Source organism: Maylandia zebra, linkage group LG22 (genome assembly GCF_041146795.1).
Source record: "Maylandia zebra isolate NMK-2024a linkage group LG22, Mzebra_GT3a, whole genome shotgun sequence".
NCBI classification, from domain to species: Eukaryota; Metazoa; Chordata; class Actinopteri; order Cichliformes; family Cichlidae; genus Maylandia; species Maylandia zebra.
Window position 1 is genome coordinate 5,607,604 of NC_135187.1, and position 72,089 is coordinate 5,679,692.

Sequence of the window (72,089 nt, forward strand, 5' to 3'; positions counted from 1 at the left end):
AGACCTGACATGGGCTGCCCACATTCAGGTCCAGACCAAAAAGGCTAGGCAGCGCCTGTATCACCTACGACAACTGAGGAAGTTCAGGGTCTCTCCAAAGATCCTCAGGATTTTCTATACAGGCGCTGTGGAGAGCATCCTCACACAGAACATGACATCGTGGTTTGGGAACAGCTGTGTGAAGGACCAAAAAGCTGCTCAGGAGTTGCAGTGCTTCCACCTGCAGCACCTAAGGCTTTGTCGCTTCAAAAAGAAATAGTCTGCTTTTTCACACACTCTCCAGCCTCAGTGCCACCTGCTCGCTGCAGGTTCAGCTGTCCAGCCCAATGGCTCTACCCTCTTGGAGAAACCAGTGCTCCGGCCGCTGTCACTCTATGGTTGCTGAGCAACTCTTGGTGGTGAGTCCAAGTGACTATTTTTCTCACACTTCTCCCGAGCCAGTTAAAATGTGAACCAGTTCACTCCTGCAGCCATACCAAATGCCCGGGTAGGGGTGACTGGTGTCCAGTGAGCCAGTCCAGCCGTCTGTTTCTGCAGGAGACTCTGGAGAGTTGGTCCAGCAGTCTGCCTTTGCTGGGGACTCTGGAGAGTCCATCCAACAGTCCCGCGGCTTCTGGGCTGCTGCCTGTTCTTGCTGGGGGGCTAAGGAGAGCCACTCTATCCGCCGTTTCCACGCTGCCATGTGTGTTGGGTGGAGGCTCTGATGAGTCTGTGCAGTTGTCATCTGCCACCACTGGTGGCTCAGGAGAGTTTACCCGACCGGCCACTGCCTGTTCTCCCTGGTGGCTCAGGAGAGCCTATGAAGCCACCTGTTCCTGCCGGAGGCTCGGGATAGTCCCTCTAGCTGCCAGTGCAACCTTTAGCGCAACCATTCGCAGCTGTCACACCGTCACCTGCAGCTCCGCCATCCGTGGCACACATGCCACCGTCAGCTAAACCGTTCACAGCTGCCATACCAACACCAGCTAAACAACCTGCAACTGCCACACTGCCGTTTGGTCCAACTGCATGTCTTCCAGCTGCGTCTCTGCCAGAGGTCAACGTGCCGTCTGCTCAAGCTGTGTGTCTGCCAGCTCCATCTCCGCCAGAGGTCAGTGTGCCTGTTTGGTCTAGTTTTGGTCTCGACGGACTTTGGTCTTGGTCTCGTCTTGGTCTCGCTGTCTTGGTCTTGTGCTCTCAGATCGACATAGTGGTCGGGAGATTTGCAGTCAACAGTATCCATGACACACAACGTAACGTTCAATAATGTGTCGTGCACAAAAGCATCAGCTCTAAGAGCCGTGCTTAGAGAGTGCTTTGTAGTGAATCAGAAGAGTCGACTCCCATTGAGCGAGAGCCGGCTCCTCACTTAATTTCCTTTCACTGCTCAGCTCTCACACAGTGGCTCAGCTATACTCCAATCCCTCCATATTGTGGCCAATCACATGCGAGTATATTGGATAATATCATTATGTGAAAAACAGAGAGGGTGAGAGACGCGACAGTCAAGTGGAGCGTGCGTCTGTCCTCTCAGTAAGTCAGTGAGACAGTAGACAGCGGTGAGGAGGGCTGTGCGAGTGCATTGCAAAAACACATAAATATGCCTGACACCTGTAAACGAAGCAGCATCTGGCTGCAGTTTAAAGACTTTTTTGTCTTGGTCTTGAGTCGGTCTGTCTTGTCTTGGTCTCGATACCCTCTTGTCTTGGTATTGTCTTGGTCTTGGTTTAGGTGGTCTTGACTACAAGTCTACTTGAACTGTGTCTGCGTTCCCACCGTCCATGTGGTTGACCCCTAAACTGAGTCTGCACTGCCAATCTCCTTGCGGTTGGCCTCCAAAACTGCAGTTTTGGACCTCTTCTTTTTGGACTTGTGTTCCAGTTTTGTTTTCTTTGTCCCTAGCCTTATAAATTCACATATCCTTGGACTATCAAGATCACTGAATTTAACCCAATTATCAAATGGGGAGATTGCTAATAAAAGGTCTCTGTACATTGTCTAACCTTTACTAGAGCATGTTTCTATGTGTTTGTTCCATGTGACTGAAATGGCTGAAGAAACGCTAAAGCAACCACATTTCCAATCGACAGAGATGAATAAAGACATAGACACAAAGAGCTCTAGTAGAGGTTATGCAATGGAGAGAGAGCTAAGCCTTCAACGCCTGCAGACACACCCAAGTACCTGATTAGAGGTCATTTTTAGAGTAAATGTTTAATGCTACAGTCCGTGTAGGACATTTTTTATTTTTTTTTATTTTTTTATAAATTTTGGAGAAACCAGTGCTCCGGCAGCTGTCACTCTATGGTTGCTGAGCAACTCTTGGTGGTGAGTCCAAGTGACTATTTTTCTCACACTTCTCCCGAGCCAGTTAAAATGAAAGACAACAACCCCACCTCAAAGACTGTTAAGACTGATATCCCAGAGACTTTTTTTTTTCTTCAAAGACTGCTTGTCATTGTGGAACAAAGAGCTGTAGTAGAGGTTATGTAATGGAGAGAGAGCTAAGCCTTCAATGCCTGCAGACACACCCAAGTACCTGATTAGTGGTCATTTTTAGAGTAAATGTTTAATGCTACAGTCCGTATAGGACATTTTTTATTTTTTTTATAAATCTTGGAGAAACCAGTGCTCCAGCCGCTGTCACTCTATGGTTGCTGAGCAACTCTTGGTAGTGAGTCCAAGTGACTATTTTCTCCCATTAAGCGGAAAAAGAAAGTTTACCACAATTTTACATTTCTGCTTGGCCTAGGAAGCATTTTTGCTATGGAATAGCAAACATAAAAGGTAAGAAGGCACTGTTTTCCCACAGAAACTGATTAGTATTTAGTACCTGATTAATATCTGAATTTCTTTCTCCCACTGAAAACTTTTGACTTAGGAACTCAAAGTTTCAAGTTGCAGGTGCAATAGAATTTAGCAATTAAGACAATACCTTAACATTTGGAATTTTTAGATTCAAATGTTTAAAAATAACCTGAAATTTCGACTTATGGATGGCAGAAAAAGGTGCAAGAAAAATATACTAATATGTAAAAATAGGAATTTAAAAGTCCTAATTTAAAAAAACAAATCCTACATGACTGCAGGCAACAAACGTGTAATTGAAAGCAGTGTTTCTGTAAAGCCTTACCTGGTAATGAGATACTTTATTCATTCATTGATTCATTGTTACACATAACATTTTTTTTAATTCAGTTTAGTTACATTTTACTATTGTATTCTTAGCTTATTTGTTGCTTTTTTTGTCTAGAGGTCGGCCCAAGTAGATTTTGTACACATAGTTTTATAACTTAGGGTGTAGCTACTATAAAATGGAGTTATAAAACAATGTATAAAGTCCACAAGTGCCTAAATGTGTGTCAAAGAGTCAGGGGGAGAAAAGGAAAAGGAATAGAGAAGTATGATAACTCAGGGTTCGGCTCTTATTAAACTCCACGATAGGGATGGCCACAAGCTAATGTACTGCTGGTCCCAAACACAGATGTATGGGGGGGACCATGGTGTCACTGTTACACACCTAGCAGGCATCTGTGTTTTGTGGGTGGATTTCTTTTTCCTGGACTCAGCTGCAGCTCATTTCCTCTGAGGGGCCAGTACAAAACTGGCTGCATTCAACAATTAGCCACTAAGTCTGGGGATGAAATTAGAAAGGCACAGATTAATAAAGAAGTGGTAGTGGCTGTGTTCTTTGACGTAGAAAAGGCATATGATATGCTCTGGAAAGAGGGTTTAATGATTAAATTGTATGGTGTAGGAATAAGAGGAAGGATGTTTAATTGGATATGGTATTTCTTATGTGGCAGAACCATTCAAGTTAAGATATGGACACGTGTCGGAGCCATGCAAAACAGAAAATGGAACCCCGCATGCAAGTGTAATAAGTCCAACATTGTTTTCCGTTATGATTAATGATATTTTTAAAGAGATATCTGATAGTTATGGTAAATCACTTTTCACTGATGACGGAGTAGTATGAGTAAGGGGGAGGAATGTTGACCATCTCGTTAGAAAACTAACCTCAATAAGGTGGAAAACTGGGGAAATGGAGTGGGGTTTTAAATTTTCGATTAAAAAACTGAAGTCATGTTTTTCACAAATAGGGGAAGATAAACAGTTGTTCTTGTATGGTGAAGTGTTAGGAAGGGTGGAGAGCTTTTGTTTTTTGGGAGTAGTTTTTGATAGGAAGTTAACTTGGAAAACTCACAGAGCACATTGTGGAGAAAAGTAAAAAGGTTCTTAATATCATGAGATATTTAGTAGGGCTGTCACGGGGTGCGAATTTTGATGCTCTCAAAAGTACAGTGGGGCAAAAAAGTATTTAGTCAGCCACCGATTGTGCAAGTTCCCCCACTTAAAATGATGACAGAGGTCAGTAATTTGCACCAGAGGTGCACTTCAACTGTGAGAGACAGAATGTGAAAAAAAAATCCATGAATTCACATGGTAGGATTTGTAAAGAATTTATTCTAAATCAGGGTGGAAAATAAGTATTTGGTCACCTCAAACATGGAAAATCTCTGGCTCTCACAGACCTGTAACGTCTTCTGTAAGAAGCTTTTCTGTCCCCCACTCGTTACCTGTATGAATGGCACCTGTTTGAACTCATCATCTGTATAAAAGACACCTGTCCACAGCCTCAAACAGTCAGACTCCAAACTCCGCCATGGCCAAGACCAAAGAGCTTTCGAAGGACACCAGGAAAAGTATTGTAGACCTGCACCAGACTGGGAAGAGTGAATCTACAATAGGCAAGCAGCTTGGTGTGAAAAAATCAACTGTGGGAGCAATCATCAGAAAATGGAAGACATACAAGACCACTGATAATCTCCCACGATCTGGGGCTCCACGCAAGATCTCATCCCGTGGGGTCAAGATGATCATGAGAACGGTGAGCAAAGATCCCAGAACCACACGGGGGGACCTGGTGAATGACCTGCAGAGAGCTGGGACCAAAGTAACAAAGGTCACCATCAGTAACACTACAACGGCAGGGAATCAAATCCCACAGTGCCAGACGTGTTCCGCTGCTGAAGCCAGTGCATGTCCAGGCCCGTCTGAAGTTTGCCAGAGAGCACATGGATGATACAGCAGAGGATTGGGAGAATGTCATGTGGTCAGATGAAACCAAAGTAGAACTTTTTGGTATAAACTCAACTCGTCGTGTTTGGAGGAAGAAGAATACTGAGTTGCATCCCAAGAACACCATACCTACTGTGAAGCATGGGGGTGGAAACATCATGCTATGGGACTGTTTTTCTGCCAAGGGGACAGGACGACTGATCCGTGTTAAGGACAGAATGAATGGGGCCATGTATCGTGAGATTTTGAGCCAAAACCTCCTTCCATCAGTGAGAACTTTGAAGATGAAACAAGGCTGGGTCTTCCAACATGACAATGATCCAAAACACACCGCCCGGGCAACAAAGGAGTGGCTCCGTAAGAAGCATTTGAAAGTCCTGGAGTGGCCTAGCCAGTCTCCAGACCTCAACCCCATAGAAAATCTGTGGCGGGAGTTGAAAGTCCGTGTTGCTCGGCGACAGCCCCAAAACATCACTGCTCTCGAGAAGATCTGGATGGAGGAATGGGCCAAAATACCAGCTACTGTGTGTGCAAACCTGGTAAAGACCTATAGTAAACGTTTGACCTCTGTTATTGCCAATAAAGGTTATGTTACAAAGTATTGAGTTGTATTTTTGTTATTGACCAAATACTTATTTTCCACCCTGATTTACGAATAAATTCTTTACAAATCCTACCATGTGAATTCGTGGATTTTTTTTTTTCACATTCTCACAGTTGAAGTGTACCTCTGGTGCAAATTACTGACCTCTGTCATCATTTTAAGTGGGGGAACTTGCACAATTTTTTTGCCCCACTGTATCTATGTCATGTTAATTCGATCAAGGATTGATTATGGATGTGTGGTGTAAGGGGCAGTGGCTAAAACTTGGTTAAAGAAGCTGGATGTTATCCAAGCTTGTGCATTGAGGAGTTTAGGGGCGGTTAAAACATCACCCCTAAACAAATCATTATGTGCTCTTCAGGTGGAAGCCGGAGAAATGCCTCTACATATTAGAAGACAGCAGTTAATGGTTAACTACTGGGTTAATTTGAAAGGTCACAACAATAATCATCCTGTTAAGAAAGTGTTAGAGACTTGTTGGGAAAGAGGAAAGGGTTTTAAAAATAGTTTTGGGTGGGTTGGGGATGATAGCGTGAGAGCATTTAAAGTATATGACAAAGAATTCAGCCAGACAGTCTTGTGGCCTTTGTGGCCCACATGGACATGGAAACACATTAAAGTAGACAGATCATTAACAGATTCTAAGAAGAGGACCTTTACAACAGATATTTGTCAAGAATTTTATAATAGATTGGAGAGCAAGTACAGTGACTATTTACAGGTGTTTGCAGATGGGTCGAAAGATCCAAAAACGGAAGCAACTAGTGTGGCAGTGGTAATTCTGGAGTTAAGTATCAAGCAAAAAGCAAAAAGAACATCAAATCTTCTGAGTATATATGCAGTTGAGTTATATGCCATACTGTTGGCTTTAGAATGGGTGGAAGACATTGTCGAAATCTGAAGGGAAAAGGATAGTTTGGACAGAAAGTAAGAATTTCTGTAAAATGGCATGGGACTCTTTTTAGGATGGGGAAACATCCGACTGGGTTACGTAATTGGTGTAATTCTATTGAGACGGTTGAACGTGCTTATTAGTTGCAGGAAGTATGTAAGTCAAAGGAGAGTGTTGAGGGTAGAAATGGGTGGTGTAATGGAACTTACGTTTGAAAAGGTGGTTAGTCAGTTAAGTCATGGTGAAGGGAAAGGAGTGGTTTTTCGTTTTTTGAGAAATACGGTTCTCATCAAGAGGATCTAAGGATTCGGAAGTGAAGTAAGAATAAAAGCCAGGAGATGGCAGTAGTGCAACATCTTTGGATGCAAGCTGCCGTTAAACATGAAAGAAGAAGAATCAGCCACTAAACAGTACAAGGCCTGATAAAGAGTAGGGATGGGTATCATTTAGGTTTTATCCGATACCGGTGCCAAACCGGTACTTTTGAAACGGTGCCGATTCTTAAAGAATGGAGAACACAAAATTGGTCCAAAAACCTCTCATGTTCAGCTGTTTGTTTTGTAAAAAGATAACAATGTTAGCCTTTTCTGCAGCTATAGGGGATTTATGGCATCACTCTTGGCTGGAAGCAGTGCCGCTAGAGCTGCTGCTCTAGCGGGACAAGCACAAAAATGAAAATAAACTTCTGACAGGGTGAGGAAAGTGTCTTCAAGTTGTGGTGTTGTATTGGAATGCCTGCCTGGTGGCCTGTCTAACATCCCCTGTAATATGAGACTTGTCCTTTAACTTGGTGATCATACTAGAGCAGTAAACTATAAAACTCTATTTTGTTATTTTCACTGCAGGGGATGCACAAATATGGGTGCTGAGTCCATAACCGGGCTATGGCAGATGCAGCTGTGGGATTAGCAGAGAGAGGAACACAGAGACCCACCAAGATCACACAGGTAAATTCCCATAATAACAATAATAAGACCTGAGTCTAATAGCACACAGTTCAATGTCCAGGCAACAAATTCACGGTTGTTGATTGTAATGTGGCCAGGGCTACACCACTGTTTTTTAACAAGAATGGCAAGCTCAGTTTGGCTTAGTACTTGTAGTGCTGTCCCTGTGACCCAGAAAAGTGTGGAAGCCTTCCAAACATGTGTTGTCATTGGAAATATCTCTTGTGCATCTATGACTTCATGAAGCACATAAACCTACAGTCCGGATATTCCCTTGACTCTGTTGTAGCGCTGTTAATTCATCCATATTGTTTGCTAGTAATCGAATGCGCCTGCCACAAGGGCCTTGAGTCAGCACTTATGAATTAGTGCTAAAAAAACTGAAATTAATTTAACTAAAATCAGACAGTAAACCATGCATTCTTTCCTCTCTCATTTCTGTCATTCAAGGAATCCTTTATTTTCTGAGGTGGACAGGATGGATTCAAACTACAAAAAGAAATCTACACTGTCATCTTGCATGTCTCTGAAGAGTAATAGATCAAAGAGCCCACCACCAGATTTAAGTTCTGGGGAAACTATGAAGGACAGGCAAGTTTTTGTTTTGCTCTTCCATTCCGGGCATTCCAGGGTTCAGGTGTGGGGCATCAAGTCAAAGGTCTTCTTGTAATCAATACAGGAATTGCACAGGTTTATCAGTCTCGGGCAACTGCTCTGTCAGCTGGTTCATTTGTACTGCCGGATGCTCATGGTGTCACACTCTGGCTTAGAAGCAGACTGTATGAATTAAGGAGGAGGACCTAAGCACAGACAAAATGAAATGTAACTTGAGTTAACAAAAGGCAAGCCGTTTAATAAGACTGAATAAATATTACAAAATAAAGGCAAGGTGAACCAATAAGAAACTAAACACTAACCTAAACTAGAATTGAACATGAAAAAACCTGGGCATGAGTTACATGAATACGTGGGACATGAAACATGGCAGCCTGGAATCATGGCATGGAACACAACAGACAACCTGACCAGGAATGAATGGAAACACACAGACTGAAAGCACACAGGAGGTGATGAGGGGAAGTGGAGACACATGTTGATTTGAATGAACATAATGACTAAAGGGGAACAGATTTCTTTAAAAAAAAAAAAAAAAAAAAGATAAGGACAAACATAAAGCAGAGATGTGTTTCTGTTAGAGGAGTTAACTTGTGGAATAGTTATGACAGTGATTTCAAAAGGTGCAGTTCATTTTCCTTGTTTAAAAACATGTTTAAAATTTATATAAATCATGAATAAAAACAGTAAAAATAATAATACTAAAACTACTGGTTGTTTTGCTTTGATTATGTTAATGAAATTTAATTTAATGTGGTTACTTATCTAAGGTGGAAAGTTTTGTTTGTTTGTTTGTTTTGTTTTGTTTTACTCTTTGCATCGAGCCCTATGTATATGAGCTGCATGCTAAAAGATCTTTTGTTTAAAGGGTTGGCGTAATAAGCATATGCTTCAGCCAATACCTTTTGATTAGCCTTGTCTAGTGCTTTCTTGCTTTGTGGTAGATCTTTATTCTGTATTCACTAAGATATTTGAATGCTAATTAATAAATCAAAAATGTTACAGGGAAGAGTAAAATTAAACACACTGAACAAAGAAACTATTCAAAATAAAACAGGAAACCTAATGAGACACGGACATGAAAACACGAGCTTGATAACATAAGACAGGCAGACATGAAACACATGAATGTCGAGGGAGACTTAAACACAAGGGTGAAAACACAAGGGGAATCTAAGAAACAATGAACTATAACGGCAACCTAGGCATAATACACATGAACGTAGAGAACACCAGTATATATTTAAACTCAAAATGCTTGGTCAAAAGACCCAGGACCATGATACATGGAGTGCAGTCAGCTTATTCAACCAGTAAGCATGAACCATGTCGGGGCCTGCCACTGTCCAAATGTTCATGCTGGAGAAAACTCTGCTCTAGGATATCTGCCACTGTGGTGGTTACTGGACCCTGTTCAGCGAGGTTGCTGTGGTCTATGGTTAGGGTTAGGGTTGCTTAAAGGAGCTTGCTTCGACATCTTTAAGAGTTCTAAACAAATGTCTGTCCTCCTCCAGAAAAGCTTAGGTATGCAAATACGCGTTGCAACTTCTTATCTGGTGCGCGTCTTTTATTTTGACAGCGCAGGCGCACCTGCGGACCACTTATGAGCTTATATGCACTCTTGACTATTAGTATCTTTATGAATCAGATTATTTATCATTATTGTTGCTGTTGTCAAGTGGTAGTTGGTAATTTTAAAAATGTGTTTGGCATTTCTAGAATGTCTAGAAAATTTTACGTATGGAATAAAACAATGACATAAATCACTTTATAACTTTTTTATCATTGTTTTCTTTTCAAAGGAATACAGTTCCACCTGGAGCAACACTCACTCTTAGTGGGCAATGGGAAAAAACTGTATGTTAAAATTTTCTAATCCTAATTCTAGAAGTTTCTGTTTGGATAAAAATATTGATGTTCATTGATCTAACATCAATTTTGCTTTTACTTTCATTTGGTGTGCAGGCAGACTGTGACCTCAGACTACCACCACTAATTGAAGACTGGACCAGAGAACATGTGAAAGATTGGCTGGTGATTACACTTAGGGTACCAAATCATGTTGCACAGAGCCTCTATGAACAAGAATTTTCAGGGGCTTGCTTGGCCTCCTTTGAAAAACAAGACTTGTTAGACTTAGGTGTTCCACCTGCTCCAGCAATACAAATCATAAAACAAGTCAAGAAGTTAAGGAAGCATTCAGAAACATTTAATTTAAGTGCAAGATTATCAGAGAGTTATTACACTGATGAATTTGTTGAAACTAAAACAGTGTCATCAGATTCGGGAATCCAAAGCGAAAGCTCTGTATTTGTTGAAGACACATTGCAGACAGGAAGAGACAGAATAAGTTCAGTAACAGATCAGAACACAAGGGCCGATACACAGTTGCATAAGGGAAATACTGACAACACAACAGAGCTACAGAGACGAGTATGTAAAATGCGTCCCTTTGACAAAAATAATTTCTCCACATTCTACACGGAAAATTACATTTTTCCACCTGCAACCGGTCCAAGTAATCTCCTCGACCCAATCCACGAGTACCAACTTCTGCCTAATGCAACTGAAGCAGATGAAAGAGAAATCTTATGTGAATTCACAAGGGAAGTGTTTAGCTTTGCTGCAAGCTGCATGAATTCACGAACCAACGGAACTATTCATTTTGGAATCAACAACCAACAAGGACCACAACATGGTCAGGTTATTGGACACACAATCACCTCTTTCAATAAGTATATTGAGGCATTTGAATTATCAGTGAGCAAATATTTTGAAGAACAACATGTAAACACTGCTAGAATGTGCGTCAGACCTCCTAATTTTATACAAGTTTGCTATCAAGATGGAACAACTTCAGACAAATGGGTTGTTGAGGTTGATGTAGTTCCAACATATTCAGAGACTCAGCACATTCTTTTTTATACTCAACTGAGTATTACTACAGCAGAAGCAAGTCAGCAATGCAAAACTGAATGCCTGTTTGTTAGGGATGGCTCAAGGTCAATCAACATTTTAGCAGACACAAACCCTCGGGTGGTTCAAGAGGACATGAAAAGCTTGACAGAGAAAGTCAAGCACTGGGCGTCAGCACGCAAGTCAGCAGAAGAAAAGGATGAGAAACTCCAACCACAAGGCCACCAGGGTCAAAGACTAAAGCAGCTCATAACTCGTGGAAGAGATTCGTTTGATAATTCCCTGCAAGTCATTGTGGTTACTGACAAATGTCATTCAAGTCAACTGGAGCACTTGGATTTTCTAAGTGAGATGAAGTTGTTTGCTGTTCTTGAGTTTGACCCAGAATCTGATGTAAATGGAACATGTAGTTTTTACAGAAGACACCACACAGCCAATCTGCACTACCCACGAATGTATACCACTCAAGACAGTTTGACTGCAACCATTAGAAAGCTAAACTTGTTTAAACAAACAAGCTGGATTTTCTGCAATGGAAAGATAAATGAAGATAGTGCGGCAGACAAGCCTCTCGCACCCAGTGAATGGCTTAAGAGACGCTCTGGTGATATCAGCAACTTGATATCTATGCTTTGTAAGCCAGATTTGCTTTCCAAGGATAGACTCCTGGTGATATTTATTCTTCACTCTGCAGAAACAGACATCTCAAGCCCTCTTTTGGAGACATTCTGTGCCATCTATCGCACGCTAGAAGGAGCTGATAATACTGTGTGCATATGCAAAGATGCCAATATATTCACTGAGTGGAAAAGGCTGATTGAGTCTCGTTGTAAGGAAGACATCACCAGTAAATGCATTTATGAATTAAGTCTGAATGAAATTTCCAGTACCATCAAAAAACTCAAGGAACCTCAAACACAGTCCTCCCAGAGATACTTGCCATCCACAGGCTCAAGCTCAGTCCAACTGACAAGAAAAGATGAAGAGCTTTTCACTGCTTTGGACATCTTGTGTGAAAATGAATGTGAGAACACAGAAATTGAAACAATGGATTCTTTTCAAGGGTTTAAGAAGAAAACAGAGGAAGGTTTTTACAGAGGAGGACAAGTTACATGGTGGAATTTTTACCTTTCTGAGGAGACTGGGAGTCTGCCTTTCATCAAGCGAGACAAATACAATGAACTATATGACTTGATCACACCTGTCCAAAGCTACACATTTTCATGTGTAGTAATAAATCTATTCCATCACCCAGGATGTGGTGGAACAACTTTAGCAATGCATGTCCTTTGGGAGCTAAGAAGAAAATTCAGATGTGCTGTTGTTAAAAACAACATGGAAAACAATAACGAAATTGCTTCCCAAGTCATGAATCTTGTGATATATGGCAAACAGGAACAGCCAGGTTATGTCCCTGTTCTTCTCTTGGTGGACAACTGGGAAGATGTAACAGACCTAAAACAGTGCATCCTGAATGTTGCCAGTAATCGAAAACAACATAACAGTCCCATGGTAATTATACTGAACTGTGAGAGGACCCAATTTCCATATGAGAGCTCCAGAGACAGCCACTTTGAAAATGTGTTCATCACAAACAAGTTGTCAACTAAAGAGCAGAATTTGTTTTCTGGAAAACTTGAACGGCTCAAAATTGACCATGAGAAACCTGAAACTTTCTATGCCTTCATGATCATGACAAATAACTTCAGTGAGGCGTACATTACCGATCTGGTGAGCAACACTGTTAAAGATCTTGACACTACTACCCAGCAGGGTCAATTATTGTCCTTCCTAGCTTTGCTGAACACCTATGTCAATGGATCCTACTTGTCCTTGTCTCTGTGTGAAGAACTAGTGGGAATAAAGGATGCCCTGTACAAGCGAGAAACTCTTGATGACAAAATGAATCCCTATTCCACACTGCTGATAACCTTCACCATTGAAGAACATGGCACATATCAAGCAGTGCGATTCTTGCACCAGATGATTGCAAGTAAGTGTCTTAAAGTTCTTAATCAAAAACATAAACTTTCTCTGTCTGAGATAACCATCAACATTTTGCACTGTGAAAGAGTTTACAAGTCATGCATGGGAAAGGATTTTCTAGTCCAAAACATTCAGAGCATGCTCATCACACGCCACAGAAAAGAACAAGGAGATGACAAAAACACATGGTTTTCTCCTTTAATTGAAGAAATATATGTTGAGGAAGGACCTGACAAAACCAAAGAAGTCTTAGAAAGAGCCACACTGAGGTTTGACAGAAGTGCAACACTGCCGCAAGCACTGGCAAGATACTTCTACTTGAAAGAAGAAGACTTCACATCAGCCCTGCGTTGGGCTTTGGATGCACAAAGTAAAAACCAAAATTCCTACATTGCAGATACAGTTGGACAAGTTTATAAGAGCCACCTCAAAAAGAAAATAAAAAATGATCTAACTCCTGAAGAATATGATGAATGCCTAAGATTGGGTGTCAAAGCTGTAAAAGCGTTCCAGGAGTCACAGGAACTTGCTAAAACAGATGAACAAGTAGATCCTTTTGATCTGCATAGCAGAAAGAGATCAAAATCCTACAATACATCAGGCTATATTGGAGAGACAGAAGTAATGATTATCCTTCTTAACATCATTAAAGATCTTCCGCTCTCTGGTGTCAGTGGCAGATATAAAAGAGATAAAATGCTTCAGTTTCTCAAAGGGCACCTTGAAGAGAAAAATCTATATGATTACAGCAACACAACTACCAATGAATTTGTGGCTGTATTGGCAGAACACAAGAAATTTCTCATCTCCTTCAGGCCAAGGCTGAAGGAAATTTTCAATTTTTTTGAGAATTATTTTACATACCTAAAGCCTAGGTCAAAGGAAAGGGAAATGACTGATGAAAGAAGTAAACGAAAAGTATCTGAGTACTTCAGAAAGTACATACAAGTCTTCAGTAGTTCAGATGAGGAGAAAGCATCCGAAAAGGCCAGAAACCCCAATCTAAGTCTCGGGCAGGAAATACTGGACCAGAAGTTCTACCTGGAAACAAAGCGTGCAGACACATTTGCTGGAATTTTGCAGTGCTTGACTGATAAACATGGTACTGAAATGGAGCACATTCTCAGAAAATGGACTTTTATCTATGACAAGTCATCATCTGTCTCAGATAAAGTAAACTTCATTTTGGCAAACATAGTCTTGCAAAGCATCAAGCCATCTTCAAAGTTGGTAAAAAAATATGAAGAGCTGGTTGAACTTCTGAATGAGGAACTGCAAAAAGAGGGCACCCAATCAAATCTAACAGAACTGTACTACCTCTCCATGCTGCTCCTGTGGCCTACAAAAGACAAAAAGCTTGCAAGCTTTGCAGCATGCCAAAATATCAGCACATATATCACAGCAGCCAAGAAATCCTTTTATCGGCGCTTCTCTTACATGTTTCCAGCAAGGAGTACTATAGCTCATTTCTTTCTTGGAAAATCCAGTGGACTAAAGCGAATAGTTTCTAAAGCAAAACTTGATCAAATTCTGGACCGTGTTTCAAAACAAGACTCTTCCAGCAGTGAGAGTACTCATTCACGAAAGCATCATCATCTTTGGCAGAGTGGTGCAGCATGGAACCAGCCAGAGGTGCAGTGTGAGTTGTTAAGGATAAAAGGGAAATCAGAAAATGGTGAAATTTATGTTAACTATGGAGCCAACCTAAAAATATTGGTGCGCCCAGTTTATTTGGGTGACATTCGAAGTGGATACAGCCAGGAGGAAGTATCCTTTTACCTTGGATTTACTATGGAAGGCCCAGTAGCCTATAATGTAAAGTATGTAAATGACCAGTGAATGTAAAAACAAAATGTGCTATGGAATACTGTTTCCTTGTCTGGCAACAGAACAAGTGACATGGGAAGACAATCCAAGAGAAGAGGTTCAGTAGAGAGAAAAAAATGGCTACAATAATGAAATAAAGTATTTATGATACTGCAAAATTAGTCTAAGATAAAAATTATTATTTGATAGCCTAGGTAAAACCAGAAATACAATTAACAAAATATACAGTCCTTTTATTCTAAATACTACTGTCACGTTTAGACAAGGGAAGAAATGGTAAAAACAGTGCTTTTTAAGCACCCAATGAATCATGAGTGTGTCTTGTTCACAGAAATTAAAACCGCCATTTTTGAAACCCAGCATTGGGGGAAATGGCTACAAAAAAACAACACGATGTTCCCTTGAGTCTGATGAAAAGCTACAGACTGAGCAGCAGGTATATTCTTACCTCAATGTCCAACCTATTTATTATCTATCGTGTTGCATATTAATTATGGTGTGGGAAGCACAGACAGGTTGCTATGATGACAACCACACATTAGGTACTGGCTATCCGTGGCGGGTCAATCTGAGTAGGTACCAATTGGAAAGGCTGGCTCTTTAAAAAGTGATTAAACTTTTTTTGTACCTAAAATTGATAAGCTTTCTTAATATAAATTCAATAAAGTGTGATGTAGATTATCAAAAAATGTGGTCAGTTTCATCAATGTTCCATGTGTTTCTTTTATGAGCTATAACTATCGAAATTGTGTTCTAATGACATCTTGCTGGTATGAATAACAACAAAAATTGTCATATTTGGCAAATATTTAAATTTCAGCTTTAGCCTACAAAGAAAAAAAATGCAATTTATAGGATTATTTTATTGTGTCTGGTGGATGGATGATGGACATTGTTTTAAAGTTGTAAATGTTTTTCTTTTGACATATTTTTTTTGTAGAACCTTGAAGCTTGAAATGTTTTATTCTACAATGTATAACTGACTAAAGGTATGAAGCTGACAAACAAACAGGGAAGGAAACCACTCTAACCTTTCTCACTCTTTCTTGAATTACACTCCTGATTGGGAAAGTGTCTAGACAGCTGTGCTAGGAGCACTCTGTGAACATTAAAACACGCATGTCAAATTCTACAGAAAAAGAGCAAAATATACCAAATCCATCAACGTGTGATGGATGGAAATATGCACAGAAGTGTTGAGCCAAAGACACCAAGTGTGAAAAATTGAGAATAGAAAAAAACAATCTACTACTTTACAACAGCATTGTGTTTAATTTTTTTTTACATGGAGTGAATGCATTTTGGTGTACTTGGGTCATCTGTTAAATGTACGTATGTGTCGGAATAAGACTTCAAAAAGCAAAGGGGATGGGATTCTATGGCATGTGGCATATGTATAAGGTGACACATGTAATTTGCATTACTGTAATGTAAACTTGGACTAATGACATGTATTTTTTTTACTGAATGAGATGAGTTTGATGATTAAAAGCTTTAGCATTAGCAAAAGCATACTTAATTGTGGCCTTTTCTTCTTATGTCAACCCCCCCCCCCCCCCCCCCCCAAAAAACAGCAAAAAACAATAAACAAGTAAAGAAAATGCCTTCAGAGATCACTACTTTTCTTTTTAATTTCATAGGTCAATGTTTCTTGAATGGAAATATGGGAAATATGTGCATCTACGATACACTACCATAAACATAATACTACAGTGTATTTGTCATGATCTGGGTGAGTCTGAGTAATTTTCCACAGCATCGGCTCTCCTCCCCTTGGTGGAGCCCTCCTTGCTCCTCCCTGCTCCTCACCTGTTGGCAATTACTCCAGTAGTATTCATGACCAGCGCTCACAATGAACCTGTGCCAGATTGTCTGCTTACTATAGTCAGTTCTCTGCCTCACATTTGTGTCTTGTGTTCCTCAGCATGTTTTGCTTAACCCTCTTTTCCTGTCCTCTACTCGGCACCTGATACATCTTTCAGCTCTTGCCATAGTCACGCCTCAGGATTCTGGTTTGCTGCTGCTGGTAAAACTCACTCTCGCTAACTGCCATCCTCACCTGCCTGCCTCCCTGCGCACCCACATTGCATTCTGTACTCACCCGTATCTAGTTCGCCTCCTCCTCCAGCTAATCTCCACCTGCAGCCACTGTTCCTGTCCGCTATAGATTCCATCGCCCCATTCCTGGCCCTGCTATTCCTTTGAACTGACTCAGCTTGTATTCTGGCCTTTCTCATAATATGTTGTCTTACTCGCTGTTGCATTTAGTTGTAGTTCAGCTTTCTCTGTCAAAGACTTGTAAAATAAATTTCTGTTTAAGTCACTCAGCATCCGGTTTTTGGTCCCTGGCAGTATTAAACTGTTTGAAGTACTTCCACAAACAATGTCATACCCCAACCATACCCATCTTTTTCTTTTTGTGGCTTTCATCAAAAACTCTGCCCCTGGTGGACAATGTGTTGCCAAAAGTGATTTTAGGAGAAAACCAATTTTACATGCATGCATAAATGTTAAAGTAACACTTTTAACAGATTTGACTGTACATGTATCAACTCTTGTAAAATTCATGATTGCTTTGAGGTGACTAAATTGAAGTTAACTTAAATGTTGAAGTTAACTACAACAAGACAGCTCCTTGGAAAACCAGTTTCAGCCCTGATCAGATTTTCACACTGTTAGACCTCTGTCTTACCACCACATATTTTAAATACAATGAGGGTTTCTACAGAGAAAAAACATGATTGTGCCATGGGTTCCCCAGTGTCACCCATTGTAGCCAACCTTTACATGGAGGAATTGGAAAGAAAGGCTTGTGGCTGTTTTAAAGGGACAGCACTTTACTGGTCACTGGTACAGATACGTGGATGACACCTGGGTCAAAATCAAAACCCAAGAAGTAGAATCCTTCACTGGTCATATCAACTCAGTGGATAGAAACATAAACAGTTTGCCATTTCTCGACTGTGCCGTGTTCACTAAGGAGAATGGAATCCTCACCATTGAAATTTACCAGAAGGGGGCCTTCACAGAAAAGGTAAGAGAGTGATGGAAAAGGTAATTGACAGAAAATGCTTTAGGTGACATCACATGCTGGAGACTTGTCAGGGGGAAAAAAGTCAATGGTAGGTCCGAAATGAACAAATATTTTCTGAGCTTCAGGTCATACCATGTAATTGTTGAAAATCTAACCATATCTGCTTAATAATGTCCACCGCCCTGGAGGACAGTGGGGAGAATTTAGATGCTCTCCATATCCTCGAAGCACCGGTCGATGTAATCTTGAAGAAGGCCATTACTTACAATGTTAATTACAATGTTCTCTTTTTCTGTTCAAGTCTTCTCTTTCATCCCTCCCACTTGCCTTTTTTACAGGTCTCTTCCTTCTCCCTTCCTTCACTGCACGGATCACCTGTTCTTTTACGCAGCCACACACAACACCCTCAAACGTTACACATCTGTACAGTACGATCAGTGTCAGTGTACAAAAGTCAGTACCTTATCATCTTCATCATTCATAGTTCAGGAGGTCAAGTCCGTCTCTCTTAAAGTGACATCCTCCATTACAGTCAGCATATCCACTGCAGCCTCACAGAGCATGCGGACATATCGGACATATATCGATCACACTTACTCCCGTCTGAATTATTTCCTAGTCAGCAGCTCGCTGCTGAATGGCATTTCAGACACTGAGATACACCCTATAGCTGTCAGCAATCACACTGTGAGCACATAAAAAGATCACTCTGCCAAGTAAAAATTTGACATTTAATCTCTAAGCAATGATGTATTAAGATTTTTTTAAATATTTTAAAAAAGAGTTGGCTTTATATTTCAGCTTTATGACCAGATTGGAACATCAGCATCTGTTCGCTGGGAAGCAGGGAAAGCTGTGATGAGAGGTCAAATCATTTCATTCTCAACAGATAAAAAGAAAAGAGAAACCAAACGCATTCAGGTATTAGAATAAATAATCCAATCGTTAGAGGATGACTATGTGTTTACCCAGGAACAGGAAATACTGAATAAAATACTAAAAAGTAGAATATAATGAAATTATTAATTAAAAAAAACCCTCAATACTTAGTACAAAGACTTTGCTTGCAAACTTTTGAACACCATAAAAAAAATGTGGTCAATTTCTAGCTAACCAGGTAAAAATTAAGAAAGAAATGATTATAGGTGCATTTAACGAGTTATCCGGGAACACAGCGCGGTCCCTTGAAAGTGTTGGCAGCATCAAGCAAATCTAACGGTCATCTACGAATCTAATTCACGGGTCATATCAGCGTTCTTCCACAGAAAATGATCTTTATTACTGTCAACTATTCCAGAGACGTCAAAATCTATAATATAGAGCACAGGTATAAAAATATAGCAGTCAAACAAACACTATTATAAAAAGGATGAAAGCTGAATGCTTCAGTTTGTTGCAAAGTGGAATCAAAGTGATTGGTTGATCAGGTGTTCATGATGCGTGTTCTGTGTTATCTGCAGCGTAAAAGACTCAGCAGCATATTAGAATCAAATAGCTATAATAACATTAATAAATCATGAAAATAATACACGCGTGTTTTTGTAACAATGCGACAAACTGTCTTCATTCAGTCAAGTGAGTGTCACGCTGCTCATATAAAACATACTCTAATGTAAAACTAATCACACAGCTCATGAGGCTTTTTTTTAGTTTCAGAGACTTGAGGGATATTTCCCAAAGTCTGGCCTGCATTGGCCCGTCCACTCATTGTCTGTGGTTACCATGGTTACTGCAGAAGCTGCTATGGATTAAACATTTGTCCCTTAGATAACTCACCAGTGACATGAAAGTTTGTTTTTCCATTTCAAAAGAAATAACTGGATAACTTATATCCAAGTATAAGTATCAGACTTCACGGGCTATGTCCTCGGAAATCTAGACTCGTGTGGATTTTCCAAGGACAAACTGGTAAGAAGTGCACACCACTATACTGAAATAAAAAAGTTATTACTAAAGTACACATGCTATATTATAAACTATGATATTAAAGTGGAGGTTTAGTTATAAAGGACACCTTCCTGCTTTTAGTCTTATTCATGAGCAGTATTTGGAATTCAAAAATGATTTTACAAATGCAGATTTTTTCTACACTTCATTATTTAAGCACAGAATTCTTTATTTCGATGCGCGTGGCTCTTGTGGTCCTCCATATCTAACAACCAGGGGTCTGCACTAGTGATGTGCGATATCACTGATTTTCTTTACGATCCGATACCAAGTAATATTCAGGGTGGTATCGACGATACTGATCCGATACCGATACTTTGTACAAAAACATATTTTATTTATTGTATCTCAAATTATAGCATCATAATGATTACAGGACATCAGATTACTTGTTCTTATCACTTAATAATGTAAGGTTCATCATATAGAAAAAAAAAAGCTGAAGTTGTGCCTATTTGAACACCTTGCCTGCCTGCAGCACTAAAGGACTCCGTTAGAGACGTCTGTCTCGCCCTAGCAGCACCTGTCCTTCTCTTCAGTTCGTCTCAACATAAGCTCGTCATATTCTGTGATATGATTTACTCTGACGTGTTTGACAAGGTTAGTGATGTTGCCACAACCATACATGCCAACCCTCCCGATTTTTCCGGGAGAATACCGAATTTCAGTGCCCTCCCGAAAATCTCCCGGACCACCATTCTCCCGAATTTCTCCCGATTTTCCAGGACAACAAAATTGAAAAACCATATTGCAGAATTCATACCGCGGCCCAGCCAATTCCAGTTTCCAACAATGGCGGCAGCTACTTAGTTTTAATATTACTCTTATTTCTCTTTCTGGGTCGCAAAAAACCTTTTAACATATTTTCAGGTAGGAATGTAGCTGTGTAAACTTCAAATATCTGAGCCGACCGACACATCGTCTTCAAACCCCCGCGGTCTATATAATATAATATATATAATATATAATAATATATAAATATAATGCTGTCCTTTGAGATTTTAACATAAGACTGTGAGTGTAATGGGTCTAAAACTGTTTAAATCTTCACAGCCCTCTACAGCCTGCTACCACGGAAACTTTAAATACATCAGCAGAACGTTTCAGTAGTGTAGTCTAATTTGTTCTTTTCATTTAATAATAGAGTCCATATTATATCAACAGCTACATTCACCCTGGAAAGAAACTAGTGAGGGAGACCATCAGGACTAAGCTGGGTTTCCTGGGTCCAGAGGTTTGGAAAAACTTCTTCCCTTTCTTTCATCACAGTTGTCCTGTGCCAGAAGTTCTGTTGACCTGCTTAAAGAGGCTTCATTTAAGAAACAACAGGAAGACTGAAGCTCATGGCATTGATCAAGCAGGACTCATGATTTTCACCAGCAGCTCCCTCACAGGGAAATCTTTAGCACTCCTCTGTAGGCCCGCCCCAGGAGATGGATAAACCCAGCAGAAGTGTCAGGAAAAAAACTGAGCTCACAGACAGTTGCATGTGTGAGCTTTTAATATCATGCAGCTTCTGCTCTAAAAAATAACAATTAAATTAAAAAAAACTTGCTCATCAGCTTAGTATTGTCCACATATTTAATTCAGCTTCTCAAACCTGTAGCTTTAGCTGTTGTCTACAGGGTTTAGCTCAAAGTCTCATCTAGGATGACAGGTTTTCAATCAGGTCAAGTGCTTCTATGCACCTGATTAGTTTAGGTATTTTTCCTTATTTTCTTCATCTCATATATCATTTTACTGAGTTTGAGAAAACCTTAAGCCTGAATCAGACTACTATTAACAATTATCCGCCTCACATCATAACTGACTGAGGTGCCGCTTATTATTAATAGTTTGTCATTATTAATGTTATTGTTGTTTTGTTTTTCCTTTTTTTATAACAGCAATAGTATATTACAATATACAATAGTTGATTATTTTATATTTTATTAAGTATCCATCAGGGGCTGGGGGTGATCTGCAGTTTCACCCCTTCCCAAGCTGGAGACACACTTTCTTTTCACACACTTTCCTTGGCTGAACAATGACACAGCCTTAATGTACCTTATGCATCTCTCTATTTTATTTAATATGTCTTCGTGTGAATTATCTGCTTTCATTCATTCTGTTCATTCTGGGCATGGTCGTCATCCAAACTATGTTTCATCGTTATTATCAGTTTACAGGTTGTTATCCATGTTATTATTAGTTTGAATACATCAGAGATAAGCTCTAATTTAATTTAGCCTTTTGTTTATTCAACTTTATTCCTCCTGTATTTATATGTATTCAATTGGGTCTGTATCCAGCCCTTTTTAACCTTTGATCTCTAATCTTTTACTTGATCAGGGATTCTCATGTTCTTCCTGATCTGAACCGCTTCTTTGTTTCTTACAGTCACGTACAAAATGTCCCTCTTTTCCACACCTCCAGCATCCAGTGCTAAAGCCACTTTTTGGTGTGTGTCTAGGCCTGCCTCTACCTCTTGCTGTTCCACTATGCATTCCTCTATCTTTCTTTTGGATTAGTCCTGCTCTGGTTTGTTGTTTTTCTAAACATTTCTCATCATGTGTTAATTTTTCTTGTTTATTCTCCATTCTCAAAGATTTTGCTGGGCCGTCACTGGCACGCTTGACTTCAGGGTGGTTGCTGACATGCCCTTCTACCCTGTGTTATCCACAGGGCGGTGTCAGTTTTATGAGACAAAGCTCAACCTTTTCCCTTTTGTCACCAGTACTTGGGCTTTTTACAGGAACACAAAGATGGAACTAGTTCAGCAGTCTATTTGTGCTGTAAAATCAACTTACTTCCAAAGACATACACACATATACATACACACAGATAGACATTTGCCCGCTAATTTGTCACGAAGTATTTCACGGCCACTTCTAAAACCACTCTAAACTCAACCTATATCACGTGTTCCATGAAGTAATTGCGGCTACTTCTAACCTATTTTGCGCATTTCTCTAAACCCTTCCGGCGGTTTAAGAACAAACAGTGTTTTCTCACCCTCAGCTGTCTTTTGCTGGTTGTCAGGTCATCTGGCTGCATCCCAACATCTTGGACCAGAACTATTCCACCGGCCTGGACCCGAATTCACGTCCCAGGTCTTTACCTCTACCTGGAGAGGGCTGTCGACAGACTTCGGTGCTGGCTTCCCACAATGTCAGGATGCAGCAGTCAGACCTTGGATTGGAGTCACAGAAACGTGTCTGTTGTTTCCATCGCTAAGCTCGAAGGACCAATTTAAATGACAGGGGATTTCTAAGAATCACCCCGTAGTCCTTCAGCTAAGACACCTGAGTTAGAAAACACAAACACGGCAGCCGTCTTTCACTCGCGAGGGGCAGTCATGGAACGCAAGATCTGCGCCCCACAACCGCCTGCGTCTTTATTTATACAAGACAGTTCTGTGTGTGTGTGTGTGTGTGTGTGTGTGTGTGTGTGTGTGTGTGTGTGTGTGTGTGTGTGTGTGTTTTACAAAGATAACTGAGTTATTCTAAGAACTCAGAGCTGAGGTTCGCCTTTTCTAAATCTGCATGTTCTTACAGAAAGAGGAAGCTGTAAGTTGTTTATCACAGAAGAATTCATGTAATAGGTCACATAGACATTTGCTTAGTAATAATAAAAGAATACATTTCATGATAGCTGATCATATATACATAATATTCCTTTAACAGTAACATGATGTATTGTTTGGAGTTTGGAGTAGTCTGTTACTGTTACTATTTTTACCAATTCTTCTTGGAGCAACTGTAACCCACATAATTTCCTTAGGGATTAATAAAGTATTCTGATTCTGATTGTTTCAGAATACATAACCCGCCATTATCCAATGACACATCTGCTTACCTGTATCTTTCGTTTCTCCTCCTCTTTTCTCTTTTTTCTAAACTGAGCCCCTGATGGCTTTGAACTGTTCTTGTCGATCTTGATTTTAATTTTGCACTCCAATATGAACACCCATCCCCCAACTCGTGGATAACCACAACATAACCTAACAGACCTACACCTTAGTTCACAGATTCACTTTGTGGTTTATTTCTGGGATTTCACACAACCCAGTATTCAAATCAAGAATACATAATGGGCTTGGATTTACAGCATTATGAATGAAATGTGCTCTTTTTGGTATCAGCAGGGCCCCTCACATTTCGATGTGTTGTGTGTGAGACTTTAAATCATCAAACTGTAAATTATAAATTTTAAATTGTTATTGATCCCTTTATCCCTAGTCCTAAAGTGTATATTTATTTTCTTACTCTTCTTATATATATTGTTTGTTTACTTGCGCTGTTGTAATTGGAGCCTCGTTCTCTCGTCTCTCTATATGCTGGACTGTATGTAGCGGAGATGACAATAAAGTTTACTTTGACTTAAGCAGCAAGCAGGCGCACCGAGGGCTCTCGCGCTCACTTTGGACGTATAGAATTTCGAAAAAATATCGGTGCAAATTATAAGTCTGTATCATAATGTCTGGTGTTTTCGTGTTTGTTGGTTTGTTTTTATTTTGTTTTATTTTGGGGTGGGTTATTAAACGCTGCTTCAGCCAGCCAGTGAATCCCCTGCCGCCCCACCCTCTCCTCCCTGTGCCACAAGCAGCAGGCGCACCTCACAAACGAAGGGCGCCCTTACTCCCAGCAAATGGGCGATAAAAAAAAACGATCAGTGCCTATGACATTCCCAATATGTGCTGGCATGACGTTGGGACAGCATGAGTACGAGCAATTTTTTTTTCTGCCGATGCCCGTGATGCCGCCCCCCACCACGATGCCGCCCCGGGCAACCACTCGTGTCGCCCGTATCAAAAACCGCTACTGCTTAAGAAGTTAAGTACCTTAATTTTCTTTTCTTTTTTTCTTTTTTTGCCTGTCCCGTTTGGTTCTTTTGCCATCAGAATTGTTGTCTAAAGGCAAAGAAAGATGCCCAATGGATTTACTTTACCAAATGGACCATCCCGGCCTTGCTGTATTGGTCTATTTGATTCACCTTTGCTTTTATTGTTTATTTTTACTTTCATTTGCTGAACACGGGACAAACTTGACTGGGGAAAAGAAAAGGGAGAAAGAAAGAGGGAAAGAAAAAGAGTGGGGAAGAGGGCCGGTGATAAGGGGCAAAAACCAACAAAACAAAGAGACAAAAAATACATATATCAATCACCTGGATCACCTGTTGAGAAAGAAAAAAAGAGAAAACAAGCAAAGAAAAGGAGAGCAAAGGAGAGCCCCGGATGAGGGGTTGCTCAGCAGCCGCGGAGCAGAAGACAGGGGGGGTTGCAGTGACGTGCCCGTGAGCTCCGCCTGCAGTCAGCTGTGCCAGAGTAACCAAGCCCCAGGCCGAGAGGCCGAGGGCACCCCACCCCCAAAGGAGCCCGAGCGAGCCCCAGGCTCCAGGCCCCGACAGGCAGCCAGGATTGAGCCGGTGTGTGCCTGGATGCCCACCCCCGGACACAAAGAACCACCAATACACCGATGTCTGAGTGCGTCTGCCACTGGCAGGGGGACTGGTGGGGGGAGGGCCTGAGATGTCCCCAGAGAGGTGCCGTCTGATACCCGACCTGAAACATAGACACAAACCAACAGGCACACACAGATACCGCTTGTCTACCGCTCAAGGCATGAAGCATCGCGTGGTTTGTGGGCTGACAAGACCGGACGGGCAATATTCCGTGCTACAATGCCCCACTACCGCTACGCCCAGATCAGCGCTAACATCCGCTTTGATGACAAGCTCACCCGCCCGGGGCGTTTCAGGAACGATAAGCTTGCTGCATTTCGCGTCCTGTGGGAAAAGTGGGTTGCTCGTCTCCCCCTGCTGTTCAATCCAGGAGTTGACGTCTGTGTCGATGAGCAGCTGGTTGGATTCAAAGGTCGATGTGGATTTCGGCAGTATATGCCCAAGAAGCCTGCAAAATATGGCATTAAAATCTGGGTGACCTGTGATGTGGCAACCTCCTATGCTTGGAAGATGGAAATTTACACAGGAAAATCACCTGGAATTTCCCGGGAAGTTAATCAGGGAATGAGAGTTGTGCTACAACTGACAGAGGGGCTCCAAGGACACACTGTCACTTGTGACAACTTCTTTACCTCATTCAGCTTGGCAGAGGAGCTGCTCAAAAGAAAACTAGCTCTGGTTGGCACCATCAGGAGAAACAAACCAGAGCTCCCTCCCCATCTTGTTCAGCTGAGACAGAGGAAGATTCTTTCATCTGTCTTTGCCTTCACCAAAACAGCCATGGCAGTCTCCTACATGCCCAAGCGAGGGAAGAATGTGCTTCTTTTGAGCACAAAGCATAGGGAACCTGCAGTGAGTGATGTGGAAAAGAAGAAGCCAGCAGCAATCCTTGATTACAACAAGTGTAAAGGTGGAGTGGATAACCTAGACAAGGTTGTTGGCACCTACAGTTGTCGGAGGAAAACCGCTCGCTGGCCACTGGCTCTGTTCTATAATCTTCTGGATGTCTCAGCATACAATGCCTTTGTCCTGTGGAAAGCAGTGAATCCTGAGTGGGAGTCCACCAAGCCCCACAAACGAAGGGTGTTCCTGGAGGAGCTGGGCCACATGCTGGTGACTCCAGAAATTGCAAGACGGCCTTGTGCCCCACGCTCAAAAGCAGCCGCAGCTATTGTTGCTGAGATACAGCAGTCAGAATCAGAATCAGAGTCTGACCCACAGCCCATCAACAAAATGAGGAAAAGGTGCGAACTGTGTATAACCAGAAGAAGAACGGCAACCACTTGCTCCAGCTGTGGAAAGAGTGTCTGCAAAGATCACTCTGCTGTGGTTTGCGTGTCCTGCCTTCCCTGAGTGTGCGCACACACTCACACACTCTCACACACACACACACACACACACACACACACACACACACACACACACACACACACACACACACACAAAGAAAGAGGATGTATTTTGTACAAACAAGCAATAAAAGGCCGTTTTTGGCATGACTAACAAAGTGGGAGTTTCTTTTATTGGGGTTATTACTCACAGGCATAATACAAAATATTAATATTAATAATTATTATTTTTGTTACTGGCACTGACCTGCAATGATTTAAAAAAAAAAAAAAGGTTTCGTCATTCAACTGCTGAAAAAATTTGAACTTTATTGCTATTCCCCCCCCCCCCCCCCCCCCCCCAAAAAAAAAAACATAGTAGTAACATATAATTTAACTGGTATTCAGAGGGTATAATTTCTCATTTTGAATTATATTTTGGTTTTCATGACTAGGACTGGTTTTCATTTAAAAAAATGTTTTAATATATAATAATTTTATAGTATTCTGTAAATGTAAACAAGGGGTGGCCACTTTTGGCCACGAACAGTCTGAGAGGGAGTTTTTTTGTTTTTCTGCCACTGCAGAAAAAAACAATGTTACATAAATGTCATTGATGGTGTTAATTATTGCTATGCATCTAACCTTCATCATGGTTAGCAAATAAATCAGATGGCATGTATTATTTAGAAAAAAACTGGGATTTTATGATTTTCTCTATTTATGAGTTGTTATGATTATGTGCTCTAACTGGTATTTAAAGGGTTAAATTTCAGAATTTTAATGAAATTTTGATTTTGATGAACAGCCCTGATGCTAATCTAAAAAATCATGTAAAAAAACTGGACATTTTTCTTAATATATAATAATTTTATAGCATTTTGTAAATGTAAACAAGGGGTGGCCACTTTTGGCCACGAACAGTCTGAGAGGGAGTTTTTTTGTTTTTCTGCCACTGCAGAAAAAAACAATGTTGCATAAATGTCATTGATGGTGTTAATTATTGCTATGCATCTAACCTTCATCATGGTTAGCAAATAAATCAGATGGCATGTATTATTTAGAAAAAAACTGGGATTTTATGATTTTCTCTATTTATGAGTTGTTATGATTATGTGCTCTAACTGGTATTTAAAGGGTTAAATTTCAGAATTTTAATGAAATTTTGATTTTGATGAACAGCCCTGATGCTAATCTAAAAAATCATGTAAAAAAACTGGACATTTTTCTTAATATATAATAATTTTATAGCATTTTGTAAATGTAAACAAGGGGTGGCCACTTTTGGCCACGAACAGTCTGAAAGGGTTTTTTTTATGTTTTTGCTCTCTCTGCACTAAAATAACAATGCATTATAATCAATGTTGATGTGAATCAATTACATGCCCCAGACTCTACTATTAATAATACAAGAAATTTCAGTAGCAATGCAATTATATAAAATTGCGAGATTTGAGGTTGTCGTCCAGCTGGTGCAGTGGACAAACAAACTGGTGTTTAAAGGGTAAAATATAAAAATGTAATAATTATTTTATATTTATGGAAAGAACTGAAGTTACTTAAAAGCTTTATGCTAAAAAAATGGCAAAAAACCCCAAAATAATAAAAAATTACAGACCTAATCTGTAGGTGGCCACTTGTGGCCACGAACAAGCTGAAAGGGTGGTGATTTTGAACAGATTCAGAGAATATTATTTATAAATATGCCCGTCTAGCACTTGCACAAGTGCATGGAGGCAGGACCTCACAGCAGAAGCATACTCCATAACGTGTTGTACATTATTATATGTATATTATATGTAATGTTGTATTTTTCAAGTATTGTATTTGCCAACATCAAGAAGTCACAAGCAAAGAAAGACCACACCATGGTGCATGTTCGAACAAGGAGAGTTTACCGGTCAAGATTATTTATTAAACAAATAAACCAAATTTTTTAAACCCCCCCCCCCCCCCCCCCCCAAAAAAAAAAAAAAAAAACACGTTCAAAGCAACACAACGGCAGCCCAATATCAGACAGAATTACACTCTGTAGAGTGAGCAGTCATAATGAAGCGGTTGGTTTTATTTTGTGGATTCAAGCTGCTCTTCATAATTTTGGCCACCAGATGTCACCAGAGAGGACTGTGTTAAAAAGCTTCAGTGCTTCAGAAAGCTTCATTTGGCCATCACTACTGAAAACAGAGGACTTAAATACACAGGAAGTGATTAGAGGACGTGGGAACACATGGGGGAACAGCTGACTGACATGAGGGTAATACGGAAGAGGATTAGGGCCACAGGAAAAAAAAAAAAAGAATTCTGACCTTAATCTCAGAATTCTGACTTTATTCTCAGAATTCTGACTTTTTTCTCAGAATTCTGACTTTAATCTCAGAATTCTGACTTTTTTCTCAGAATTCTGAGATTAATCTCAGAATTCTGACTTTATTCTCAGAATTCTGACTTTTTTCTCAGAATTCTGACTTTAATCTCAGAATTCTGACTTTTTTCTCAGAATTCTGACTTTAATCTCAGAATTCTGACTTTTTTCTCAGAATTCTGAGATTAAAGTCAGAATTCTGATTTTAATCTCAGAATTTTGAGGTGGGCACCTGCAGGCTTCCAGCTTCGGTGACAGCGATGTGTCCAGTTTAGCAGGTGGAGAACTAATTCACTAAATATGGTGGATATAAGTGACTTTTTGCGTGGCCGAGGGGTCCCCGAAGATGCTATTTTATTAATGGAAGAGCAGAAGGTGAGTAACAAAAAAGAGAAATAGTTTGGTGTCTCCTATTTTTACAGGAAAACAGTTACGGTACAGTTACGGTTAGCTGTTAGCATGCTTGTTAGCTTATAATGTTATATAGGAATGAACGTGTTTCACGATGTTACAGTATACTAGGTGAATTGACGTTTTAACTGTTGTTGATCGCAGGATCATCCCAGATGGGTTCGTTGCATTTTATTTTATTGTTCTACTATTTCAGAGTTTTTCAAGGCAGTTAAGCGGAGCTGTGTTACAGATGCTAGCCGCCTGCCAATATCACTGATATATTTGATGTGTACAAGTAAGTTACACTTAGTACAGCGGAGGAGAGAAGCTGTAATGAATGTTTATGCGGATATTTCACTCAGAAAAATGGGTGGCGTTCATACACAGCCACCGACACAGCCCCGGTTGTTGTTCTGACGGTGGCCGACTGACGATCCCCTCACAACATGTTAGCTAACACAAACTAATGTAGTGCATGTAACTGTGTATACGTTAGTGGTACAGTGTCGGAAGAAATGAGCAAACTGTTTATAATGTCAGAATGACATCATCTTTCTCCTATATATAAACGTGCTGGCTGAGGAGCGCTGCCGGGTTGAACTTTGACCTCGGAGTGACGTGACGTTTGTTCGCACAACCAATAGAAGTGCAGAAAGTCGCAAATCAGGCATATTGTTCGCATAAACACAAAAATAAATAACGAAATAATCCCGATATTGTGCCAAAGACTGATTTACAATGTTACTTTGTGTTCTATGTGTAATACCTTTGCTTAAATGACTAAATGGACTGTGTATTTATGACTCTGCGTTATAGTCTTACATACATAAGTAACATTCATATGTACAGATAAAAATGTACAGAGCTATGTACACAAGCGTGTACACAAAAGTCTACTGCTGATCGAGCTGCTCAGTGGTCGTACAGTCTCATGCAGAGAGCGTGGAGGTGTTGTCCATGGTGGATGTTAGCTTAGACAACATCCTCTCCTCCCCAGTCTGCTCAGTGGACTTTAGCAGACCGCTAAAGCTGGCCCTCCCGACCAGTTTGTTAAGTTTCCCCCTGTCCCTCTCTGCCATTCCACCACTCCAGCAGACCACAACATAAAAGACAGCAGACGCCACCACAGTGTCGTAGAACATCCTTAGAAGACGTACTACCTACATCATAACCAATCAAGTCCCGCTTTTTTTTAAATACAGAAGAGGATTTATTATTTACTGAAAGGCTATGCCTTAGTTTGCTTCTTTCATTATTGTGTTTCGCCCTGCATAAAATAGATAGCTTTTCTGATAACTACAGTCAATACTCTCCTACTGGCATTAGCGGTGACCTAAGAGGCTTAACTGTAATATTGCTTTGCAGCGTAAATGTTGCAGAAAATGACTGTCTTTTCTTTCTTCCTGTGTGCAGATTGACTGTGACGTCATAGCGCTCATGGATGACGCAACTTTGGCAAACTACATTCCCTCGTACGGAGACTGAATTGCCGTCTTCAATTTCTGCAGAAGCAAGCAACCACTGTCAAAAAGAAAACTAGGACTTCTGCAAAAACTTCGTGAGAAAATGAAAACCAGAAAAGAAAGTCCAAAGGAGAACACTTCACATACAGATGCAGGAATAAGACAGACAAAGAAGCAAAAAGCAACACGCAATGTTGAGATAGGATGGATACATTGTGATGGAAAAATAGCCAAACAGGTGAGAGCGAAGCAGGGAGGTGGCACTAGAAAAATTCAAATGGCCACTGATGCTGGATTAAAAGATATTCTTCAGGAAGGAAAGAAACTTTTTTTTCCTAATGGCATATCTCCTAAGGGATGTGAAACAGATTTTGAGTTTGAGGTTTGGGACTTTAAACAGAACCACCTTACTGATGATACCTGCCAGTCTATTGGCAATATGTATGAGGCAGCGAGACTGACAATGTTACGCTTCTACATTGCAACAAAACCAAAAGATCCTGAAGAAGATGCCAGCGAGACATCTGAAGTGGTGTTTGTCTCAGAAAGCAGTGGCAGTGATATTAATCCATTGCAAGTGGGGGAAGTCAGGGGTAATTTTGATGAAGTCATCGCTGGTTCAGAAATTTTAGATGATCCAGAAATTACTTTTGGTCCAATTTTTGATGCTGAAGAAGATACAGAAGACACATTAGTCTATGAGGGTTTTCTTGTACCCCTCAGTCCACCTAATTCAGAGAACATAATAACAATCACCATACGTCATACTGACACTTTACATGACATGATTACTGCTTTACTTCCAGACAACACAGAAGAACCAGGCACTGGATCAGGAATACTAAGAGATGTACTCACATGCTTCTGGCATGAATTTTATGAGCGATGCACCCTAGGTGCAACCATTAAAGTGCCATTCATTCGCCATGATTTTCCTGCTGAAAAATGGAAGGCAGTTGGGCGAATACTCCTGAAAGGTTACCAAGAATGTCAGTATTTTCCAAATAAACTTGCAATCCCTTTTCTGGAACAAGTGCTTTTCAGTGGTGTTTACAGTGATCTTAAAGCACACTTTCTACAGTTTGTCAGCAGCCAAGAATGTGATGTTTTGATGGAAGCAGTAAAAGATTTCTCTGCAGTTGACTTGGATGATCTTGTGGAAATTCTTGACAGTTATGGCTGTAGAAAAAGAATCACTGCTGAGACTCTACCTACAATCCTTGATGAAATAGCACACAAAGAGCTTGTCCAAAAACCAATGTTTGTTATTGACTGCTGGCGGGAGATCATCGACCCCCATATCTCCCTCAGTCCGGAGGGACTGACCAAGTTATTCTCTGAACTGCAACCAACTTCAAAAAAAGTGTGCCAGCTGCTGAAATTTGCTGTGGATTTGACTCCACAACAAAAAGAAGTGAAAAATCATCTCAAAAGATTCATCAGAGAGCTGGATAACATTAAACTTCAGAAATTTATGCGTTTCTGCACCGGATCTGACCTTATAGTAACAAACAGTATTTATGTGGAATTTCAAGATATGACAGAGTTTACAAGAAGACCAGTCGGACGCACGTGTGGGAATGTTCTGCAGCTAGCTAACAGCTATGAAAACTTCCCAGATTTTCGTTCTGAATTTAATGCAGTTCTTGAAAGTAATGTCTGGGTGATGGACATTGTTTAGACTCTCACAGCAATGCGCTACATTTGAACTGCTCATGCACACTAGAGCATAACTGTAAAGAGATGTTAGGAATATGTATTTTTATGTATTTTGAACTTATACAGTATACTTTTTTTAATTAGAGAGAAGTTTCTCATCTCTGTTAGAAGTCTAGTTTTGGCTAATATTTCATTTTCTTTTATCATTTTGAGTTTTACATAATACAGTCACAAAACAAAACGAACAGGTACACTGTTTACTACCATATCCAGAGCTGTCTTCACCAAATCCAAGCTTTCCAGCTGTAAGACAGAAACCTTCAGCAAAAGCATGAAGAAAGATTACTTAAGATCTATAAACTATAATTAAACTGCTCTTAAACGTTCTTTAATGCACCATGTGTGGTGTGAGAGCTCAGCACAGTCAAATACTTTTGTAAGTAATTAGTAGAAAGACTAATTCATTCAGATGGTATTTTCTTATTAGGTCAGGGCTAAAACTGAACATAGTTATAACGTAAAAGTAATGCTGTTATGCAACACTGTATTGTAAAAGGAATAAGTACAATTTTATACTTTAGCATTTGTCATGTCTGAAAACATTTTGCTTTACAGTATATGCAATTTTTAGTTAAGGTAGGTTAAGGTATCAAAGTTTGGCATTTGTTGTTGATTACAAAGGTTCCATATAAAGTTGGTGAAAATATTTTTTTAAATTCCAGTATTTTCTTAATGTCATATTGTTTCTAAGCATACCTGTTATTCATCCATCAAATTGATTCAAGCTGCTTAAAGGATTCAGTCTGTTTTGAAGATGGTTATTGATTACTGAGATCATAAATAAACACTGTACACTTCAGCGCAGTGGTCAAGTACTGTGATTATTCAGGCATCCTTTTGTAATGCCAAATTGTCATGTTCTCAGATATAGTATTAATCTTAACACCTGAAAAAATGTCGTTACTGCCAGAAATTATGCATTTTTATTTGTATGCATGTATGTTCTCAGTCATTCACACTTGTTTTTATTTCTATACCATAGATGACACTGAAGGAATATGTGATACCACAATAGCCAGTGTTCATGGTCTTTACAGTAAGTCACTGATGTATACTGATGCATAACAAGACTATATGAGATCTATAAGTTTGTTTTAAAAGTTGAGTCATTCTTGTTACAGGGCAGCTTATACGGTTATGAGTTTTAGCCATGTTATTGGCATTGGAAAGAACAGGTTTCTTGTAAACTTTTTCCAATAAAATGTTATTGTACACAGTACATTTGTATTGTTGTTTTGAATATGTTCATCAAACTCCATATCTATTTGAACATGGCAGAATTCAAGAGACTGCCACACATGAGCTCAGTAACATGGAAGAATACCATTTATTTTTAATTTCAAATATTTCATAAAGATACACAAATATAAATGTAAAACATGTTGCACTTAATGGGACAATAACTTGGTTCCACTTGCAGGAACTGTTTTGTTGCATTGTTGCTGGGATACTACAAATAAAAGTCAAAATATTTTTGGTATGTTTCTTATAATTTTAGGATTCATATCATGAAGGAGCCCTGTATACAACAGCTAACACTGAATCAGTATAGCAATGATTCATGGTCATTTTACATGAAAAACCAGCTAAAATATCTTACAACTAACAGAAGTGAAATACATTAATAATTAAGTGATGGATCTTCATATGGGTAAATGATTATAATAGCTTTGCTTTAATATAATTGCACTAAAAGCTCCCCAAAAGGCATAACGACTTTAAATATTAACAATGATACGTTTATAGAAACATGCTGTTGTCAAGACCTAGAATTGTTAATGCTACTATGGTTTGCTGAAACATACCACAGATAACCCGGGCACTTAGCATATCATATGCTGGTGCCTGGGTTTCCAGCCATGAATATTAAGAGTAAAGGTTGATACAGAAAACAATGAGCAGGGAGCTGGTCAGTTTATATTTTATATACTATGCACATGTCTGGCAACAAAACACAGAAATTTATATTGCAATTTACTGGTAGGCAGGTTTACACCACTTATGATTCAATCAAAAATATAACATTTGTAAATGCAGTTTAATGTATGGCCTTTTAAAAGGATTGACATGTGTTTCATAACTGATTGATAATATCACAATATTCAGCTTTTTCAAGTAATATATAAACATTTCTGTTTAATGGTAGTGTGAATGTAGAAAAACATTTTTCATTTAATGCAGTGCAGAAATACCTGCATAAAAGGTACCTGTAAGACATGGCACCTACTATCAAATCACGTTATCAAGATAAAGAGAAATATTTTGTATTTATTTGTACATTTACACACTGAAGTTCCTTAAATACTTTGCAGTATTTCTTCTCTTAACCTAATATACAGATCCGCAGCACCAAGTGGATCTCCTGGGGCATCCCATTCATTTTCTACCATAAGCAGACAACACAGTTCAAAGACTGTTTCATCACAGGGGTGTTGACCTTTTGGGCTACACTCTTCCATACACAAAGTGATATCCTCCATAGAAATAGGCTTCAGTCTATCCTCAGCACTGTGCAGCTCTGGAAATGAGTACATTACTACTGGTCGACCCGATGCTGCACTACCACTTGGCCGGATTTTGTGCGAGTTCCATGTGTTCACAACTTCATCAAGTTCATCCTACATGAAAAACAACACAATATAAGTACCGGTATATGAAACAGACCATGTACCAGTAGATTTAGCCAAAGTTGAGGCTTATTAACTCATTAATCAACAGACATAGAAACTGACCTCTAATTAATGTAAAACCAAGCAGCAACAACAAAAGAGCACTTTCACTAAACAGCACATGGACACAGAATGGTGCTGCATGATTCTGCTGTTGAATAGATAGCCCAACACTTTATACTCAGTGTGCAATGATTCTACAATAAATTTTCAATAGAGAATTAACCAAATGATAGGATTGCTTTCTGAAACCGTGCCCAAAGGACCACTAGGTAACAGACTCCATAGTAATTTAAACCATGTGGCAATAAAAAAAAAAAATGCTCCATGCACCTGTGCTGAGAAAGGTGCAGTTACTTCCACTGATAACATGAATACAATTCCATCAAAGTATTAAAATGGAATCCCAAAAAGTTGATTCTGTTCATCTGGATGTAGCGTTTTCAGTGTGAGAAATGTTCTGTCAAAAAACATTCCTTACCTGGCTGATTGAGCATGCATCAAGACATATTAAAATGGAAATAAAATTCATATTTAATTTAAAGAAAAAAAAATGTTCTAACCATATTTATATTTTCTATTTATGCAGCTAAGACATTACATAGCATGAGCACATGCTTTTACCTGAATAAGATTGAGAAAGCAGAATTGGATAAGACTTTTGTCCAAAAAATCCCCTGTGAAGTGGCCATCATCCTGAAAAGTTTGAAATACGTTCATCCAAAATTGTGCACTCTGTTTGCGTAGGGTAGCCCACCATCCTTCTATACGTTGGTTGGCCGTACTTCTTCCGTAAAGGAAACTTTTCTCACCTGCAAAACTGTCTGTGTGGTTTCTCCGTAAAAACATCTGCATTTGTTCGACACAACCATTTTCGGTGCCTCGGTCAGCACGTAACCTTTCTGGACATCCGCTGATGCATGAAACTGTTTTCAGAAAATAACTTGCAATCAATTTAGGGTCACTGTTTGTAGTATAAGCCTCCATCCATAAAACATAGCGGCTAAAACCATCTATGCAGCCACTGATAGCAATACCATATGGTTTCAACTTGTCATAGCCATCCATGTGCCAGAGAGCATTTGGCCCTCTGCAGCTGTACTGTCGTCTTCTCAACCGTCGAGCTCGTCTCAGTTCCACACCTTGAGGGTCAAGCAATTTGATTATGCATCTTACAGTATCTTGTGACACCACAAATCCATGTTGAATTGCACGTAGATGTAGCCAACGATAACCTTGCATCTGTCCATTTGTCATGATCTCTTGTTGGACAAAGGCTAGCACTTCCTCCAAGTTTGATTGATTCTTCCTTCTAAAAAGCCCAAGTCTTTTACAAATTCTCTTTAGAGTTCGAACACTTATAATTGTCTGATGACTATGTGCTAAAATTGAAAGTATTTCTTTGTTACTGAAAGAAAGTCTGAAATACAGTCTTATTAAGTCATCCAAATCTGACATGTCAGCCACTGTTTCTCTCACTTTGAGAGGTGAACTTTTTGCAGAAATCCTAGTTTTCTTTTTGACAGTGGTTGCTTGCTTTTGCAGAAATTGAAGACGGCAATTCGGTCTCCGTACGAGGGAATGTAGTTTGCCAAAGTTGCGTCATCCATCAGCGCTATGACGTCACAGTCAATCTGCACACAGGAAGAAAGAAAAGACAGTCATTTTCTGCAACATTTACACTGCAAAGCAATATTACAGTTAAGCCTCTTAGGTCACCGCTAATGCCAGTAGGAGAGTATTGACTGTAGTTATCAGAAAAGCTATCTATTTTATGCAGGGCGAAACACAATAATGAAAGAAGCAAACTAAGGCATAGCCTTTCAGTAAATAATAAATCCTCTTCTGTATTTAAAAAAAAGCGGGACTTGATTGGTTATGATGTAGGTAGTACGTCTTCTAAGGATGTTCTACGACACTGTGGTGGCGTCTGCTGTCTTTTATGTTGTGGTCTGCTGGAGTGGTGGAATGGCAGAGAGGGACAGGGGGAAACTTAACAAACTGGTCGGGAGGGCCAGCTTTAGCGGTCTGCTAAAGTCCACTGAGCAGACTGGGGAGGAGAGGATGTTGTCTAAGCTAACATCCACCATGGACAACACCTCCACGCTCTCTGCATGAGACTGTACGACCACTGAGCAGCTCGATCAGCAGTAGACTTTTGTGTACACGCTTGTGTACATAGCTCTGTACATTTTTATCTGTACATATGAATGTTACTTATGTATGTAAGACTATAACGCAGAGTCATAAATACACAGTCCATTTAGTCATTTAAGCAAAGGTATTACACATAGAACACAAAGTAACATTGTAAATCAGTCTTTGGCACAATATCGGGATTATTTCGTTATTTATTTTTGTGTTTATGCGAACAATATGCCTGATTTGCGACTTTCTGCACTTCTATTGGTTGTGCGAACAAACGTCACGTCACTCCGAGGTCAAAGTTCAACCCGGCAGCGCTCCTCAGCCAGCACGTTTATATATAGGAGAAAGATGATGTCATTCTGACATTATAAACAGTTTGCTCATTTCTTCCGACACTGTACCACTAACGTATACACAGTTACATGCACTACATTAGTTTGTGTTAGCTAACATGTTGTGAGGGGATCGTCAGTCGGCCACCGTCAGAACAACAACCGGGGCTGTGTCGGTGGCTGTGTATGAACGCCACCCATTTTTCTGAGTGAAATATCCGCATAAACATTCATTACAGCTTCTCTCCTCCGCTGTACTAAGTGTAACTTACTTGTACACATCAAATATATCAGTGATATTGGCAGGCGGCTAGCATCTGTAACACAGCTCCGCTTAACTGCCTTGAAAAACTCTGAAATAGTAGAACAATAAAATAAAATGCAACGAACCCATCTGGGATGATCCTGCGATCAACAACAGTTAAAACGTCAATTCACCTAGTATACTGTAACATCGTGAAACACGTTCATTCCTATATAACATTATAAGCTAACAAGCATGCTAACAGCTAACCGTAACTGTACCGTAACTGTTTTCCTGTAAAAATAGGAGACACCAAACTATTTCTCTTTTTTGTTACTCACCTTCTGCTCTTCCATTAATAAAATAGCATCTTCGGGGACCCCTCGGCCACGCAAAAAGTCACTTATATCCACCATATTTAGTGAATTAGTTCTCCACCTGCTAAACTGGACACATCGCTGTCACCGAAGCTGGAAGCCTGCAGGTGCCCACCTCAAAATTCTGAGATTAAAATCAGAATTCTGACTTTAATCTCAGAATTCTGAGAAAAAAGTCAGAATTCTGAGATTAAAGTCAGAATTCTGAGAAAAAAGTCAGAATTCTGAGATTAAAGTCAGAATTCTGAGAAAAAAGTCAGAATTCTGAGAATAAAGTCAGAATTCTGAGATTAATCTCAGAATTCTGAGAAAAAAGTCAGAATTCTGAGATTAAAATCAGAATTCTGACTTTAATCTCAGAATTCTGAGAAAAAAGTCAGAATTCTGAGATTAAAGTCAGAATTCTGAGAAAAAAGTCAGAATTCTGAGATTAAAGTCAGAATTCTGAGAAAAAAGTCAGAATTCTGAGAAAAAAGTCAGAATTCTGAGATTAAAGTCAGAATTCTGAGAAAAAAGTCAGAATTCTGACTTTAATCTCAAAATTCTGAGATTAAAGTCAGAATTCTGACTTTAATCTCAGAATTCTGAGATTAAAGTCAGAATTCTGAGAAAAAAGTCAGAATTCTGAGATTAAAGTCAGAATTCTGAGAAAAAAGTCAGAATTCTGACTTTATTCTCAGAATTCTGACTTTTTTCTCAGAATTCTGAGATTAAAGTCAGAATTCTGACTTTTTTCTCAGAATTCTGAGATTAAAGTCAGAATTCTTTTTTTTTTTTTTCCAGTGGCCCTAATCCTCTTCCGTAGGGTAACGACAGGACAGGGGAAGTGAAACTAAATACAATGAGCAAAGAACACACGACTCCTTCAAAATAAAACAGGAAACATGAGATGCAGACATGACAAAACAAACTTGATAACATAAGACATGCAGCATAAAACACAAAGGGTGAGGGGAAACTTAAATACAGGGGAAGAAAACACAAGGAGTCTAATAACCAAATGAACTTCGCTAATCTAATGAACTTAAACATGAACAACATCCAAATAAACTAAACCTAAAACGCTGGGTCAACATACCCAGGAACATGACAAACGTAGAATAAATATTCTACTAAAAATAAAGTACTACTAAAAATAGTTCCTTAGTTCCAATAGTTCCAAATTTATATACTCATAATGAGTTTTTTTTTAGAGGCAATGAGTTTGCATATTTCTTTTTCTTTATTTCTTTTCTTTATTTCTTTTCTTTTAATATCAATTTTATAAAAATTAATAATGTAACAGCATGATAATATTTTTTAATCCTCCTGTTAGCATGAATTACATATTTGTGTGCATATTTGTACTTTGGTGTTCTGTGGCAGCTGCAGAGATTAGGAATTATCATAGCCAAGAGTTACTTGGTATTTTTTCTTGCTTTTCCCTTTAATGCTGATGGACATGATAACGAGATGCCAGGGCTGTTTAGGGGAAATTCCAGGTTCATCTTTGCTTCCTTTTTCCTAACTTCCTTTTTCCTAACTTTTTCCACCCCGGTGACCATCGCCCGATTCTCCTGTCTCATGGAAACCAGGACCATCACAGGTGACCCCCTTGCACCCCACCCACCACCTCTCCACCACCCCCAGACTCACAAACAGCTTCTTCCTCTGGGCTATTCAGACTATTAACGAACACAACCTTTACTACTTAAGTAAGCTTTACTTAGTTTTTTAGAAGCAACAGGTTTGCATATTTCTTTTTAGTTCTGAGAACTACTTAGCTTTTACAGTGCACTTTACATCATTTAAAAAACTATGTTGCTATATTCTTTAACATTTTCACTAAAGCTTCTGCTAAACACTTTTGAGACAGAGTCTTTGGATTTGCTAAACTGCGAACGATGAAGAATCATCTGTTTAACAGAAATATGTATCAGGAAACTATTTCACGTGTATTAAAAGCATTCTGCCTAAATCTTGTGGGAGTGTAGGAGTCTAGCAGTGTAAATAAACCATGTTTAAAATATATGTTTTTTATACGACATACCAACCCTTTTCTACTACATCACTAATGGACAGTGCAGAAGAGTTGTAGTGCAAATCAAATTCAATTGTTAATCACTTTCTGATAAAACATGCATTTGTGTTATCCAATTTTTTAATCCTAATTATTTCAGAAAATCAGAGCTAAAATGTTTTGGCTCTCCCAATAAAATAAAGCAAAAGTAAAACCACTGCTCGAGGTCAGATTATATTTCTGTTAGAGCTTGAATGTTTGAATGCATTTCTTAGTTGCACTAAGAAAAGACGCCATGGCAGAAAAGACACAATAAAAATAAGGTATCTTTTCTTTATCTTTAATGTTAACTATTGTTGTTCTAACATTTGAAAAAATCTTCAGGGCTGGCAGTACTTAGTTTAAACGCTTATCTATTGTTGCATCTGTTCCTGCTTTCACCCACTGAAGCATGAAGTGCTTCACTTGCCTGCTTGCCAATACCTGCCTATGTCCAATACAATGTGCCAAATTCTTTGACTGTAACACAAAGAACCTGACACGCAAACTCGAATGTAACAAGTTCAGAGTGAGTCCCAGCATGTATGTATTGTAGCTGGGATGTTTGCTACATCAGTAGATATTGTGATTTAAACCTTCAAGGAGTGCAGAATAAATATCATTTATACAACTGTTTGACTAGCTCTGATGTCGGAGTGCAAGTGAGTTTTTTTTTTTTTTTTAAAGTTGTGCTAAATCCCTATATACATGTCAAAGTTAGCATACTTTACTAAAAAATAATTTGCTCCAGTAAAAGGATTTTGGTTCATGATCTTACCTGCAGAAGCAATGTGACAGCTAAGGAGCAGCAGCATTAGCTTCATCGTCATATTTAGAAAGATGGAGTTGAAGTGAAGACCTGAGAGAAGAGTTGTGTGGTTTTACAGGTTTGTTAAGGTTTGTTTCCCGGTGCAAGTTTAGTTCACACTATCAGTATATGAGGTGTGCTTAACCTCAGCTGACACTCAGCATACTTGAACAAGGGTTTAATTGATATTATTATTATTATTATTATTATTATTATTATTATTATTATTATTATTATTATTATTGAAAAGGCATTTCTTTTGTGTCCCAAAAAACAATATAAGCATTTATCTATATGTTACCTGTTCCTGCCCGTTTCCTGGAAAATAAAGATGCATCTTCTGATGCATGCATCCATCAGAAAATGATCCAAGATTTTCTCCTAATAATATTAATACATCTGTCAAGTTCCTTACAGCTTATGCCATTTAAGACTGCCAGTGTTTCGTGGGGATAACATAAGTAAGTAAAGTAAGTAACATATTTTTTATATACATCTTTCTAGACAAAAGATCACAAAGTGCTTCAAAAAGAGATAACAAGATATAAAACAAAAAAAGACAAAAAGTTAACGAAATGTAATTCTAAAAAGATGTGTTTTTAGTTGTTTCTTGAAAGAGACTACTGAGCCCACAGATCTTAACCTCAGTGGGAGAGAGTTCCACAGTCTGGGGGCCACAGTGGAAAAAGATCTGTGTCCCTTAGTTCCCAGCCTTGTATGCTGTATGACAAGTAGGCCCTGATCACATGACCTCGAGGACCTGCTAGGGACATAGTGCTGTAGAAGTTCAGTGACGTAAGCTGGTGCGTGTCCATGAAGAGCTCTAAAAGTCAGAATCAGATCCCTATATACATGTCAAAGTTAGCATACTTTACTAAAAAATAATTTGCTCCAGTAAAATGATTGTGGATCATGATCTTACCTGCAGAAGCAATGTGACAGCAAAGTTGGGCTAAATCCATTGTTAAGGTTTGTTTCCTGGTGCAAGTCTAGTTTACATTCTCGGTATATGAGGTGTGTTTAACTTCAGCATATTAGAGCAATTATTATTAATTATTAATCATTAAATTTTTTTAAATTAAAAAGGCATTTCTGTTATGTTGTTATGGTCGCTGACCTTTAGTGGCTCTCCCTCTGTGAGAGAGTTTTTTTCTCCTTTCCTGTGTTACAGGTCTGCCTCATGAGCCACAGCTGAGGTGTGTTGCAGCTCGTCAGCCACGGCATATAGTCTGCCATCCTAAACTGCCACGCCCCTGCCACTTCCCCCATTTTGCCAGAGCTGTGAGCTACAGTGGTTTGGGCAGCAAACTTTAGTGTGTGTGAATTTAAACTCTGTGTAACTTTGGCTTTCTTTCTTTTATTGTGAGCAAAGATGTGCCTTTACAGTGGTAATTAGTAGTGATGGGCAGATGAAGCCCCATGAAGCACTGAAGCTTTTCATCCAATTGGTTCACCCCAACGCGAAGCTTCATGAAGCTTCATGTGCTCTAGCAGGACACCTACTGGACGTAAAAATAATAGCTGGCATGAATTTGAAGAGTGTGGCATTTTGCACACAGCCTGTAAATGTCAACAACAAAAGGAGTGTGTAAAACATGTATATTGTAGTGATGGCAGTATACTGTGTATATTTATACTGGCAGTATGGGAAATGATTATTTGGAAATGCTTGAAATGGAAATGATCATTTACTGTGAGGTGAGGTGTGGTTGGGGTGTGGACAGTGGTTGTGCTTTTGTAACGTTGAGGTATGGACAGCTACACACTGAGGCTTTGAGCCTCAGTCCTGCCTGTTCACATTTTATTCTGTAAAAACTAAATTTTCACTGCTTTTATGACCTTTTTAGTGGGGAGAACATAGCTAGGATTTAATGATTTAACAAATCTTTTAAATCCTTTGTCCTCCACAATGCTAAATGGCTGGGAGTCCTCAATCACCATGCTGACCAGGTCTTCATCTATTTGAGATTGTTCTCCTGAGGAAAGACAAAGCACAGATATAAATATCACACACGTAACTTATAACAGTTGTATAATATTGTTATATCATTTAGTAACATTACTGCATCCTATATTATCATTGCATTTGATGGCTCACCTGGTCTTGCTCCACAATCGGTGTTCCTCTTATTCTCATGCAAAGCTCTGCAGTGCCTAAGCATGGATGAGGTGTTGTTGTTATATCCCAGCTCCCTGGCACATAGCAAACACTTCACCTTGTACAAAAGTCAAGACAGCTCAACATAAATTGTATTGCACCATCAGTATCATGAAAATACATCTTCTGTAGAAATTTACATACCTTGTTGGGAGGAATAAAATCAAAATGTTCCCACACAGGGGAGGACATCCTCCTCTTCTTAGCTGGCTCCATTCTCTCCTGACTTTCTCTCCTCACTCTCATAAACCTCCAAACGGTCTCCAAACTCTCTCTAACCGCAACTCTCCATCAAACACCCACATTTTGAATGAAGTCTGAGGGGTTTATATCGCTGTCATATCTCGCGCAAAGTTCGAACCACTTCATGAACCAGTCACGTGGTACAGCCGGGCAGCGAGGCTTCGGACGTCATCATTTTCAGCTCCTCCCATAAATGAAGCAAGCCTCGATACGCGCTTCGCGGAAACGCCCCCTCCATTACTCGACACACGCTCCGAAGCCTCGATACAGAACGTCCCATCACTAGTAATTAGTTCATCACAGTGGAAGCAGGTAGGGGTTCTCTGCCATTTTTGTTTTGATCATTTTCTCCTGTTTTTGGCTCGACAGGGAGCTCAGCCACTGTATTTTGTTTTCGGCTAGAGAGTTCTTGGTTTGATTTTTAGTTAAAGGGGGTGTTTTGTTTGTTGTTTTGGCCGGAAGACTCTGAAGATAAGCGCTTCCCTGTGTTCATTTTTACTTCAGTAGTTTTCTGCAATAAATCATGTTTAATGACATGATTTATGTCCCCCCCCCCCTCACTTCAGTCAGCACTTCGTTTTTAAGTGGGGCATATTTTTTAAGTCTAAAAACTACAATATAAGCATTGATCTACTTAAATGGTTAGGTATCTTGGGACAGGGGAGCGGGACATCAACAAACAGACTGTAGCGATGTGGACAGTGTACCAGTCAGTTGTGATGAAGAGAGAGCTGAGCATAAAAGCAAAGCTCTCAATTTACCAGTTGATCTATGTCCCTACCCTCACCTACCCTCATGAAAGAATGAGATCCCGAAAACAATTGGCGAAGGGTGGCTGTCCTCACCCTTAGAGATAGGGTGATGTGTTAGGTCATCGGGAAGGGGCTCAGAGTAGAGCTGCTACTCATCCACATCCAAAGGAGCCAGACTATTGTCTTATAGTCTCATACTGTTGCTTCAGATTTTCAGTGTCTGCAACCACATTAGGTATGGAATCAGAACGATGCCACCTTGAAACGAAACCGAAAAATGGATTGAAACCGAAAAAAAATATTGTAACTGAAATAAATGTACTGAAAAATCTTGTATTGAAACCGAAAAAAAAATTGATAGTGAAAAACAATTAATTGAAACTGTAATTTTTTTGTTTTCGCTTACAATTTTTTTTGTTTTCGGTTTCAATCCATTTTTCGGTTTCAAACCATTCAGTTTCACTCTGCTGGCACTGTTTTGGCGTCCGGGGGCGCGCTGGGGGGGCGGGGTTTCCGGCCCGCATGTATTTGCATACATTATAGAGGCCACTAGTGCTGACCAAGCTGCCATCTTTCTCTCTTCCCGTCTTTCAATGGCTGCTTCAATTTCAGCTTGAACCTCCAAACCGCAAGTAAGTAATCATTTTTTGTCATCTTTTCTTGCTGTCCCACTGGGCTGGACATTAGTTTAGTTTTTTTAGCTACATCTGGTGAAGTTGTGGTAAAATGCTGGTATTAGCCTATTCGTTGTAGCAAGCTAGCCTGAAGCTAATATTTGCTAAATTTAGGGACACCCGTGTCTCTGTAGGAGTTGGAGGCCGGTGTTCTAGGAGCGGATCTCAGGATCTCAACAGGCAGTGTTGGGCAGTAACATAATACCGGCATTACGTATTTAAAATACAAAATATGAGTAAATGTATCCGTTACAATTACTGTTCAATAGGTGATATTGAGAATACAGTTAGTTTGTTGAAATAAATGGATTACATGGCGGTATTTACCTGTTTCATATGTTAGGCTATGGTCTCTCTATTTTTTGGTAATTCCACGCCGGTGGAAACCCAAACAAAACATAAGAGCCTCTAAAAATTATTATACAAAAATGATTTAATATGAAGGCAATAGCAGAGTGTTACAGGCATCGCCCTAAACAATGTAGCCTCATGGGCAGTGTAGTCCGTGCTGCAGGGAGAATGGACTGCCATACCCGTTATGTGTCTGTGAGCAAGGAGGGAGAAAAAGGAAAAGTACAGCTGTCACGGAGCAGAAACGGGAGCTGGAAGCATGTAAATATATTAATAACCACTAAAGCCAAAAAGAGTGCCTGACGAGCCCAGCTGTAAGTAAGCTGTTAAGACTCGACTGTACACTGTGTTCGTGTTTTCCTCCGAAACAATAAGCAGCCTTTCAACGCCTCTCTGTCTCTCGCTAGCAAACTTGACCCAGACAACAAAGTAAAGCTAGTTTCGAGCCCGACACGAACCGGACGTATTAGCCAGAGGTCCCTTTACTACGGTTCGGAGCCGCTGACCTGTTTTATATACGCGCTGAATAGTTTTCTACACGAGATCGCTGCAGCCTTACCTAATGTCCACTTACTGTTACTCATTTATATTAAGATTTTAACATCTAGTTGGTGTTGGTATGGCAAGTAGCCTTCAGTAATAGTAATAAATCACACAGCAATAGCACATTCATGTAGTTGTAAAGTATTCAGAATACATTACTTCTATAATCTTTGGTGGAATACATTTTAAAATTAACCTTCCCAACACTGTCAACAGGTTAGCACCTCATACCACAGTGCAGCAAAGCAGTCTCATGAGCGCTGGGAAGGACGAGCCCAGAGCCCAAAACAGACAGTGCAGGAGATGACAAGGTTAGTAATTGTATGGTGAAAATTATACTGGAGGAGTTCAAGTATCTCGGGGTCTTGTTCGCGAGTGATGGGAGAAGGGAGCCGGAGATTGACAGAGGGATTGGGGCTGCAGCTGCTGTAATGCGGACGCTGCACCAGTCCGTCGTGGTGAAGAGGGAGCTGAGTGTAAAAGCGAAGCTCTCAATATACCGGTCGATCTACGTCCCTACCCTCACCTATGGCCACGAGCTGTGGGTAGTGACCGAAAGAACGAGATCGCGGATACAAGCGGCGGAAATGAGCTTCCTCCGGAGGGTGGCTGGCCTCTCCCTTAGAGATAGGGTGAGAAGTTCGGCCATCCGGGAGAGGCTCAGAGTAGAGCAGCTGCTGCTCCACATCGAAAGGAGTCAGCTGAGGTGGTTCGGGCATCTGACAAGGATGCCCCCTGGGCGCCTCCTGGGTGAGGTGTTCCAGGCATGTCCCACCGGGAGGAGGCCCCGGGGAAGACCCAGGACATGCTGGAGAGATTATATCTCTCGGCTGGCCTGGGAACGTCTTGGTATTCCCCCGGATAAGCTGGAGGAGGTGGCTGGGGAGAGGGAGGTCTGGGCCTCTTTGCTTAGGCTGCTGCCCCCGCGACCCGGCCTCGGATAAGCGGTTGAAGATGGATGGATGGATGGAAAATTATACTTTGTTATCTTGATTGGCAAAAGAAAAGTAAATACAAAATCTGCTTCTCACATATAGGGCATTTCCAAAACTTCAATTTCTTTCATTACAGCTGTCCTGTGCCAGAAGTTCTGTTGACCCACAGTGAGAGGCATCATTTCAGAAACACCAGGAAGACTGAAACTCAGCGCCAGGATCAAGCAGGGCTCGTGATCTTCACCAGCAGCTCCCTCACAAGAAGGATAAACCCAGCATTTCATGAACACTGATGGAGACCTTTGCTTTGTGTAATGTTAGAAGTACTCAGATAATCCTCAGAGGGTCTGGACTTTTACATAATATAATAGAATAGAATTCAACTTTGTTGTCATTGCACATGCACAGGTACAGGGCAACGAAATGCAGTTTGCATCCATCCAGAAGTGCTTTAGCCATGATATAGATATATTACAATATATATTAGCAATAGTATAGATATGTAAGTATATTACAGAAATGGGTCTATTATGGTATGTTACAATGTACACGGTATGAAGTATGTTGTGAATATTCTATAACTATAAGTATGTACAGGCTGTAGTGAGTATAAACTATGTACAGGATATAAATATGAAAAACTATAGAAATCTGAGATATACAATTATACAGAAATGTGAACTATGCAAGTTATAAACAGTTGTAGGATTAAAAATCATTTGTACAGAATGATTATTTACACAGAACTATACAGTAGTGCAGTTAAGTAATAGCTATAAGCTATAGTAATAGCTTTAAGTCCTGTAGAAAGTTAAATATGTTGTGCTCACTGGTTACTCTGGTATGAATGACTCTGAATTACTTTATGATAAATAACACACTATTGTCAAAAAACAGTGAAAGAATTCCAGATCACAAGTTTTTAGTTCAAATACAAGTAACAACCTTTGACTTTTAATCAGGTTTTATTTAATTGTGTCAGAGAAAACATCATGTGCTCTTCATGTAGCTGAGTACATTCAGTGTTTAAAACGGAAGTTGTGCAGGTCTGAGATCAGCAGTTTTCTGAAACACCAAACTGAGGTACTGTTAATGCTGATGTATAGTGACACAGTTACAGGGGTGATTAATCCTTTTGACTTTTTGTCTTTAAATTTATCAATAAAATAGCTGCAGCTTTCACTGACAGCACATGTGGTACTTTAACCTTTGTACTATTTTCTTCAGTTAATTTTGGAGTTACTACAAAGATTGAAGATATAGGATGATCTGTCTGCTGTCACTGGGTGGTGCTGAGGTCTGAATCTGAGGACGGCTCCTGTAATCACAAACAGAACAGAATCATCACAAACTGAAATATAAAGTTTATCTCTCAAATCTGAAATACAGCTGATCCTTCTCCGGCCTCACACACTCGGGATCTGAAGTTGTTCAGTCCTACAGTTCTGCCGACAGCTGTTTATTTTTTTATTTGTTTTAAAGGCTTTACTAACACATTTTCTAATATCATGTTTACCTTTGAGTTGTTGATGCTTTATAAATGGACATCTGCAAAGATGAGATGATGGAGCAGGTTTCAGTCGAGGTTCAGTCTGCTGCTGCATCCTGGTCACAACATACAGAGATGTTATCAGCTCAGTATTGAACAAGAAATATTAACGTTTCAAATTATTTGTCCTAAAGAATGCAAGCTGTACAGAGTACTGAACATGTGACTTTGTGAACATAATTCATTAAAAATAATTTGGACAGTTTTTTAACCTGAATATTTGTAACAAACTCAGTTTAAAAAAATAATAATAATAATAATAATCAGGGGAAAAATGTAACATTTTAAGTTAAGCTGACAAGCGGAAGTAGTTGGTTTCAGTACATAAGTATCGGGCTTTGCTATTTAATCCGTAGCTATTGACTAATGAGGGGAATTTAAAAGTTGGCGTTAATGTCCTTCCACATGTGGAAAGCGACAGAAAACATGCTGCTGTTTGCACATATTTAATAATCAGCTCTGCACAGGAGCAGAAGCAGAGTCCAGCCCGTTGCTCTTACAATATAATACTCATAATAAAGTACAGTAACCGTGGTTAGTCACTGAGCAGCCCGGTGCGTTTCTCTTGATTTCTTTAGTCAGGGTAAATTCATTCACCTGCACGGGTTAGCTAAACGAACTTTACAAAACATGTTTCCCCGACAGCGGAGTGCTCATTTTAGCTAGCTAGGTCCTTAGGTAGCTAGCTAAGGACCTAAATTACGGATTAGCTTACAAACACATTTAACTTACCAAAAATAATGCGGTGGGGCCTCAGGTCCTCCTGTCCGGTAGTCCAATTTACTGAAGAACACCTCAGGCTGTCACTTTGAAATAGTCGGTAATGTAAACGCTGGACCTCTCGGCATCTGCCATTCCCGAACAGACACGTGCGAGTTTGTCCGTGACCGCAGCTGCGTCGTCAGTGTTTTCTCCAGTCATTGGTCAGCATTATAATGTATGCAAATACATGCGGGTCGGAATCCCCGCCCCCCAGCGCGCCCCCGTACACCAAAACAGTGCCAGCAGAGTGAAACTGAAAAATGGTTTGAAACCGAAAAGTGGATTGAAACCGAAAACAAAAAAAAATTGTAAGCGAAAACAAAAAAATTACAGTTTCAATTAATTGTTTTTCACTATCAATTTTTTTTTCGGTTTCAATACAAGATTTTTCAGTACATTTATTTCAGTTACAATATTTTTTTTCGGTTTCAATCCATTTTTTGGTTTCGTTTCAAGGTGGCATCGTTCTGATTCCATAATTAGGCAGTTTAGATTACAAAATTAGCTCGAAAACCAATGTCATTTCCTGTGCTGAGAATGATCACTTCAATTATATGATTAGATTTGCCTCGGTAAATTTGACAATGGTCACCATATCACACATCACCTCAAGAGATTTTTTTTTTCATGTAAAACTCTTACACCATTAAAGAAACTCTATAATCCATTGATCCTTGGTTGAACACTTCAAAGAAAAAGGAAGAGCTAGCACAATGCACAAACTGCAGGTCAGATCCTGAAATGGACTGGAGGCCAGTATAGGTTTAACACTCTTTCTTGCCCAACAAAAGGCAAGTTGCTGCATTTTGAACAGCAACCCGACCAATCAAGTCCACACAGTTGAGCTTAACAGTTGGGCAGAACTCTTTTGGCTCTCAGCGAAGGTGGTCGCACTTTTCTCCTCTCCTGCCCTTATCTTCCCTGCTTAGCTTCTTATGTCCTTGTCTTGTGTTTTTACTTACTTTTCCCTGGAACACTCTCTCACAGTCTGTTCTCTAAAACCTAAAAGAGGAATTATGGATTTGATCACAGTCAGGCTCGGGTGAGCCTGACTGCTGAAGATATCTACCTATTCGGAACCATGATAACAGGGTTCTTGCTGATCGGAGCTGGCTTGGCCCTGGCTTATTGAAGAATTAATGAAGCATGGGCAAATGTTCCCATAATTCACATTGCAACACCTGGTCTGTTCTATTTACTTTTTTTTAATTTATACATTTGATAAGCATTCAAATATCTTAATGAATACAGAATATAGATCTAGCACAAAGCAAGAAAGCGCGAGATAAAGCTAATCAAAAAGGTATTGGCTGAAGCAAATGTGTGTTATGTCAACCCTTTTAACAAAAGATAATTTAGGAAGCAGCTCATTTACAGGCCTTGAAGCAAAAGAGTAAAACAAGACAAACAAACAAACATAAAAACAAAACAAATAAAGTCCATCTTAGATGAGTAAGTACTTTAAATTAAATTTCATGAAGATAATCCACGCAAAACAACCAAGAGTTTTAGTCTTATTATTATTATTATTGCTCTTCTAATTCTTGATTTATACATTTGTCTAATCTCTGGTTTTAAACATGTTTTAACCACCTGCAAGTTAGGTAAACCCGGATGAGCAGGAAAGGCAAGATGGATCCACTGAAGCCCCAGTGATCGTTGAGTTGGGAAAAAAAATCCACCTGAATAGCAGAAAGAATTAAACCAACAGCCACATCTCAGGTAAGATTTAGCTCTCAGCAGAAGACCTACACATCTCCCCCTTCATCTGAAAGATTAGATGACAGCAGGCAAGTAAACAAGTGTGCTGGTTTAAACACCAGTGATCGTAGAGGGGTTGAGGTTTGATCACCCACATTATGCTTTATCCAAGTTTTGTGGGACGACTTGATATCAAAAAGTGCTTGGTCGTCATATACCACAAGAGCAGACACACATTGGCAACAAACACAGAATAAAACAATAGCAACTGCTAAGTAAGTTTCAGTAATTACAACAATGAGAAACTACTTCTTAAGTATGTATGGTGTGCCATACTTGAGGGTGCAAGAACACATAATGCTTACAGTAATCAGTATTGAGAGAGGGTTTACTCTTTTGTGCTAATATTTTGGGTTGAAAGAGGAGTGCTCATAGCTCACACAATCACTTAATCCCAGTTTTAACCCAGGCTAATATAGCAGTTACTGTACATTAATTAATACATTGATTAAAAAGCAAAGTGACAGGATTTGCTCTAAAAGCTAGAGTGCATAGTTATTGTCTTCAAAACACTAAACTGTAGTGTTACAACCACTGCAGTTTAGTGTTTTGTCCAATTTGATGATGATGTTCTCATTTGCACCGGAAAAGTGAAACACACAGACATATTCGAACTGAGCTTTTTCAGCTTCCCATCGCAGTTTGGTGGTGACAGCCTGTGGTGATGTGGCGATCCACGTCACTGTTTGCAGGTCAAATGATAGAAGACTTTCTACATCATGCCCATACTGATTGAAGCCATTTATCTCTCCAGTCTCAACACCCCATTCACAGCTATTAATTCTTTGTAAAATATGAACACCTGAAAAAGAGAGACAGATGAGATCTCAGCACATCTTACAACTGATATCCACTCCAGGTGCCGAGGATCGTTCTTCATAAGGTTTTTAATCCACTCTGTTTTGAGTTCTGGTCCCCTTCCATTGCTGTCACAGTTACCTCCATTATTGTTTTTTATTAATGTTTTATAAAACGTTACTAATCTTTGTCACATTATTGAAATAAATGTGTGGCTTAATTTAGATTTTAAAAAAAGCGGAAAATATTACTTAGGCTAAACATTTGTAATTCTGTTAAAGCTCTGAAAAAATCTACTTCTTGCAACTTACATATATGTTATCGTTAATTGATGCATTCATCACTCGGTAACTTACAGAATCTTCTTGATAGCCAAACTACTTTGAGCTAACAGGAAGGCAACAATAACTCAAACAATCACCCATTACAACCAAGCAGAAGAACATCTTTGAATGAACAACATACTGATCTGAGAAATACAGGGCCAGTCTCATCAAGTGCTGACACAGATACACAGATATATAAATTACATAGACAAATCTATGTACTGAATGCATAATGTACTGAATATATATATATATATATATATATATATATATATATATATATATATATATATATATATATATATATATATATATATATCTTTTGTTAAAGGGGTTGGCATAATAAGCACGTGCTTCACCCAATACCTTTTTGATTAGCCTTGTCTCTTGCTTTCTTGCTTCGTGGTCATTTTTTTCTTCTGTATTCACTGAGACATTTGAATGATAATAAAACCCTCCACTTCTACAGCTTCTCTCAGCAGAGGAATAGCAGAAAGAAAGAAAAAAAATGGACTGAAAGATTCATAACCAAATTCAAGGCCTATACTCTCTGGCCAGTTTAATAGGTACACCTGTTCAACTGCTTATTAACACAAATATGTAATCAGCCAATCAGATTAGATTAGATTAGATAGATTAGATAGAACTTTATTAATCCCTCGGGTGGGTTCCTCTGGGAAATTCGATTTCCAAAAAAGCACAGCACCGACAGAAGTTACAGAGTTGCAGAATATTATATATATATATACACACACACACACACACACACACACACACACACATATATAAATACAGAGACAATATAAATAAAATATACGAAGGGGATAAATAGAATAAATAGGAATAAAAAATAAAAATACAAGTGAATTGCACATTTCAAGTATTGAGGTCTATTGCACTGTTGACTATTTACAAAAGGTATTGCACAGTGAGGTGAAGAGGCACTACAGCTTAGTTGTTCCCCCCTCCTTTGTCCTCCTGTTTCCCCTCCCTCTCCCCTCCAGAGAGGAGTTAAACAGTCTGATGGCGTGTGGGACAAAGGAGTTTTTAAGTCTGTTAGTTCTTGTCTTGGGGAGAAGCAACCTGTCACTGAACAGACTCTTCTGATTGTTTATGGCCGTGTGCAGAGGATGCCCAGCATTGTTCATAATGTCCATCAGTTTCTTTAATGTCCTTTTCTCTGCCACTGTCACCAGAGTGTCCAGCTTCATGCCGACCACAGAGCTAGCCCTCCTGATCAGTTTCTCCAGCCTGGATGAGTCCCTCTTTGCTGTGCTGCTCCCCCAGCACACCACAGCATAGAAAAGTACTCCAGCAACCACCGACTGGTAAAACATCCTCAGGAGCTTCCTGCAGATGTTAAAAGACCTCAGCCTCCTGAGGAAGTACAGTCGGCTTTGGGCTTTTTTATACAGGTGCTCTGTGTTGCATGACCAGTCCAGTTTATTGTCCACCCACAGCCCGAGGTACTTGTACTTGTTGACCATCTCCACCTCCTCCCCCTCTATCTGAACCGGCAGTGGACCTGCTCTAGACCTCCCGAAGTCCACAACCAGTTCCTTAGTCTTTGAGGTGTTGAGTTGCAGGTGGTTTGTGTGACTCCATGCGACAAAGTTCCTCACCAGACTTCTGTACTCCTCTTCCTGATCATCCCAGATACACCCCATGATGGCCGTGTCATCTGCAAACTTCTGAATATGGCATAATTCAGAGTTGTAGCAGAAGTCAGAGGTGTACAGGGTGAAGAGAAGAGGGGACAGCACAGTTCCCTGTGGTGCTCCTGTGCTGCTGACCACTGTGTCAGACGTGATGTCCTTCAGCCTGACGTACTGTGGTCTGTCGGTGAGGTAGTCGGAGATCCAAGGGACCAGGCAGGGGTCCACCTCCATCCTGTTCAGTTTTTCCTGAAGCATACAGGGCCGGATGGTACTAAAGGCACTGGAAAAGTCAAGAAACAGGATCCTGACCGTGCCTTTTCCCCCATCCAGGTGTGAGTGGGCTCTGTGTAGGAGGTACAGGATGGCATCCTCCACTCCGACACCCGCCTTGTATGCAAATTGTAGTGGGTCCTGGGCATGTTGTACCTGTGGTCGGAGGAGGTTGAGGAAGAGCCGCTCTAGAGTCTTGGCAGAAAATGTAATTTAGTGAATTTAGGGATCTAGACTTCTTGGAAATATAAACATAGCATATAACAAAAATAAAAACAGAATAAAAAAAAAAAGAAATCAAATGTTATGGTGTACACGTCACAATCGCGCCCTCTCTCTCTGACCCCAAAACAGTCATTGTGTATAACTTTAATTTAACCAGGAGAGGGCAGTGTTGCTTTCCTTTTGCGTGATTTACACGTGTTTTTGTTGTTGTACAATATCAACCACCTGGGATCCCAAATTCTTAAATCCACTGCAAATGTAATAACCTTGCAAATAAAGCTGAGCTCTGTGTATTGCTGAATTCTAAATTTCAGTGCTAGACTAAAAATAAATCAAATAAATGTATTGTTTTGCTGATACAAAATATCATTTTAACTCTTTTAAATTCCACTGACTGCAATCTGTCTGAGTGTATAACTGAAATCTAACAAAATTGTAAAAATCTATTTGAGTTAATCTGAAATCATACAGATTAACTGTATGATTTCAGATTAACTCAAAAAATGTAAAAATTAAACATAATTTATGGACACCGTTTGATTTCTTTGCATGTAGCTATATTAACATTTATACATTTAATAAATCATGAAATTAATACGCGCACGTTCTCGTAACAATGCAACTAACTGTTTGCTCTTCATTCAGTGAAGTGAGCATCACACGCTGCTCATATAAAACATATTCTGACAAACAGCCGCACAGCTGAGGAGCCTTTTTTTCAGAAACTTGAAGGATAACTTCCCAAAGTCTGACCTGCATCGGACCATCCGCTCAGTGTCCGTGGTTACCATGGTTACTGCAGAAGCTGCTATGAATTAAACAGTTGTCCCTGAGATAACTTACCGGAGACATGAATATTTGTTTTTCCTTTACAAAAGAATTGGATGACTTGGATAACTTATAGGAGTATCAGACTCCACGTGCCATGTCCTCGGAAATCTGGACTCGTGTGGATTTTTCAAGGACAAACTGGTAAGAGTCGCACACCACTATACTGAAATAAAGAAGCTATTACTGAAATACACGTGCTATATTATAAACTATGATATAAAACTTAAGGTTTAGTTATAAAGGACACCTTCCTACCTTTAGTCTTATTCGTGAGCAGTATCAGTTGTCTTCTAACATCCAAGAGTCTGCACGATGTTACATAGGTCGTAACTAGAGATGGACGGTCCGATACTGACCAAAATTACTGGATCGGATATCGGAGAGAAATAAAAAATGTAATCCGATCCATTAAATATCAAAAAAGCACCTCACAAAACTTGCGACCTGGCGTAACTCGGCTCATAACCGTAGCACCTCGGAGCATTATGCATCAAGTGATAGAGCGGCTGTGGCGTGCGGGACCTGTCACGGTCTGGTTGAGCATTTGGAGCCTCGCCACCAAACCGGCATTTCATCTCCAAGAAAGTGATCCCAGAGAGAAGTAAAGCAAGTGTGTAAGTTCATCTCTGAATGTTTGTAAAGCATTGCAGCGTTAAGCTAAACAACCGATATATGGAGCAACTGCATCTTCTCTCCCCCTCCCTCTCCTGCTGCTACTTAAATCATGAAACTGATTAATGATCAGCTGATCAGCTTTTCTGTCGCGAGTCCATCTCTCTTGTTTGTTTGTGCCAGAAAGAGGAAACAAGCGGCTGAACAACAGCAGCATGTTTAAGCTTGATAATTTGTTGTTAGAATTTATTTAATATTACTTTCTACACCAGGATCTTTTTCTATGTAGCTGACGGCTGGTAACTGTGCAGGGGCGGATCTAGCAAAGTTTAACCAGGGGGCCGATAGGGCATGAACAGGAAAAGGGGGGCACAAAGACATACTTTTCTTTCTTATTCTCATTTATTTATTTATTTATTTATTTTTTGTGTCCCATTTGGATCTATAGCCATCAGAATTGTTGTCTTCAGGCCAAGAAAGATGCCAAGCGGATTTATTTTACCAAGTGGATCGTCATGGCCTTGCCATATTAGTCCATTTGATTGACCTTTATTATAATTATGAATTTATTTTATTTTCAGTTGCTACAAACGGGACAGACATGACTGTGGGATAGGACAGGGGGAAAGAATGAAAGAAAGAGAGAGAAAGAAAGAAAACCAAAGGGGAGAAGAGACAGTGAGAAGGGGGGGAAGAGAGAAAAAAACAAACAAAAAAAAAACTCCTGGGTCACCTGTATGGAGAAAAAAAACAGAGGAGACAGCAAACAACAAAGAGCAACATAATAAGAAAAAAAAAGCACCATCACAATAAACTAGCTAGCAATAGATATCAATAGTTACTAAATAATAAACGATATTGTGCAGCACGCAAGATAGACAGCGCATAGTGTGCTTTGAGGCAGCAGCCAAGAAAGCTGTAGTCCGCGTCTGTGAATACCCATGTGTACACCTGTGTGCATACCTGTGTGGATCAGCATGCTTGCATTCCAAAGGTTTCTCCATGTAATGATCTGCTAGGGAGTGTGGGGAGCCACAGCCCTGTCCTTTATGGCATCAAGCAGGCATGGAGGAGATCAAAACTCCAGACATCCAGAGGCCCTCAGAACACAAGAGACCAAGGAAGACCCACAGAGGGGCAGCTGCGCCACTGTCCCAGTAAGAGCTGAGGAGAGTCCCAGATGAGGGCTCACTCAGCATCCGCGGAGCAGAAGCCAGGGGGAGTTGCAGTGACGCACCCGTGAGCTCCGCCGGCAGCCAGCTGTGCCTGAGTGACCGAGCCCCAGGCCGAGAGGCCGGGGGCACCCCACCTCCGAAGTGGCCCGAGCGAGCCCCAATAAGTGGCCGCCAAGGAGTGAGCCGGTGTGTACCCGGACGCCCACCCCCAGATACAAAGAACCACCAACGCACCGACACCTGAGGGAGTCCGCCACCGGCAGGGGAAGTGGTGGTGGGGGGAGATAGGCCTCCAAACCTTGGAGGGCCCGAGATGTCCCCAGAGAGGTGGCGTCTGATACCCAACCTGACATATAGACACAGACATACAGGCACACACAGATACAAACATCCATTCCCACCCTCATGCTCTCATGTGCACTTCACACTCAACCAACGTGGAGACAGACATAAAGAGACGCTGTACACATGATCACACTCCCCAAGCGTACTCCACAAACCGGGTCTAGGTACCCTTGCCCCTGGAGGGGGGAACTGCACCCAGACCCAGGTGGTGTTCTTATTCTCATTTAAAATGTCTGGCTTTTAATAAATAATTATCTAAATCTTACACCCAAAATTTTAATCTGATGTAAAAAGTATAGAAGACCATTACTGTATATAGTAACTATTAAGTCTAATATACCCTTGTAAGCTATAGTACTTTTTCCTTTGGGAAGGTACCACCTGTGCATTCTGCAATTCTGTTGAAGAAAGATGTTGAATCTATTTAAATATTGTAGAAAAATAATTGATTTCTGTGCATTTTTTTCACACTGCATCAAATTAAAGTTGATTACGTCGATTAAGCATCATGAGGTGGGGGGTGGTTCCCTTTTTTTATTTATTTTTTGCTGGGAGTTTGTAACCCTATTAGTTAGGTTGCTTACTCTTTTAAATACCAGAATAGGGAGGATGGAGTAGGTTTAAGTTTATTAGATTCATCAGTTTTGCTGAACTATGGAATATTTTGGGTGCAGTGTATTTTTTGTTTACAGGTATAACAGAATAGCATTAGTGTTTTTTTTAAACTTGAGTTTGGACCCATACAAAATGCAGCAAGATATTAAAAAAAAAACAGTTTTATTGATTATAAAACACACTATATTGGATTCATATCGGTATCTGCCGATATCCAAATTTATAATATCGGTATCGGACATAAAAAAGTGGTATCGTGCCATCTCTAGTCCTAACATGAGGATCCCAGAACCAAAAAATAACCCAAAGGGTTAAAAAGATTTCCACATTGATGCAGATGATGTATATGATTGTGGGACTTGTATAAAAAAAATGTATATGCCATATTTGTCTGTGAAGGTTCTCAGTCATCCAGGTCATCGTAGTCAAAGGAGCTTGCAAAGAAAAGCGTCTGGACTTCTTTAAGCTGCTTGAAGACGTTTCACCTCTCATCCTAGAAGCTTCTTCAGTTCTAAGGTCAAATGGCGGAGAGTCCCAGATTTAAACGCAGTGGGAGTATCCCCCCAAAGAGGGACAAAAGGACCCCCCGATGATCCTCTAACCACGGTGTGAAAATGGGTGTGGGTCCCAATCAGCCAGGGTTTCAGGTGAGCTCATTGTGAAACCCGGCACCACCTTATCATGCAATTTCCTGAGGTCAGATGGCCCAGGAAGTGAGTGGGCGTTAAGGCGTCTGGGGAGGGAACTCAAAACTGGATTATAGATGGCAGACAGTTGGTGTCGTAAACCACCCTCTGTTCAAAGATGTTCGCTCACAGTGAACGTAAATGGCTTCTTTCACTCCTCTTTCAAACCATCTGTCCTCTCTGTCCAAAATGTGAACACTGGCATCCCATTTCACCGAAACAATAACGCGTGAACCAAGTTTACAAAATAGAACCTTGTCCAAGTTTCTTCTAAGTTAGCATGAAAGGGCTTTTACAATTTTGTTTTCTTTTAATTCTTTACCAGAAATCTATTGTTCACAATTTAAAAGAAACTAACGGTGTGTTCACACCGGACGCAATAGAAGCGACCAAAAGGCGCCACACGCCCCTAGCTGGTCGCTTGCACATTCGCACCTTGAAGCGCATTCAAAGCGAACTGGTCGCACTTTAAAATATGCAATTTTCACGTGCGTGAACCAGAAATGTGGGAGGAAGTAGTGCCAGACGGTATGTTTGCAAGATGGCAGCTGTCGATCTAGCGTTTGAAGAGAGAGTCTCCCTTCTCTATTTACTGTGGAGACCAGAGCAGCGGCGTAAAGGACGTCCTGACCGTACCTGGGTCCATCAGGTCCTCCACGAGTGTGAGCAGTTTGGTGAGTTTCACCACTTGCTCCAGGAGATGCGTCTGACTGACGGCCACTTTCAGCGGTACCACCGTCTGTCCCTCGCCCAGTTTGAGGAGCTGCTGTCCCGCGTCGGTCCAAGCATCGCCCGCCCAGACATCACAGACGCACGGACTGCAATTAAATTTAAATCTTGAAAATATCTTAACCCATTGTTGCGACTTCTATCCACAAATAAAGCCGCTGCCGGCTGAGTTTGTTTCTGTACTGTGACGCGTCTCCAATAAGCCATACTAAGTCCCACTTGTGTTTCACGTATTTATTTGAAACTAAAATAATAAATGTTTGCTTTCAATCAAAACAAATAGCGCATGTATAAACTTACATCGTTTGTGAGCATTTGTATTTGTATTGAATCTTTATTTTAAACATGTTTAAACAAAAACAACAGGGAAAAAAAGAGACAAACAAACAAAAGGAAAACAAAGCAACAATAATTATAAGTAACTTACATGTTCAAAAGGACGAGGAAGAAGCATAAGCTTATTTAATCCCACCCCCTTACCACTATTTAGTAATTAATAGTCAAATTAATAGTCAACACTTTTTCTTCCCTCAGAAATTCAATACAATTACATTACATAATGCATGTAATTTTTATTTATTTAACCCCAGTAATACGTCAAAAGATATACAATTTACAGACATATATGCATACTTGTGCACCCACAACACACATATATACACATCACTGTTGTGAAAATAGTGGGTGAACACCCGATCAGAAACACCTCCTCCCTCACTCAAAAAAATGAAACGTTGACTTTAATTAAAATTATTTTGTCAACAGGTTCCACGAAATTGAATTATGTTAGTTTAAAGCAAAAATCTTTAGTTCATCTAATTTAAAAAAACTACTTAAGATTAACAAGACATATTTAAGACTAACTAAATCAAGTTATGTTGTATGAACATAGATGATATATTTTCAGGTTAGATAGTTTAGATTAGTTACTTCAACACATTTCTTATTTGTGGCAGTAAAATGTTAAATTTAAGTTAGATTAATTCAAATATTATATTTTCAGCCACCTTGTGCTTTATTAATTAGTTTTACATAAATCTATTTTGTCAACAGGTTCCACACAAATGAATTAAGTACATCCAACTTATTTTTTTAAATTTATTTTATTGCCAACACATTCAGTGAGCATTTGTGTAAACCCAGTCCAAAATAAAACACAACAGCTCATTAGGGTTAGTAATTAACAGTATGTAGACAGATGCAACATCAAGACTTTAAATTAAATGTCTGTATCTACCAGAAATAGAAGAAAAAAAAAAAAAACGCATTGAAGATCACATAACACATTGATAAGATGACACTTGAGTCATGCACATGTGATGCTAGTAAGGTCTGTGAGTGTTTTTTTTCCTTTTAGTGTCTAAAATGGATAGCAAAGTTGCTATTTGCAATGATTGCTTAGGGTCAGTCCAGTAACACAATGCCAATGAAGTGCTTTCCTTTAACAATGCAAAGTGAAGTGTCCACCTCAACAGCCACAATTTAAAAAAAAAAAAAATGTAACAACAACAACAACAATAATAATAATAATAATAATAATAATAATAATAATAATAAATAGTCCACTGATATTAGCAATCAAAGAAAATTACATCACCATCCCAAATAAAACTTTAACAAAACATGCCAACATTATGGTCTAACAATAAAACAGCTTGTCAGCATTCAGTTTTTTTGCAACAGCACAGCAGTAACCATTTAACACTCGCCACTGTCAACATTTATTTTACCAGTGTTTGGGCAAAAAACTTCAGATGTAAACATTTTAACATGGAAACAATTGTTCGTCTTTAAAAGTCCACAAAATATACATTCATCCTGCATTCCCAACTTGGATGATCTGATATCCTCGTGTTGGTGTTGTTCCCAGACCATCATGAAAATGTTGTTCCAGGTTCAACATTGCAAGTGACCAATCACATTGTTGTGACGTTATTCTATTCCAAGCCATTTGTGCATTTATGAAATTCCAATGTTGCAAGGACAATATCAATTCTGCTTACTGTTTATTAAAGGGTTAGGGTTAGGGTCTGTTGATCGGCGGACAGAGGCGGTTTCACGCAGCTTAAGTACAGTTTTTTGTTTTACGCCGGTTTTTCCCGAAGTCGCAAAAGTATGACGTCACAACATTCTGATTGGTCACTTGCAATGTTGATCCTGGAACAACATTTAGTATGATGATCTGGGAACAACACCAACACGAGGATATCAGATCAACCTCCTAACTTACCCTTATTTTTAGTATGTATTGCAATTACCTTTACAATGCACACAATGTAACACAAACTGAATATGAACATATTTCCACCTCATAACAATATGCCTTGAACGCTAATATACACACCACCCTTCAACATTTCTGGTGCAGTATCATCTCTCAATTAAATCCTTTAAATCTCAATACTTTTGATTGTCTCTTAGCTTTCAGTCTTGAGGTTAACTGAGATTCAGTGCATATATCCCACCCATTAAGAGTGCACATGCAGAGGCCAGGTCTTCCAGGTCATGCAGGACACACTAGATGGTTATACCCACATCGGCTGGAGGAGTGCTGGCATCAGCTCTTTCGATGGTAAAGATAGCAAGGGTAATTTGTTCCAGCTCCCTCTGAACAGCTGTAGCTTAGACACAAAAACATAGAAAAATGGCATCCAGTTTTTAAAAAAAGAAAGAAAAAGGGCCAAAGCTACCCTTTAATGACGTAAACACAATATTAGGAACATGCACCCCAGTGCGCCACTATTTCAGACTACAGATTCAACGATAAATATAAATAGTTTGGGTATACAAGAAGATTTCTCAAAACATTTAAACAGGTTCCATGCAAATTACAACAACAACATTACAACATGCAACAACATTAGTTATTCAAAATTTGGTTTAATACAGATAAAAAACTAAACTAAAATTACCAACCAATTATTCTTTGAAGAGGATGCTTGGGTCTTCATTCAGGTAAAAAGGTAGTGCCCTGAGGACACACTCCCTCCCCTTTTCAATGGTTTCCTTCTGTAGAGAGTGGCAGAGATACAGGAAGAGAAAACAGAAATACTTTAGGATGACAGAAACTCACATTATACGCAAAATGAATGACATAGCCACTGCACAGATAGACATGTACACAAGACCAACTAATCATCACATGGACATGAATAGTTAACCTGTTGGGCAGGGTTTCCACCACATTATATATGTCCATAATGGAGGTAAAGACAAACTAATACATCATCTTTTTTGCATTCAAAACATAACATAAAAACATTCACTTCTGGTTTAACCTAAATCAAGGGATCAGATTTTACATATGTTTAGGTAATTTAAATTTTCCAACGTTTTGAGTACCAAACTTTGTCTTGCTTAATATAAATGTAAGTGCACTGTGCAGCTACCATACACTAGCTGTTTAAATTTGAAAATGATCTTATTAGCCATAATATTTTGCTACCAACAGAATAACGCACCTGTGTGGCTGGGGCCAAAGTTTGTCTAATTTTCTTCCCTGCAACGCCTCCTTTTTTCTTGAAGACTTTTATGAGCTGGTCAGTGTATTGGTCAAGTTGTGTAAAAAGCCTTGGAACATGTGCAGCAGTAGTAATCCTCACATATTCTGCTTCCACCTGAAAATATGTCAACAAACACAACATACTGTACTGTAAATATACATACTATATGTACACATATACAAACTAAAACTAATGTAGAAAGACCTCTTAAAGCTATAATTTTAACACAAACATTTACACAAAATGCTAATGGAGCCATTACAGCTTTTATTGTTATTTATCAAGTTCCAAAAAATATTGATCACAGCTGATCTGAAAAGAATTTCATGCCTCAGGCCCTTGAACTGCAACCTTTACCATGGTTCAGATGTGGAGACGAAATAACAGGGGCATGGGATGGGTCACAAAAGAAAACTTAACTTATAAAACAGTTTTGTTTTTAAAAGTATAACAGTTCACATACCACATACAAGCTCAGCAGTACCACATACACCACATCAGTATAGGAGGGAGCAGGTAAAGGCAGGATCTGAGATTTATAAAGTAAAACAAGAAATTCATTACTTAATTTCAAGAAGCAAATTATTGTTTGAATTACAACTAAATAAAATACTACTCCGAAGAAAAGCAAGAGATTGACACTGCCATGTGCTAACTTTCTATAGAAGCAATTATCACCAGGTCTGTCGACCTCCATTGTCTGTCCACTCATATGTCTTGAATAATTTTATTAAAAAAATTAAGTGTGTACTTTCACAAACTGTAATTTATAACTACATTGATATGTATAACTCCGCTAGGAAACATGCTGTATTTACAGACCATTTTTACATAATACAGATTACTGATAGAGCAGAACAATGGTGTCACGGTGGCTTTCGCCCTTGACTTTTTGGATTTTAAATGTCACTTTATGCTATCCTTGCTATCCTATTCGATATTTCCGACTCTCGGATTACAGAAAAGGAATCCCAAGAACGCAAATGGAAAAATAACCCCTTGAAAGAATAACCCCATGAACCCCTGTAGCTAATCCCTTAATAAAACAAAAAACAATAAAAATGTTTCTTACACAGTCCACAAAATAAGCATGTCCAGGACCCAGTAAAACTAATGTAAAACAAGCACACGCAAACGATATAACATGTCTTGTAAGACAAACGCAAAATATAACCATGCTGGACATATAGATACTACACAACATAGTCAAAGAAAAAAGTGGTCTTACCTCTCAAAGAAACAGCAGCTTGGCGCCAAAACAGCCTTTTTCAGTTAAATTTGAAGTCTTGCGCATGAGCAGGCACAAGCCGTGAAACCTTCTTGTTCTGCGCGGTTTCATTACAACTGTTTTTGCATTACTGCCACCTTGTGGATATACAAGGTATATCGATCCTCATTGACTTAACTTAAATGTTATGCGATCAAGTAACACATTAGTATTATGTACGTTGAATAATAGACACAATTACGTAGACTTGATTAGAAAAACATATGTTAACTTAACAAAAACATATATTTTAAGTAAAATGAAAATAAATAATTAATATACACTGAACAATCCACCTCATTCATTTTTTTGAGTGGCTGATGAGTACGCCTGTGTCACGTAAATAACACGCGATCACCTGAGGTGCAGGAAAATCTAAACACCTGTACCACCACAATAAATAAACAAAACATAAACATTCACTTTGGCTCTTACACACTTTTTAAAACCCTTATTGTATTTATCTATTTATTGCAGGGCATTAATAATAATGAGAAGCTACTATATGTATATGTATGTATGTATATATACATACATATATGTGTATATATATATATATATATATATATATATATATATATATAATTGAGTAGCTTCTCATTATTATTAATGTCCTGCAGCTGTGTCAAAGTTTAGCTAAAAACACATTTCAAGGTTCTTTGTTTTCAATTGCTGAGCAGCAAGAAAGCCAACACTTACTTCTCTTTGATCAAAGAACACTGGATGACGTCACAGTGGCTGCACCCATCTGTGCTACTGTCATCTAGCGGTTGCTAGGCAACAGTCATTCTATGTGGGCGGGACTTGGCAATTAGCAAAGGGCAGTGGGCGGGGCCTACAGGACCCGAGCCTATAAATAGAACTCCAGAACTCCATAAACACCTGCGATTTAGTTCAGAGCGCATTCATGCATCAGAACAGCGAGCAACATTTAAACACGTTTAGTTCACAAAGAGCAGACATACCTGCCACAACATCAACCCCCCAGCAATTTGTTTCCACTTCTCCAATTCAGAGTCAAAGAAGTAGAAATACAACCTTAAACATGACAACTCCACACAGTTACTCCTCAGTGGAAACATGGAAGTCCTTAAGCGACTACTTTTTTGGTACAATTGTACCACAGTGGAGATCTCTGCAGTTAAACCCAGAGTACTGCAACACTAAGCTGCCTTCCACTTTGTTAAAGGACATGTTGAAACTTTGCTCCATGTTAGTGGATGCAACAGAGACAACCATGGAGAAGGGAGCTCCGGTGTCCACACAGACAGAGGAGTGTCTTGAGTCAGTGGACACTGATTCCCATGAGAAAACAGGGGTAACACGAGCAAAGGAAGACATGGTAACAGAAATATCTGTAGACAACTGTGTTGATAATAAAAAAACAGAAACTCCGGAACTGGAGACAGAGGCCAGTGCAAGTCTTCAGCATGTGGACACACAATCCCAAACCACAGCCACAGCAGAACCAAGAAAGAGCTGTATGAAGAAAAAGTCCACAGCTGATACAAAAGACTGGGACAAAATAGAAGCTTGTCCCATGAAAAAGCCTGCAATGCCAGCTGCATATGAGTCAGACGTTGATAAATGCAAGGAAACGGAGGCAAAAGGAGGAAAAGACAGCATCCTGAAAGAAATATCTGTAGACAACTGCGGTGATAATAAAAAAACAGATACTGCAGAACTGAAGACAGAGGCCGGCAAATGTCTTCAGCATGTGGACACACAATCCCAAGCCACAGCAGAACCAAAGAAAAGCTGTATGAAGAAAAAGCCCACAGCTGATACAAAAGACTGGGACAAAATAGAAGCTTGTCCCGTGGAAAAGCCTGTGATTCCAGCTGTACATGAGTCAGAAGTTGATTCTTCTTCTGTCATCAGTCTGGCATCTGATGATGTGTCTGCAGAAAAAATGTTTGTTTATGCACTTACTCAGTTGGTAGTTTCACGGGCCTTAGAGAAAGTCTCCTCTAAACACAAAGACTCCACAAGGATTCCCAACTGTTATCGTCTGATGGAGAAAATCTGGCCTGAAATTGAGGGAAAACATTTGGATCTATGTCCAAAGAGGCTGCCCAGTATGGCGACAGCCGTTTTCACCAATCTTTGTAAAGTGCATAAGTGCAAGGAAAAACATTTGATTTCAAGTCTGAAGGAAGAGCTTGAGGATGATATTACTGTCCCAACATTCACCAGACATCTGCTGGCATTACCCAAAAGAATACTCACTTTATCTAAAAACCGAGACGAGTACAGAGAACTTGTGGAACGCTTTGCTAGAGATCTGGTTATGCACGCAATGAGCAACATAAAGGGGTTGAAGGAATGGGGTCCAGCTGAAGAAGTTATACAGAGGCTTACCGAAAAGATCTGGGCTAAAATTGTGTCCCAAAATCTTGAAATCTCCTTGGAGAACATGGAAGACCTCACTGTGACAGTATACAATGAACTCCGGGAAAAGTGGAGTGGTGCTGACAATGTCCTGGGGTTTATGAATAATGGAAATCCAAGACTTGACAAAATGATTGTCAGAATTTTCAAAAGTAAGGCCCCATTGAGAAGACCAAATATCTTCTCTAGGATGTTTTCATGTGTATGCTAAAGTTTACCTGACACATGGTGGCGTTACAAAGAAGATTACTCACTTTATTTAAAAGCCCAGAAGAGTAACAAGAACTTGTGGAACTGTTCACTAAACACCACATGAAATTATTACCAACAAATACCAACAAATTACCAACCGGTCGCAGCAGATGGCCGCCCCTCCCTGAGCCTGGTTCTGCCGGAGGTTTCTTCCTGTTAAAAGGGAGTTTTTCCTTCCCACTGTCGCCAAAGTGCTTGCTCATAGGGGGTCATATGATTGTTGGGTTTTTCTCTGAAGTGCCTTGAGGCGACTTTTGTTGTGATTTGGCGGTATAAATAAAATTGAATTGAATTGAATTGAAATAATAAAACACAAAAAATAAAAAAAAGATCTTGATTTTGAGCTTTGTTTTATTTGTCTTCAGATTGTGTATACATTTTCAGTTTAGGCTGAAGCTAAAAACTCATTGATACTGAACATTTTTAAACAACATAACTGTATATTTGAAATAATTCCAATTTTCAATCTGTTTGCATAAATGAGGAATAAAAGTTTCTGATCAATGTTGATTTTTTTACAGTCATTGTTAAGCAAGAACATTTGTCAGTTGTCAGTGACACAGCTGCCATATAGCCGTTTGTTCTCCTCAGTAAATTAAAAACGTGTGCACCCAATTCTTGCTTTTTAAAGTCATTAAAGATACAATACTGTACAATCATACCATTCAGGTAAAAAAAACAAAAAAACAGTTCAGCTAAATCATTAAAAACCCAAATTCCCATAACACTCATACCCATAAGGAGTGAATCTAAACTTTTCACCACACCTGTATGATTGCACATTTGTCAAGAAATTACTGTTCCTGGTAACCAAATTTGCCCAGCAAAATATAAAGATATGTGGAGGGGCCAAAGACTTTGAACATTACCATACATAAAACAAAACTATGATCTCTTTAAGGTCTGCCAATATCAAACATTAAAATAGTTGACAGCAAAGGGTCCACAATTAAAAAGTTTTTCTAGCAATACAAAGTGCTGTGTCACCCCTAAGGTTCAAACATGTAAAGTCAAACACACACTTGTTTCATAGCACATGAAAATAAAAACTAACTAACTATTAAATCATGATACATCCTAAGTGCAGAGCCAGCACTGGATAGTTCAGGTGTACTATAATCAAGCGGTAATGACAAGAACTGCTAAGATACCAAGAACATACCCACAGAAACAAACAATGCTGTTACCAATATTTTTATCTGTACGATATCAATGGAACTGATAATATGAAATATTAGTCAGATATTGCTTTTTTTTCTAGTATGAATATAAAAAGAAATAAATTAAATAATTACTGAAGAGTATGCAGTGACTTTTAAGATGACTTTATTGACCAAATCATGGTCAAATCATAGCACTGGGTTACTTAAAAAACCCAGCATGAGAACAGATTTTGTTATCACGAACACTTTTCTGCCCACTGTTTCAGCAAATTATTCTTTAAAGCTTTAAATTAAATCTTTAAATTAAATAATTACTGAAGTGTATGCAGTTAGTTACAGACAATTGCAGCAGTGAAATTCTGGTTTGCATTTCTACTTTTTACGTTCACTGTAAACCTCATCTATAACATCTGATTAGAAAATTACCTCATGTTTAACATTTGGCTGGAAAAAATAAGTAAAAGTAATGAAAAATGTGAGGGCTGATTTGAGTATCCTGGTCTCTTCCAGTGCATATTTCCATATCAAATCTAACTGAGGCACCAGCTATACCACATTTCTCTCTTACTCAATGATGACCTGTTTATCAATGTGATCTGGCTTATGTGAACTCGCACTACGCCTTAAAATCTTGGAGTCTCTCTAACATGTAAGAATTGTTCTCCTACATATTCATGCCCCATCTTAGCTTAAAGATCTCACAGTACTGTATAACCCCAGCAGAGCACTGAAGCTCCTTCCATCCTTTCTCCAGAACATCACGGCTCTTTGAGGATAGCAACCTGTAGCGTGGAAGCTGACTGGAGAGGAGGGAGTCTCCTGGAGGACAGAAAATGAGGGAAGAACTGCAAAGAGAAAGTAAAAACAGACACATGTTAGATTCTGAGTTGTAACCTTGGAAAAAGAAAGCCTTGTTACTTTTTCTCTTACTACACTCAGAAAAATAAAGGTGCCAACTGGAACCAAAAGTGGTTCTTTAGACTGATGCCATAGAAGAACCTTTTTTGGTGCCACAAAGAACCTTTCAAACAATGGTTCTTTGAAGAACCATTTCTTTCAGTGGTTCATTGAAGAACCTTTAAAGGTGCCCCAAAGAACCATCAAGAAACGGTTCTTTGGGGCACCTTTAATGGTTTTTCAAAGAACCTTTTTAAAAATGGTTCTTTAAGAACCATTTTTATAAAGTAGCCCCTTCCTGTTTTCACACGGAGCATGGGGTACTGTAATCTGTCTGGAAGGTCACATTATGGTTATAGAAAATCTCTCCTTTAAACACATTCATGGATGTCCTTCCATCTTTCCTCCTGAAGATCGTGGCTCTCTCAGGGTAGAAACTTGTAGCTGGCAGCTGACTGGAGAGGAGGGAGACTTTAGGAGAAGAGACACTGAAAGAACAACTGCTGAGAAAGAGCTGTTTAAAACAAATGAATGATACATCTTTTTAAACTGTGTAAATAAATCATGCTCCATCATCTGATGCTATTTTTTCCTTGTAATAACACAGAATTAACAAGATTCTGTACTACACTGATGAAAGCAGAAAAATCCTTCCCAAGTAGTTTACATATAATGACTCTCTACTGTAGATGCTTTGCTGAACTCATAGACTTGTGGAAAGTGGTACAAACTGTTTTCTGTAAAGTGTCAAAAAGTAACCAAGTAAAAGTACATTTAAAGCATTATTATGTTTTTTTATTTGTTTCTCATTTGTTTCTGAGTTTCCTTTAATCACGGCATCACGTCTGGCTTTTGAGGATTGGTATTGTACTTTGACAAGCAGGTCCTGTTTGAGTGATTTCTTGAGAACAGTTGTGACAGTAATGAAGAAAGAGAACTCAGCTTCACAAAGAAACACCACAGTTAATTGTTGGGGGAGCAATCCCTTTTTCGCACAGGAATATGTAGGCTTCCTTTTTTTTTCAATTGTTAATAAACATCTTAATTCAGAAACTAGATTTGGTGTTAACTTTTGTGATCTATTTGATCTGAAACATTTAAGTGTGACAAATATTCAAAGTGAGATCATGAGGGACTTTTAAATACAGACAGAAAAACTGGTGATGCCTAACCAAGTGGAAGTAGTAGTGGAGGGCAAGCCGAGGAAGATGGCTATAGTGACAGATGTTGCTATACCGAGTGACAGCAAAATCACAAAAAATGAACACGAGAAGCTGGAGTAATAGCAAGGGCTTAGAGAAGAGCTCAAGAAGACTGTTGCCAAAGTGCTTGCTCATAGGGGGTCATATGATTGTTGGGTTTTTCTCTGTATCTATGAAGCGCCTTGAGGCAACTTTTGTTGTGATTTGGCGCTATATAAATAAAATTGAATTGAATTGAATTGAATTGGAGGGAAAAGGCACCAGTGTTCCCAGTGGTAATTGGGGCACTCGGTGTAGTGCTCCCCAAACTGGGTGAGTGGCTCGCAGGAGATCCCAGAAACAACTTGCCTGATAGAAGGCAAGTTCCTAATTTTCTGTTAGGATCTCCACTAGTTATTCTCACATATCAGCCAACATAAAAAAAAAAAAAACCCCCAATAAAAAACAGAAAAAACATTCAAACATCACATTACAGACAATATTCTCATTCTCGCATCTTTCCCGTTTGTTTTTTTGTTTTTTATTTGTTTACTTCTCAGTTGGTTCTTTCATTTTATTCCATTTGGTGAAAATATTGTTCTTTACATCAGAACTTTAACGTTACAGGCAGCTGAACACACCAGCAGGTGGAGCTAAAGGTCTCGTATTTCAGTTCTTACAAATGGTGCAGAAACGGATCCTGTGTGTTTGTGTATGTGTGCGTATATGCATGCCTTCAAATAAATTACAAGAATTAATAATGCTGCCACAGATGTGACTCTGGAAGAGTTCGTGGCATGGGAGTAAATAGAAAAATAGTAAACTTGCATTTATTAAATAGAGATGTTTTTTTTTTACATATTTACTACAACTTCATTTCATTTTCATGAGATGTTTAATATCTACAGCTGTTCAATAGAAAGAAAACTTAGAAGACATTTAAGCTTCTGTTTCATGTCCATCACTATTTCTCTTTTTCCTCAGGCTCATATGGACTTCGGAAGTTCTGTGAGATTTTTTTCTGTTTGAGTGAAGCAGGTCTCAGCATGTTCAGACAGAGCTGCTAGGACAGGAATGTTGCTGATATGCATCTTACTGCTGTGGAAACAAATGGTTTGATGATTCTATAACAGGGGTGTCAAACTCAAATACACAGTGGGCCCCAAAATTCAAAACAGGAACAAAGTCGCGGGCTAACGTTAATATTTATTGAAAAATATTTATTCCTCCAGATATAAGAATGAATCTTTTCTTATGGACTCAAACACGTTTGAGTATTCAGTTTTTTCTGAAAAACTGAATATGGAACAAGCAAAGCTTAATACTAAACAATATATATATTAGCTGTATAATACCAGTAGGCCAGCTCTAATAGTAATTTGGTATGGCTTTGCGGGCCAAATGTAATTAGGCTGCGGGCCAAATTTGGCCCTCGGGCCAGAGTTTGACACCTATGTTCTATAAGAAGAGGAACAAGTGACTTTAGTAGACTGCTTCTGGGTGCAGTTTTCTCTGTGGTGGGGTTGGGTGGACTGTCCCGGGCTCTGTGGGGCCGGGGGGCGCTGCTGCGCTGGGCCCCGGTCTGGATGGGCCTGGGCCCCCTTTCCCTGGCGGGTCGCGGAGTATGGGAGTGCCTACTGGGGTCAGCAGGGGAGCTGGCCCCAGGGAGGGGTCACCTGCCCCTCCCTTCCTTCCCTCCCCATCTCCAGCTGCCTCCCTCTTCCCGCTCCACCACAACCACCCACACATGCAGGGCCTTGGAGTAGGGGTATGTCACCAGGGTGCAGAGGAGACTACCCCCCCCCCCCCCCCCTCTGTCCCCTTCTGGCTGCCTCTGCCTCAATTTTATCCCACAACTTAGACATTCACATTACTCACACCCTCATTACACATACATATAGGATCTTGGGGGTGGGCACGATACACGGAGTCCAAGTTACCATCAGGGTGTACACCTCACCCCTGGCATCGTTGCCCACCTCTCAATTTTAAATACACGTAGACATTGAGGGCTAGCAGGAGGGACCATGCGCTTACCTGCTGCTCTCTGGCAGGTAGCTCCAAGCCCTCCTGGGTTTTAAATGCACCTTAGAACACACATGCATCAACACTACAATGAGCGGGTGGAGGGAGGTTTGGAGTCTTCTCCCACCCCCGTTCTCTGCGGCCTGCTGGAGCAGGGGGGCTAGGAGGAGTTGGCCGTCCGACTGCGGTCTGGGGTGTGGGGCCTCCCTGCTGCTGCGGAGTCGGGGCGGTCTGCCTCTACCCACCGCAGGGAAAAGCGT

The 72,089-nt window shown here is 39.7% G+C and overlaps 1 protein-coding gene and 4 long non-coding RNA genes across 8 annotated transcripts; 2 read left to right on the forward strand and 3 right to left on the reverse strand.

Annotated features, from left to right (window-relative positions):
• The first annotated feature begins 326 nt into the window (after nucleotides 1–326).
• LOC143414777 (sterile alpha motif domain-containing protein 9-like) lies at nucleotides 327–16,408 on the forward strand. The gene is made up of 6 exons (XM_076879611.1): nucleotides 327–398; nucleotides 538–927; nucleotides 1,020–1,090; nucleotides 7,955–8,095; nucleotides 9,922–9,976; nucleotides 10,085–16,408. Exons 1-6 carry the CDS (start codon nucleotides 327–329, stop codon nucleotides 14,858–14,860), a joined length of 5,505 nt encoding a protein of 1,834 aa, XP_076735726.1. The 3' UTR covers nucleotides 14,861–16,408.
• Nucleotides 16,409–33,840: 17,432 nt separating this feature from the next.
• LOC143414646 (uncharacterized) lies at nucleotides 33,841–38,384 on the reverse strand. 2 transcript variants are annotated; one of them, XR_013095304.1, is made up of 3 exons: nucleotides 38,271–38,384; nucleotides 35,830–36,839; nucleotides 33,841–35,154 (listed from the first exon to the last, which is right to left on the reverse strand). It is a non-coding gene; the product is annotated as an uncharacterized LOC143414646 (long non-coding RNA). The 2 variants fall into 2 exon arrangements; XR_013095305.1 differs by lacking the exon at nucleotides 38,271–38,384 and adding an exon at nucleotides 37,958–38,264.
• Nucleotides 38,385–44,815: 6,431 nt separating this feature from the next.
• On the forward strand, nucleotides 44,816–47,449 carry LOC143414603 (uncharacterized). The gene is made up of 3 exons (XR_013095248.1): nucleotides 44,816–44,937; nucleotides 46,090–46,184; nucleotides 46,945–47,449. It is a non-coding gene; the product is annotated as an uncharacterized LOC143414603 (long non-coding RNA).
• A 407-nt stretch (nucleotides 47,450–47,856) lies between these two features.
• LOC143414602 (uncharacterized) lies at nucleotides 47,857–49,244 on the reverse strand. The gene is made up of 3 exons (XR_013095247.1): nucleotides 49,090–49,244; nucleotides 48,325–48,413; nucleotides 47,857–48,126 (listed from the first exon to the last, which is right to left on the reverse strand). It is a non-coding gene; the product is annotated as an uncharacterized LOC143414602 (long non-coding RNA).
• Nucleotides 49,245–60,233: 10,989 nt separating this feature from the next.
• Nucleotides 60,234–64,224, reverse strand: LOC112436580 (uncharacterized). 3 transcript variants are annotated; one of them, XR_013095296.1, is made up of 5 exons: nucleotides 63,726–64,224; nucleotides 63,117–63,182; nucleotides 62,612–62,767; nucleotides 62,067–62,159; nucleotides 60,234–61,771 (listed from the first exon to the last, which is right to left on the reverse strand). It is a non-coding gene; the product is annotated as an uncharacterized LOC112436580 (long non-coding RNA). The 3 variants fall into 3 exon arrangements; XR_013095297.1 differs by having other exon boundaries at nucleotides 63,882–64,223; XR_013095298.1 differs by lacking the exon at nucleotides 63,117–63,182 and having other exon boundaries at nucleotides 63,882–64,222.
• Between the last annotated feature and the right edge of the window lie 7,865 nt (nucleotides 64,225–72,089).

Coding starts and splice junctions, on each gene's coding strand:
- LOC143414777 (XM_076879611.1), top strand. CDS start 327: ATGGCTCTACCCTCTTGGAGAAACCAGTGCTCCGGCCGCTGTCACTCT. Junction 399..537: donor TTGCTGAGCAACTCTTGGTG/GTGAGTCCAAGT, acceptor CTGTTTCTGCAG/GAGACTCTGGAGAGTTGGTC. Junction 928..1,019: donor TCCGTGGCACACATGCCACC/GTCAGCTAAACC, acceptor CATGTCTTCCAG/CTGCGTCTCTGCCAGAGGTC.